Here is a 72089-nt window from a genome sequence, read left to right on the forward strand (position 1 = left end):
AAAGTGAATTTCTGTCTAAGACCCACACAACAGCAATGTTAAGCAACTTGAAATGCTTTGAAGTGCAGTCTGAAGCACAGCACGTAACAGCATTAGGTAGGGGATGAATTGTTGGCTAGGAAAGGTTACTTTAAAACTTGAAACAACTGAGTAACAGAGCAATCATGGCAGAGAAGTCTCACAACATAGTCCAGTGTAGCACCCAGTGCATATTTGTAGCTTTCTCTTATTTTAAATATCAACCACCTCAACTTGAATAAGAAACTCAAATACAAGCACCATTATTTTCGAAATTTTATTGAATGATTTAAACTGCATAAACAACTGAAAAAGTGTTATGTTTACTTTTTTTTCTCCTGTACTGGCACCTCCACTATTTGTAAATCCTCTGCTTTGTTTATCATGATGCACTCTTGAGATTGTAGCAGGGTGAAAAGGGAAAGTGCCATGATACATCTGTTTCACACATGCACACAATGAAAGGTGTGAGGCTGCACACACACAGATTTTTAATAGTACAGACTATAGTCACTAAAAGTATCCATTGCTTCAACATTATAAATGTTATCCCAATCACTTATAGGAACCAGGTTTGGATACAAATTGTGCCAAAACAGATTCAGTCAAGAAACAGTCTTGTACCACATTCATTAATTATTGTTATTTCATATTCCTTAACATTGAGTTGAACATATTTAAATGTACATATTGTCTTTCATGATCCCAAAGCACTTCACAGCGAATAGTAGTTTTGAAACATAGTCACTGTTGTAATGCAGAGAAACACAGATGCACATCACATGGACATTAGAAGGGGCTCAGAGATTCTCAACATGGCTTACAATCCTTGAAAGTAGCAGAGGAATTTCCAAGAATTCTTTTTCCCTGAGTTGGTCTAGGTTTTTCAAAATGTTTATTTTCTGCCTCTCCCATGGCTGCTAGTGGGTGAGAGCATTGGGCTCATGATGCTCAATTACAAGAACGTACAGGACCACCTGAGCCCTTTTTATCTGTCGTTTTCTTCTATCAGTCTGAGGGTGGTCATGGAATTAAGTCTCACTCCAGCATTTTGAACACATAATTTAGGCTGACTCTCCAGTGCAGTAGGGTGGGAGCACTGTATTGTCAGAGGTGCCATCCTTCACATGAAACATTAAACCCAGGTCCCGTCTGTCCTCTCAGGTAGATGTAAAAAATCCCATGGCACAATTTCGAAAAACAGCAGGGGAATTCTAACCGATGTCCAAGTGTGCAAATTTACTACCATATTTTCTACATTACAACAATGACTATACTTCAAAAGTACTTAATTGGCTGTAAAGCGCATTAGGATGCCCTAAGATCATGAAAGGTATATAAATACAAGTTAATTCTTTCTCACGTGTTTGCATACTGAACTATCAAGTGATAGAACACTGCTGCCGTTCTTCAGTCTAGGCTAGACTGCTAGAGGGTGCAGTGTTCTTCTACTGAAAAGATTTCAGTGACCCGTCTACGTGTACTCAGACACCAGACTGTAGACCAAAAGGGACAACTGACATCCATCCATAGCTTCTCTTTTCTTCAAGAATTAGCAAGTATTTGGCCAAAGTATTCTTTTTTTGTAATAGAACTCTGTAGAGAGAATTTCTATTTTTTCGGTGTGCATGTGAGTCGTGTGTGGGGTTAAGGGAACTTTCAGATTTCAATCTGTGCGTTAATGCTTTGCTTCGTTACTGGATAAGTTTTGTTTTATAATAAACTGATAATTTTGTTATTAAAGAAACCTGGTTGGTGTACTTTATTCGGGGATAAAGAGTAGAGTATATGATTGACTACATCGGTAACTGGGTAGATATTTAAATATACGTTGTGACCTGTGGAGAAGTGGAACTGGAAAAGACAGTGCACTCCTCCCACCTTGGTTGTAACAGTATAGGGAGACAAAGTAAAACATTAAAGAGGGATGAAATAGCTTCAAATTTGAATGATTTATTGCTGGCTTGAACACTCACTGCTTTTGGACAAATTTAATGTGCATTCATATACAAAAGTTTTAATAGTTACAAGATTTTTCTAACATCCTAAGAGAGAAGTAATACACATTTTTGCTTTGTTAACCTGCATTTTGCCAATGGGAAACAACTATATTGTGATTGGTCAGCTAGTGTTCACAATTGCTGATATGCTTTAGAACACAGTACATTTATGGCACTAACTTTTTCCACAGTATTTACTCTTAGTTCTTGAAACAGTCTGAACGTTGACATTTAACATTTGCAGACTTAAGAATGTAATATAACATGTCTCAAGTGAATCTTTGTATAACCATTGCTATATTCATCACTTTTAATAATCAAGTTTACCAAATATTATACTATAGAAACAATGAACTTGCTCCATATTTCACAACCAAAACTTCACCTAATTCATCACTAATAAAAATTGTAAAATTGCTTTTGAAAGCACTCAATACCACACTCTACTCACAAAAAATAGAAATATCTATCTTCTACTCAGCCCCTAAAGCTGTAGAACAGCTTTACCATAGTATTTTCACGTCAAATGGATTTTTTTTGCAAGTAGCATCTTAAAGTCAGAATAAACAAAAGTACAAAAACTGTCAACATAAGACTAGAATATTTCAGTTATCTACAAATAGGTCTCATGATGCACTGGAAATGTGTATTTGTAGTTTTATGGAACCTTCATTCATTTCCTCTTCGACTCTTCTTGTGACTCTTCTTTGATCTAAAAATACAGTGTAAAATTATCAGAAATAATGCATACACTCTGAACGGATTAATTTGAAAAAGTCTGAAACCAATATTACCTTTCAGGTGATTTAGAATGACTTCTGTGTCTGTGGCTTCTGTGATGACCTATTTGAAAAATGGAATAAGTATCAGGGATAGAAACGTACATTAAATGACAAAACAGCCTCTCTACTGTTCCCACCACATAAACACTTACTTTTCTCCCCAAAAGGATGGCAATTAATCTACAAAGAATTATCATATTAAGAAACATTCCCAAGGTCACTTCAGAGAGCAGTTAAGAGTCAACCACATCGGTGTGGAACTGGAGTAGCATACAATCAACACCAGGTAACAACAGCAGGTTTCCTTCCAGAAAGGACGCTATCAGCTTTTACTTGAAATTGTTTTTCGAAACGGAATTCAAATTCTCAAACTGCTATGGTGTGATTTGAACTCAAGTTCTCTGGATCATTAGTCTGAGCCTTTGGGTTGCTGGCCCATAACATAATCACTGTGCTACCACACACATCGACAAGCTTTAAACTCAAGCACAAGTAGTTGGGGCATTTACTGCACATTGTCACCCAGACACACATCTAGGACATCTTGTACAGATAATGCACATCACAAGCTTAAGTTGCTCTTCCATATGAAACTATTTCTCAACGATTTAAAATAAAAAAAGTAAACACTTTAGGATTTTTCCACACTCCTACTGATGTAGTGACTTTCTATGTAATCAGTGACTCTTGATTCTCAATTTTATTTCTTGTATTGTGTATAGTTTGAAATTATAGTTTGAATTTCCTTGATGTGACAAATTTCCCTGTTTAACCTTTCAACCATTTTGTACCCTTCAAATTATCTATTCTTTATTGCTTTTCCCTTCCATTCATTATATTAATTTAAACTCTCCCCCATAGCTCTGATTAACCACTCCTAGATCTTTTAGATCTAGACTGTCCCTGTCAATTTTGGATTTCATTAGCAAAGAACTCCATAGACACTATGCTTAGTTTTCCTTTAAATACTAACACAAGAAGCCAGTCAGTTACAACAAAATTTGTCTTAAAGACTGTCCAACATCTGTTACAATAATAAATTGGGAAGGAGAGCACATGAAGTCAATCCCACTTACACTGTAGACATTAGTCACCAAACATACAGGCTGTGTACAAGCTTCCATTGTCAAGGTGAAAACAGCAAGCTGAAAACAAGTTAAAAATTGTACCTGGAGATTTGGATCTTGATCTGTGACGACGATCTCTAGATCGACTACGATGACGTCTGGGACTTTTGCTGCGATGTCTTTCACGACGTGGTGATGGGCTTCAGTAAAACGAAATCAAATGAGAAATAAAAATAATGGATACACCCACTACTTAAAAATGCCAAGGAAATAAAAAACACCATACCTCCTTCTCTTGGGGGATCTGCTTCGCCTGTAAAATATAAGATTAAGAAGTTGATGACTTTTGAACATTTCCTTTAATGTGATCTATAGTAAAATGTACAATGCACTTTTGTTATATTAAGTGTAATTTTAATTCTTTGTGCTGGTCTCTTTCCTCGGATTTATAATTTATTGCTGTATTTGCATGCTTTAACTCTGCTGATAAATTCTAAAAGCCAATGAGATACATTTTAAAAGAAAAGATTTACCACAATTTGCTAGTCACATAATTAAGTATTGTCACTAATTTGTATCACATAGAAAAAAGATAACAAAGAACTTAAAATGCTATAAATTGGAAATAAAAACAGAATATGCTAGGAATACACAAGGTCTTAAAATACATCTGAAATGCTAATCTATCTTTTCTCATATGCTGCTGAATTGGTTGTGAATTTCCAGCATTTCGTACTTTATTTCATTTATTGAAAAATTAAGACTGCAACAGTTTTCTTACCGCCTTGGTGTTTTGCTTCGACTTCTTCTATACCGTGGAGATGGAGATCTTCGAGGCCGGTCAAGATCACGGTAACCTCGCCGTGGAGGCTCTGGTGATGGAACTCTGTCACCCTAGAGGTATTGACATGTAACATATGGAAAATTATTAGTGCAAATTGACATTTACACAATACTATTTACTGTTCATCATGTACTGAATATCTACTTACAGAATTAAAATTACTCAAAATTCACCCAGTCTCTGCAATCAGGTAAATGACATAGTTGAGATAAGTTATGTTAATTATGTAAACAAAAGTAGTTTTAAAAATGTAACTGCTTAGGAAGACCTGAGGTGTACACAACATTAAAATCACTTTCAAATAGAAACGCGAGGAACATTTTCTGCCTGCAGAGCGGGGATGTGATCTGGGGTGGGGGGTGCTGAGAGAAGCGAGAAGGCAAGGGAAGACTATGAAGGTCATTTAAAAAAACTTTATAAACATTGTGAGAAAAGTACTGGCACAAACATGAGAACTGAAAAGGTATATTTTAAAAAAATCATGTAGGCACAAATGTTTATATTTTTCTTTTTTTAAAATTAGCAAATGTAGTTTTGTGTTATGGAGGTATCAAATTAGTTTCGAAGTTCAGATACATTTGAATGCATCAGTCCATCTTTAAAAGAAATATGGATTGACAGAAAAATATACAGTTTAGTGACAATACATAAGCTATTTTTAGGGTTACAATGTGATATATTATTTATTAGATATGCATCTTGTATTCAGTTCAAAACATGCAGGAAGGAAGAATGAAGTTTGATTAAAAGTTAGGTTAATGGGACAGCCTTTTTTGGGCAAAATAGTCTGTTCATGTTCCTAAAAATGTTTTAAATATGCATCAAAGGACAATAAACCCATCCCCTGGAAAAGAGGTTGAAGGTTTTTGTTTAACAAAACAAATATACAATATTTAGAATACGCTCATTAGGCATATATAAACCTTATCATCATCGTCATCTTCATCTTCACTAGTGTCTACATCGTCCATATCTTCCTCCAATGCACTGACTCGGGTATCCAGCATCTCTGCTTCTTCCAACACATAGCGTTTCTAGATGATCAAAATAACTTATTTTTAAACAGATTCACACCAATGATTGCAAATAGTTCAAGCACAATGAAAGCTTTGTAGCTGCAAAATTCATAACACATTGAATGGATATTTGGAATGTCTTAAAGGCTTATTTTTAAGGTGCGGATAGCAATTTTACATATCAAAGGGTTACCCTTTAACATACAAAAAAAATCAAAAATATGTTTATTGTATCAAGAAACAGTTAGCTCAAGCCATTGCTGCACTTGTGCAAACCACTGCTATTATATTTCTACCTGTAGAATTCTAAGTTACGGGATTTTCAGATAACGAAACTGCCATTAACTTACTGTCATGGGGTAGATTCTCACAATCCACCCCTGCAATTTTCTTCTCCCTTCCAAATACTGAATGCAAGACTCTTAATGGAGTATGGTTCCACTGGCACAGAGAGCCATTTAGGGTACCTTGTCTAAGTGGCCATTCTTCATTTGTGACTCCAGAAGAAAGTGATGGCAGGCTATTTGACTGGAGAAAATCACAGCCAAAACCAATTCTGTCATTTGTCTCAGTGCAGCCTCTTTGGGCCAATCACCTTCAATCGGTCATGGGATCAGATCGGGGGCTATCTGCTGATGATTCCAGTGTTTACCTGGGCTAGGACCCCAGCTATTCACAATATATATTAATGATATAAATGAGGGAATTAAATGTAATATATCCAAGTTTGCAGACGACACAAAGCTGGGTGGAGGTGTTAGCTGTGAGGAGGATGCAGAGAAGCTCCAATGTGATTTGGACAGGTTGACTGAATGGGCAAATACATGGCAGATGCAGTATAATGTGGATAAATGTGAGGTTATCCACTTTGGTGGCAAAAACAGAAAGGCAGATTATCTGACTGGCGATAGATTGGGAAAGGAGGAGGTGCAGCGAGACCTGGGTGTCCTTGTGCACCAGTCACTGAAAGTAAGCATGCAGGTGCAGCAGGCAGTTAAGAAGGCAAATGGTATGTTGGCCTTCATAGCGAGAGGATTCGAGTACAGGAGCAAGGATGTCTTGCTGCAATTATACAAGGCCTTGGTGAGACCACATCTGGAGTATTGTGTGCAGTTTTGGTCTCATCTGAGGAAGGATGTTCTTGCTATGGAGGGAGTGCAGCAAAGGTTCACTGGACTGATTTCTGGGATGGCAGGACTGACCTATGAAGACAGATTGGGTCGATTAGGCTTGTATTCGCTAGAGTTTAGAAGAATGAGAGGGGATCTCATAGAAACCTACAAAATTCTAACAGGACTGGACAGATTAGATGCAGGAAGGATGTTCCCGATGGTGGGGGAGTCAAGAACCAGGGGTCACAGTCTAAGGAAAAGGGGTAAGCCATTTAGGTTTGAGATGAGGAGGGATTTCTTCACCCAGAGAGTGGTTAACCTGTGGAATTCTCTACCACAGAAAGCAGTTGAGGCCAAATCATTAAATATATTCAAGAAAGAGTTAGATATAGTTCTTAGGGCTAAAGGGATCAAGGGATATAGGGAGAAAGCGGGAACTGGGTACTGTTCAGCCATGATCGTACTGAATGGTGGTGCAGGTTCGAAGGGCTGAATGACCTACTCCTGCTCCTATTTTCTATGTTTACCACTATTAACAACTCCTCTGATAATGAAGCAGTCAATGCCATCCTACAGCAGGACTTGCACAGCATCCACGCTTGAGCTGACAAATGACAGGTATCATTCACATCACTTAAGTGCCAGGCAATGACCACTTCCAACAAAAGGCCCAACGACATCAGCACCATTGCCAAGTCCACCAATGCTTCTCCACCGTCTATTAAGGCTCATGTGAGGAATGTACTGGAATACTCACAACTTACCTGATGGGAGTATCTGCAACACTCAAGAAACTTGATACCATGCAGAATGAAGCAGTTGTTTGATTGACTCCCCTGCCACTGAAGTCAATATCCACCCCTTCACCACCAATGAGTGTACTGTGCCCGCAGTATTTACAGGATGCACTGTAGAAACTTACCAAGGTTACCTTGATAGCGCCCACCAGCCCCGTGACCTCTACCACTGAGAAGGACAACAGCAGTAATAAAATGGGAACACCAACTCCAAGCTTCCTTCCAAATCACATGCCAAACTAACTTGGGCTTATGCCACTGATCCTTTGTTGTCATGGATAAAATCTTAGAATTCCCTAACACCACTTTGGGAGTATCATCACTACAAGGACTGTAGTGATCAGACAAGGAGGCCATCTCAGTTTAATGGGGGATAGCAAGCATCACCCATGTCCCAAGAACACATTAATCCAGAGATTACCCCGTTAGGATGTGGGCAGCCTTTTTGGTTTACAGTCACTATGTACACATGCAGCTTGGATACAGATAAAGTTAAATTAAAGAGAATGCATACATGACGGTAATTCATCCTTCAACTTCTCATTATTCTTAGCCTATTTAATATGTGGAAATTAGTTTTTCCACTTACATCAAAGCCACGCTCACCTGAATCAGGCAACATCCCTATGCTGAACTGGAAATTAACTGAGTCACTTATACAAATATGAACAGTGTCAGAGGCTTATCCCATTGAAAGATGTACCCTTTGACAAGTTATTCACCTACACTAACAGATAGTCACAAACTAGCAAGCGTTCAAAAAAAAGTCTTGCATATGAGGCCAATACCAAACTGATCTGACAAGGAGACATTAGGATGGATCAATATTTTGAAGATTTGCTTCACTATGTTAGAAGATCATGAGTACTTATGTAGATTATCTCCCTCAGGAGACTAAATGGTGAAAGCAAAAAATATATACGGTTTGTGGCTCTAACATTAAAGTGCTAAGAAGGTAAGTAAGTGGTTCACCAGTGTTATGTCTTCTTCCCACTAGTAATTCTACAAACTGTGCCTCTCTTATGATAGATACACCAACTAATCATTAAAATCAGTATGTCCTGTCACCTTTCTGTTTAAAAATCCGATGTCAATAGTATCCATGAGTTTCAATATTATCAGTGCCTACATCTGGTGATTCCTGGTCATGTTTTGAAAGGATTTGCCCATTAAGGTGATAGTTTGTGATGTTGCAGTTTCAGTTTTAACATCTTCTTTAGTACAACCCTCACCCAAAGAGGTACCTTTCAGGTCCTCAGGCTCACCCCACCTGCCAAACGTTATTTCTAGGACCTAGGTTTCTCCCTCCAAGGAGGCTTGAGTCACAACCCCTGAACCCAATGATGTTGATTCCCAGCCTAACCAACAGTCCCAAAGTAGCTTCCCAGCCCCAAAATCTCCGCTCCCCATCCCTTTACTCCCTTTTTGTCGAATTAACCCTCCCCAACCACCCTCTATCCTTGCTTGACTTGAAGACTTTCCTTGGTCTTGACTTTTCAGGTGTTAAACCACAAAAAATCAAATAGTGATGATGTTGCTAATGCATGATGTTGGCAAAAGTCTAATGTGAAGAGTTAAAAATTATGTTAAAGGAATCACGTATGTACTACATAATAACCATTCCTTCAATATTTAAAAAAAATTAAATGGCATTAACTGCACAAGAAAAAGAAACCGTGTTTTAAGGTAAGACACAATTTGGCATATGTAGTTCTCTGACCCCCGGATATTCTCCTCTCCTCTGTTTGAAAGTGCTTACTCCTTGGTGCATATGGTTCCATGAGCACCAACAGCCCTCTGGTGCTTTGCCGTAGTAGCTACCCTTTATGTGCGAGTCTAGAGAGTGAATGTTGGCAAGCTATTCAATCATGGGGAGGAGGTAGGCAGTGGTGCACTGTAGCCAAGTCCATTCCTATTCTTATCTGGCATCTGTGCCTGCATACTTTCCAATAAAGTGGGGTTGGTGGGGTGGGGGGCAATCCTTTCACTTCCATAATGTTAAGTACAATTAATTGGAGAGAATAGATATTCTTCATAGTACACTTTGAAATAATCTGTACCTGAAGTCTGGGCAAGATAATATCACAAACTCGCTCTTCATGGAGTAACTCATCCATAAATTCATCTACGTGAATTAGTTCAAACTCTTGAGGAGAAAAAACATAATAATGTGAGGCAAAATAATACAGCAAAGCCTGAAGATTCATTGTAATTTATAAATTATTCATGAGTAAAGATATGTGCAGTGATTCGGGAGTGTCAGGATTAATGGGTCTTTTCCAGGTTGGAAAGACTAACTAGTGGAGTGTCACAAGGATCAGTTGTAAGGCCTCAATTATTTATTATCTATATTAATGACTTGGAGGAGGGAGCAGAGTGTAATATATTCAAATTTGCTCACGATACAAAAATAGGTGGGAGGGCATGTTGTGATGAGGACATAAAGAATCTGCAAGGGGATATAGATAGGTTGAGTGAGTGGGCAAAAACTTGGCAGGTGGAGTTTAATGTAGGTAAGCGTGAGGTTGTGCACTTTGGTAGGAAGAATCAAAAGGCAGACTATTATTTAAATGCAAAGAGACTTCAAAAAAGTGCAGCACAGAGGGATCTGGGTGTTCTTGTGCGTGAAATACAAAATTTAACATGCAGGTGCAGCAAGTAATTAAGGCGGCAAATGGAATTTTGGCCTTTATTGCTAGGGGGTTGGAGTTTAAAAATGGGGAAGTCTTGTTACAACTGTACAGGGTGTTGGTGAGGCCGCACCTGGAGTACTGTGTACAGTTTTGGTCCCCGTATTTAAGAAAGGATATACTGGCATTGGAGGCAGTTCAAAAGAGATTCACTAGGTTGATTCCTGGGATGAAGGGATTGACTTATCAAGAACAGATAAACAGGTTAGGCCTTTATTCATTAGAGTTTAGAAGAATGAGGGATGATCTTATTGAAACGTACAAGATTCTGAGGGAGCTTCACAGGGTAGATGTTGAGACGATGTTTTCACTAGTGGGGGAGTCTCGAACTAGGGGACATAGTTACAGAATAAGGAGACACTCATTTAAAACAGAGATGTAAAGGAATTTCTTCTTTCAGAGGGTAGCGAATGTCTGGAATTCTCGAGCCCACAGAGTTGTGGATCACTGAAAGTATTTAAAGAGGAGGTAGATTTTTGAAATATCGGGGAGTTGAGGGCTATGAGGAGCTGGCAAGAAAGTGGAGTTGAGGTTTGGGGCAGACCAGCCATGATCTTATTGAATGATGGGGCAGGCTTGAGGGGCCGAATGGCCTACTTTTGCTCCTATTTATGTTATGTTCTTATTTAAAAACTCACTAACTGGCTTGGAAGAAAATTAGGTCTAAAACCTAGAATTAGATCTTGATCGTAATGTGTTCGAGGCAATTTCACAGCTTTTCCTCTACTAGCAATATTCAACGTCATACTACCAAGTAAAGCACTAAAGATTAATAATTTACAGCAACTGGCTTAATACAAGAGGATCAAACATGATTCAAATCACCAGATCTCTGGCCTGATTTAGCTCTTAGTTCCATGAAGGACATTGAAATAATTTTCAAGGGTTTAACAGCGAAAAATGAAAGTTTGTTACCGAGGGTGAATAGTTGTGAGTGAACTGAGATTAGAAATTGATGTGGTATTAAGCCAGGGGTTGCCAACATGTCAATCGCGAGCTACTGGTAGATCAGGTCAGTCTTTGAATAACTCGCATAAAGCTTTGAAAAATTGCACTTTCACTGTGTCTCCTGACAACGCAGTTTGATCGTCCACTTCATCCTGCCAGCATTAAACAACACATGGGCATCCTGACGACACCACACAGCGACGTCACCATGGGATCAGCGAGTGGAGGTAGGGGCAGGAACGAGCAAGCGGATGGAGGGGGAAAAGAGCGAGCGAGCGGATGGAGGGGGGGGGAAACAAGTGAGCGAGCGGATGGAGGGGAACATGCGAGCGAGCGGCGGGGGGAATGAATGGGGTCAGGGGAGGGGACAAGACAGCGGAGGGAAAAAAGTTACTGTTCACTACAGGCTTGCCCTCTCCAGTTACAAGCCGAATTTCACAGGACTGGTGGACAGCATGCAGTGTCATGTATCACACTGAAATAAAGTTATTAGGTTTCCTTCCTAGTAAATATATTATAATATAATTATAGTAGCTACCTATTTATTTTGCATTTTTCTCTCCATATTTTTTCAATATATGTTTAGGTGGCTTGTGTTACTTTTCATTTATCAGAAGTAGCTCTCATTAAAGAAAATTATGCCGATCCCTGTATTAAGCTATTGTGAGTGAAGCAACATCATATCAGTGCAATCTATTTTCCAACATCATTAGTGATCAAAGTACAGTTGCTTTCACCACACAAGGCACTCAATTCTGCAAAACAATTAGGTCTCACTTTTACTCATTACCAGAACAATTTTTACCTCCATCTCTCTTCTGTCTCTTCACTTTCCGATAATCATTATAGAGTGGTTCCAGATATTTATAACAATCAATGGCAGAGCCTGTCAGTCGCATGTACAATGCACCCAGCAGTCTAACATACCTAGTATAAAAAACAATTAAAAGGTACGTAAACTCCAATGACCAAATGCTTCATTTATAAAACTTATTGCTTCATTTATCAAATCTAATAACCTTAAATACTGAAGAACTTGGTTATGTGTTAAGAAAGCATGCATTGAAAAAAACTTGATAAAATATTACACATTAGGCACCAGAGGTTTTATCACAATTTGATGCCATCATAAAGGGTAACTGATACCCAATGCTCCTTTATTCATTTTTCTTCATAATGAAGACAATCAAATTTTATTTCTACAGTTTCATCATATTTGGAAGAAGGGGACAAGACTACTCCTACCCCAATCCTGAAGTCACTGGCTCATGTTGAAAAACAGTTTCACATGCACAGCTTCCTCATTCAAACTGATGTTCTTCATGCATATGTCTAGGCAGTGATTCAACCAAGAATGGCATCACAGCCAAGCATAACTTTGTTCTCATCCATGTCCTCATATGCACATTTTCCAGCAGGGATAACCAAACAGTAATAACAGAAAATGCTGGAATTACTCAGCAGGTCTGGCAGCATCTATGGACAGAAAAACAGAGTTAATGTTTCAGGTCAATGACCTTTCATCAGAACACAGGTCACAGACCTGAAACGTTATCTCTGTTTCTCTCTCTCTACAGATGCTGCCTGACCTGATGAAAGGTCATCAACCTGAACACTGTTTTTATTTCAGGTGTCCAGCATCTGCAGTATTTTGCTTTTGTATTAAGTCACCAAACAGCAAATGCAGCCAGAAACAGTGGCTAATTGTTTATATTTCAGCATAATCATCACCTTATCCTCTATCTGGACTATAATTTGTCAATGAAAGTTGGAATTGATAAGTTTATAAGTGACATGATTAAATATAAATCATACGTACTTAAAATCTTCATTCTTTATAAATTCAACAATTATATCCTTTTCGGGCTGAATCTGAAGCATCTTAAGAGTCAGGCAAAGGAATGGTGAAGGCTTAATATTCCCACCATAGACGCCACCAATATATTTCAGTTCCATAGCTTTGTCCACAACCAATTCCGCTAAGAAGCAAAAAAGAAATTATTTGTTACAACATCTCTACAAAATAGGACAACTTCTCAGCAATTGAATAACTCTGATTTTATGCCTATCAAATGAAGTTATTCAGAAACATTTTGCACTGAACTTCTGTGATTGCAGCAAGGGAGATGTGACAGCTAACAGTGAAAATGCAGCTGAATGAAAAGAGTGAGTTTGGCCTGAAATTAAATTTAACACAAGTCCAACTGGCCCCTCAAAAAACAACCCTTGAACCCGCTATCCTTGCAAACTACCAGCCCATCTCCAACCTCCCTTTCCTCTCCAAAGTCCTTGAAGGTGCTGTCACCTCTCAAATACCTGCCTATCTTACCCAGAACTCTGCATCTGAATCCCTCCAATCATTCCTGCCACAGGAACGGCTCTTAACAAAGTCACAAGTGACATCATATGTGACTATGACAAAGTTAAACTATGTCGCTTTGTCCTTCTCGACTTGGCTGCAGGGCTGTCCACACCATCCTCTACTGACTTCCAGCTAGGTTGACTGCACTTGCTTGGTTCCATTCTTATCTATCTTACTGCAGCCAGAGAATTATCCACAATGGCTTCTCTTTCCACTGTTACCTCTGGTGTCCCCCAAAGATCTATGCTTGGCCCCTGCCTATTTCTCATTTACATGCTGCCCTCGACAACATCATCTGAAAATACATCAGTTTCCGCACATACATTGACGACTCCACCACCTCTCTCAATCCCTCCACTGTCTCTAAATTGTCAGACAATTTCAGTATCGGATAAGCAGAAATTTACTCCAACTAAACATTGGTAAGGCCTAAGCCATTGGTTTTGGTATCCACCAGAAACTCTGTTCCCTAGCAACCGACTACATCCCCCTCCCTGGCAACTATCTGAGACTGAGCTAGATAGTTCACAACCTTAGGGTCATAGTTGACCCTGAGAGCTTCTGACCACATATTCACACTATCAATGAAATTGCCTATTTCCACCGCTAACATCGCAGCCTTACAGCTCCAGCGACCCGGGTTCAGTTCTGGACACTGCCTGTGCGGAGTTTGCAATTTCTCCCTGTGACTGCATGGGTTTCCGCCGGGTGCTCCGGTTTCCTCCCACATTCCAAAGACTTGCGGGTTGATAGGTAAATTGGCCATTGTAAAAATTGCCCCTAGTGTAGGTAGGTGGTAGGAGAATTGAGGGAAGGTGGGGATGTGAGAGAGGAAAAATGGGATTAATGGAGGATTAGTATAAATGGGTGGTAGACAGTAGGCACGGACACGGTGGGCTGAAGGGCCTGTTTCAGTGCTGTATCTCGCTACGACTCTGACTCTGTAATACTGCCTGAGCCTGCACCTGCCTTAGTTCATTTGCTGATGAAACCATCATCCATGCCTTTGTTACCTATAGACTTGACTATTTCAATGCACTCTTGGCCAGCCTCCCACATTCTAGTCTCTGTAAACTTAAGGTCTCCCAAAACTCTGCTGCCCGTATCCTAATTTGCACCAAGTCCTGTTCACCCATCACCCTGTGCTCGCTGACCAACATTGGCTTCCGATCCAAGCAACGCCTCGATTTTAAAATTCTCATCCTTGTTTTCAAATCCCTTCATGGCCTCACCTCTCCTGATCTCTGTAATTCTCCTCCAGCCCTACAACCCTCAGATACCAGTGTTTCTCCAAATATGGTCTTGAGCATCCCAGGTTTTAATCAGAACACCATTGGAGGCTGTGCCTTCAGCTGCCTAGGCCCTAAGCTCTGTAATTCCCTCCCTAAACATCTCCGCCTCCCTACCTTGCTTTCCTCCTTTAAGACTCTCCTTAAAACTTAACTCTTTCCCTTAGCTTTTGGTCATCTGCCCTAATCTCTCATGTGGCTGAGTGTCAAATTTTACTTGCTAATGCTCCTGTGAAGCATCTTGGGATGATTTACTACATGCATAAATACAGTTGCTGTTACTAGCTTGAAAATACTTTCAGTTATTCGTGTTTACAAGCTATGAAAGGTTCTGAAAACTAGGCTATCAAAGGCTGGTAGAATGGTAGTCAGTTGCATTTGCTCAAACTCAGAAGTTATTAAACTTAAACAGTTTGACTCCACATTGCAGCTGTGTACAGGTTCCCAAAGCTGCAAGAGGAGTGCTGCACGCGGGTTGTCTGCCTGGCAGCACGGGATGCTGATGCTGTGGGGTGGGTACTGAGATGCAAAACAAGGGATGTAGGTCGCTATCGGTTTGCCAGGGGGAGGGAATGGGGTAGGGCACGAGAAAACATGCAAAGAAGAGGGGGACGTAGATGGAGGAACTTCGGGAAAGTCCCGAGGTCTATACTTATGCTGCAGAAAAGGACAGCAGTTCAGAAGAGATAAATTACAAGTCATGTTGTGGCATTGTTGAGCAAATGGTTACCTTGTAGACCAAAGTGACAATTAATTTATTACAGGAATAACAGCCTTTCCTACAAAAATGACCAGCTCTCCTGAATACTCTACTGCCTCCAGTGGAAGGGTCAATGAAATAATGAAGATGATTCTGGAAACAGAGTGAACAGCCTTAAGTTGAGGTTTAATGATGTAAGGAGAACAGGTTGGAAGATTTACAATGAAAGTTTGAGGAGCTAGGCATCATGTTAAAAAGCAGGATAGCAATCTCAGGATTACTGTTGTGCCACATGCCAGGCCATGTAGAGAGAAGCAATGACAACCTGAATTTATATGGTGCCTTTAACATAGAAAATATCCCACTGCAATAGGGAATGCCAATCCAGAACAAGGAAAATTAGGAAATGGGGTAGAGACAGTTGGCTGAAGATATGTGTTTTGAGAAAACTTTTAAAGGTGGAAAGAGAGAGACACAGAGGGGGCACTGGGCTGTAGTGACTAAAGACGACTACCAATAATGGTACAACAGGGATTTCATATGGTCTGAATTAGGGAAGCAAAGGTTTTGAGGGGATAGGTTATAGGGCTCTTCTTCCCTTATCTCTTGCCCCGAACCTCTGTCTCCCACCCACTCCAGTACTGCACCTCTGCATTTTTTGCAGTTTCTTGCCCTCTTGAATCTGAGCCATGAGACCCACCACTTGTTTGCTCACCTCAACTTGTTCATTCAACTCCCTTCATTAATCCTGTACTGGGTGACATTCAAGATTCCTTTTTCTCAGCCACCCTCCCTTTCAAAATTGCTGTCATCTGCCCCCTCAGAAATTCCACTCTAGACCTATTGTCCTAATTATCCCATTCCTCATTTTTTTCTTCCCAAAATGTAATAGCGCACCTTAGACCGTCCAAATACTTGCCCATTCTGTTGACCAATCTTTGCCTTCCTTTTCTATTATTGCCAAACAACCTCCTTTCGTGCCGTCAACATTAACTCTGCTTCTCTCTCCACAGATGCTGCCAGACCTGCTGCGTGTTTCCAGCATTTCTTGTTTTTATTTAACATTATTTCTGGACTGTGTTGATGTCCTAGTGTCAAAGGGATGAAGTCCCACTCTTATAAATCTCACTGCCTCATACCCCCTGTACATTGAGAGCTCAGCAACCTGTTACCAAGTTTTATTCCTGGTTCGAAAATTCCCCTCCTCCATTCAAAACCAGCAGAAACACAATGAACATTAACACGGCGACCGCTGTTCAGAAACCAGAACAGGCCGAAGTTCAGGATTGCTACAAAAAGCGATCATTGTAAACGAGCAGCTGTTCCAGCCGTCAGCCAACCGCAGTGAACCGGTGACTGTCCCGGGCAACTGGCCGGCGCCGGCCCAGGCCTCGGCCTCAACCACAATCATGTCCTGAAACTCCTGAATCCACCGCCCACGTTCCATACCTGTAAGCCCGAAGCATTCCTCCTTCCAGTACTTGGATTCGTAGATGCGAGTACGAATAATTTTCTCGATTAGATACTGCGGATTGGTCCCGTGGATACTATGAGCATCTTTCACTGTCCGGTTCGCCATCACAATTCCGGCAGCCTCCGCGGCACGGCGGCGCCTTACTACCCGCTCACAGCGCCCCCTGCGGCCCGGCGGACAGCCCGCTCACAGCGCCCCCGGCGGACAGCCCGCTCACAGCGCCCCCGGCGGACAGCCCGCTCACAGCGCCCCCGGCGGCCCGGCGGGCAACCCGCTCAAATAAAAGGAAAATATTACGGATGCTGGAAACCGGAAATAAACACAAAAAGTGCTGGAAATACTTAGAGTTTTGATGAAGGGTCACTGACTGAAATGTTAATTCTGTTTCTCTCTCCACAGATGCTGCCGGACCTGCTGAGTATTTCCGGCACTTTGTTTTTATTTCAGGTTTCCAGCATCCGTAATATTTTCGTTTTATATCAGTTTAAATGCACCCAGAATGCTTTGCAGCGTCCCAGCTGACCGGAATGGCGCGAAAATGTAACATTGTAGCAGAAAGTAGCGGAGCTGGAGAGAGAGCGTTTAAGAATATTTGTTAGTGTGGTTTAAGCTTTCTCCGACCCAGGCTAGAAATCCGGTGAAAACTAGTCCTTCCAGGTTTTTTTTTTGTATTTCTTATAGCAGCACATTTTGTGTGAATCTTGTATTTTATTCTTTGAAGTTTTACCGAATCGCACCTGAAATGAGCAAATATTTTACGAGGTTTAAGGAGCGTGAAAGCCGCGTGTGCACCTGGGCAGGAAAAGCTCATCGTAGGAATCGCAAACTGCCGATTTGGGATTATGAGTGAGTCAATGTTGCATTTTCTCTTCTTCCAGTTTATGGTAATTTGTGTGATCATGTATCGCTGGAGATTGGGGTTCTGAGGATCTGGGACTGTGTGACTGCCAGGATTGTAAAATATTAGCCTAATTTTTGCTTATGTGTGCGTCGCTGGCAAGGACAGTATTTATTGTCCATCCCTTGAAAAGATGGTACCTTTTTGAACCGCTGCAGTCCATGTGGGGTAGGTACACAGTGCTGTTAGGAAGGGAGTTTCAGGTATTTGACCCAGCAACAGTGAAGGAACGGGATATAGTTCCAAGTCAGGATGGTGTGTGGCTTGGAGGGAAACTTGCAGGTGGTGGTGTTCTCATGCATCTGCTGCCCTTGTCCTTTTAGGTGGTAGAGACACAGATTTGGAAGGTACTGTCAAAGGAACTGTGGCTCGGTGCTGTAGTGTATCTTGCAGATGGTGTACACTGTATGTTGGTGGTGGAGGGAATGAAAGTTTAAGGTGGTGGATCAGGTGCCAGTTAAGTGGGCTGCTTTGTTCTGGGAGGTGTCAGTCGTCTTGTGATCATGTTGCACTCTACCAGGCAAGTGAGATCCACCTCACTCTTCTGAACTCCAGTGTATATAATCCTAACTGACTCAATCTCTCCTCATACGTCAGTCCCGTCATCCCAGGAATCAGTCTGGTAAACCTTCGCTGCACTCCCTCTATAGCAAGAACATCCTTCCTCAGCTAAGGTGACCAAAACTGCACACAATATTCCAGGTGTGGCCTCACCAAGGCCCTGTATAATTGCAGCAAGACATCCCTGCTCCTGTACTCGAATCCTCTTGCTATGAAGGCCAACATACCATTTGCCTCTTTTACTGCCTGTTGCACCTGCATTCTTGCCTTCAGCGACTGGTGTACAAGAACACCCAGGTCTCATTGCATATTCCCCTCTCTCAGTTTATAGTCATACAGATAATCCGCCTTTCTGTTTTTGCTACCAAAGTGGATAACCTCACATTTATCCACATTATACTGCATCTGCCATGCATTTGCCCACTCACTCAACTTGTCCAAATCACGCTGACGCCTCTCTGCATCCTCCTCGCAACTCGCCCTCACATCCAGTTTTGTGTCATCTGCAAATTTGGAGATATTACATTTAGTTCCCTCATCTAAATCATTAATGTATGTTGTGAATAGCTGGGGTCCTAGCACCAATCCCTGCGGTACTCCACTAGACACTGCCTGCCATTTGGAAAAAGACGCATTTATCCCTACTCTTTGTTTCCTGTCCACCAACCAATTTTCTATCCATCGCAGTACGCTACCCCCAATCCCATGCGCTTTAATTTTACATGCTAATCTCTTATGTGGGACTTTGTCGAAAGCCTTCTGAAAGTCCAAATAAACTACATCCACTGGCTCCCCCTCATCAACTCTACCAGTTACATCCTCGAAGAATTCTAGTAGATTTGTCAAGCATGATTTCCGTTTCGTAAATCCATGCTGACTCTGCCCGATTCTACCACTGTTCTCTAAATGCTCTGCTATAAAATCTTTGATAATGGACTCTAGAATTTTCCCTACTACCGACGTCAGGCTGACTGGTCTATAATTCCCTGCTTTCTCTCTACCTCTCTTTTTAAATAGTGGGGGTACATTAACTGCCCTCCAATCTGTAGGACCTGTTCCAGAGTCTATAGAATTTCGGAAGATGACCACCAATGCATCCACTATTTCTAGGGCCACTTCCTTAAGTACTGTGGGATGCAGACCATCAGGCCCTGGGGATTTATCGGCCTTCAATCCCATCAATTTCCCCAACACCATTTCTCTACTCATATTGATTTCCTTCAGTTCCTCTCTCTCACTAAACCCTGTGTTCCCCAACATTTCTGGTATATTTGTGTCCTGCTTTGTGAAGACAGAACCAAAGTATGCATTTAGTTGGTCAGCCATTTCTTTGTTCCCCATAATAAATTCCCCTGTTTCTGACTGTAAGGGACCTACATTTGTCTTCACCAATCTTTTTCTCTTCACATACATATAGAAACTTTTACAGTCAGTTTTTATGTTCCTCGCAAGCTTACTCTCATACTTTATTTTCCCCTTCTTAATCAATCTCTTGGTCCTCCTTTGCTGAATTCTAAACTGCTCCCAATCCTTAGGTCTGTTGATTTTTCTGGCGAATTTATATGCCTCTTCCTTGGATCTGATGCTATCTCTAATTTCTCCTGTAAGCCATGGTTTGGCTACTTGCCCAGTTTACTTTTGCGCCAGACAGGAATAAACAATTGTTGCAGTTCATCCATGTGCTCCTTGAATGTTTGCCATTGCCTTTCCACCGTCATCACTTTAAGTAATGTTTCTCAATCCTTCAAAGCCAACTCGCGCCTCATACCTTTGTAATTTCCTTTACTAAGATTCAGGACCCTAGTCTCAGAATCAACTACGTCACTCTCCATCTTGATGAAGAATTCTATCATATTATGGTCGCTCATCCCCAAGGAGTCTCTCACAACTAGATTGTCAATTATTCCTCTCATTACACAATACCCAGTCTAGGATGGCCTGTTCTCGAGTTGGTTCCTCAACGTATTGGTCCAGAAAACCATCCGGTATACACTCCAAGAATTCCCCCTCTACAGTATTGTGACTGATTTGATTTGCCCAATCTATATGCAGTTTAAAGTCACCCATAATTACAGATGTTCCTTTATCGCATGCGTCTCTAATTTCCTGTTTAATGCCATTCCCAACATCACCACTAGAGTTTGGGGGTTTATATACAACCCCCACTAATGTTTTTTGCCCTTTAGTGTTTCTCAGCTCTACCCATACAGATTCCACATCGTCAGAGCTAATATCGTTCCTCGCTATTGCGTTAATTTCCTCTTTAACCAGCAATGCAACTCCACCGCCTTTTGCTTTTTTTTTCTGTCCTTCCTAAATACTGAATACCCCTGGATGTTCATTTCCCATCCCTGGTTACCTTGCAGCCATGTCTCCGTAATCCTGACAATATCATACCCGTTTACATCTATTTGCGCAATTAATTCATCCACTTTATAGCGAATGCTCCACGCGTTAAGGCACAAAGCCTTAAGGCTTGTCTTTTTAACATTACTTGGCCCCGTCCCACTATTTTTCACTGTGGCCCTGTTTGATTCTGGCGCTTGATTTCTCTGCCTATCACTTTTCTTATTCCCCTTACTGTCTTTTGTTCTTGTCTTTGATTTCCCTCCCCCCCCCTCCAACTCCTTGCAAAGGTTCCTATCCCCCTGCCATTTTAGTTTAAGCCCTCCCCAACCACTCTAGCAAATACTCCCCCTAGGACATCAGTCCCGGTCCTGCCCAGGTGTAACCCGTCCAGTTTGTACTGGTCCCACCTCCCACAGAACTGGTCCCAATGTCCCAGGAATCTAAAACCCTCCCCCTCACACCATCTCATCAGCCACGTATTCATCTGATATATCCTACTTCTACTCTGACTAGCACGTGGCACTGGTAGTAGTCCTGAGATCACTACCTTTGAGGTCCTACTTTTCAACTTACTTCCTAACTCCCTATATTCTGCTTTTAGGACCTCATCCTTTTTTTTTACCTATGTCGTTTGTACCAATCTGTACCACGACCGTTGGCAGTTCACCCTCCCCCTTCAGAATGTCTTGTAACTGCACTGAGACATCCTTGACCCTAGCACCAGGGAGCCAATACCATCCTGGAGTCCCGTTTGCGGCCATAGAAACGCCTATCTATTCCGCTTACAATTGAATCCCCTATAACTATTGCATTCCCACACTTTTTACTCCTCCCCTGTGCAGCAGAGCCAACCGTGGTGCAACGAATTGGGCTGTTGCTGCTTTCCCCTGAGAGGCCATTCCCCCCCAACAGTATCCAAATCAGTATATCTGCTTTGTAGGGGAATAACCCCTTGAGAATTGTATCTGTTATTTTTTTATTGCCTTTCTTTTGTTCTTCCTACCAAAATGTATCACTTCACAGTGCTGTGCATTAAATTTCATTTGCCCATTCCACCAGCCTGTCTATGACCTCTTGGGAGTCTGTTGCTATCCTCTTCACAGTAAAGGCCTGCTCGGGAATAAAATTAAAACCCAACCCAACCACAGCCAAACTGAACTCGACTGGAGCCCAAATCCTTAAATTTTTGTTCATGCGCAACCCAACCTGAATATTGCAATGAATTTAATAATATCAAACATGTTATTGAAACAAAAAAAAAATTGCGTCAAAACGTAGCTTAAAAAGAAAACAAATATGCCCGACCCAAGCCCAAATGCTGGACACAGAATGTAGACCCAACTCCGATGCATAGTCGGGTTCAGGTCGGGTAGCCAGGCTTTTCCTCAGTTCACAATACTTCCAATTTTATGCCATCTGCAAATTTTGAAATTGTACCCTGCACACCCAAGTCTACTATCCTGTGTGTGGAGTGACCACCTCCTAGAACGTATGCACCAGGAAACTCTCCTGCACCCTGATGCTTCACAGCGACCGTAGCTGGGAAAACCTGAGCTTGGCATGAAGTCGCTGGAAATACTTACTACACACGATCCCCCAAGACTCATGAAGTGTCCTGAAGTTCCTACATGGCGCAGGAATTGCAAGCAACAGGTCTCAGCTGCCCATTCATGGTCTAAATAAAAACTATTCCCTCTTTTAGAATCTAGTTGGTACCCTGTTTAAACTATTAACTTTAATTAATGCCTCTAGACCTGCTCTGCGCTACTATTATTATTTCACCCACTCTTCTCACCGTGATTGAGGTTTTTAATTTTCTGCCTCCTAATTTCAACGAATGCCCTAGTTTAGAGAGAAAAAGAGAAATACTCACCAACCAATCACTTACCTGCTTTCCTGTGACATTGCATTTTGATTTTTTTTTTAATGAGGTGGGACTACTCTGAGCCCTCCGTGGAGCACTTCTATCCTCCCCGCCAGTCTCACCTGTGCTGCCACTCTCTGGACCCCTCTTCTATCCTCCCCGCCGATCTCACCTGTGTTCTCACTCTCCGGACTCCTCTTCTGTCCTCCCTGCCGATCTCACCGAAGAAGGGTCACTGACCTGAAACGTTAACTCTGCTTCTCTTTTCACAGATGCTGCCAGACCTGCTGAGTGGTTCCAGCATTTCTTGTTTTTATTTCAGATTTCCAGCATCCGCAGTATTTTGCTTTTATTACCCTCTTCTATCCTCCCCGCCGATCTCTCTGTGCTCTCACTCTCCGGACCCCTCTTTCCTCCCCGCCGCTCTCTCTGTGCTCTCACTCTCCGGACTCCTATCCTCCCTGCTGATCTCACTGTGCTCTCACTCTCCGGACCCCTCTTCTATCCTCCCCGCCGATCTCTCTGTGCTCTCACTCTCCGGACCCCTCTTTCCTCCCCGCCGCTCTCTCTGTGCTCTCACTCTCCGGACTCCTATCCTCCCTGCTGATCTCACTGTGCTCTCACTCTCCGGACCCCTCTTCTATCCTCCCCGCCGATCTCTCTGTGCTCTCACTCTCCGGACCCCTCTTTCCTCCCCGCCGCTCTCTCTGTGCTCTCACTCTCCGGACTCCTATCCTCCCTGCTGATCTCACTGTGCTCTCACTCTCCGGACCCCTCTTCTATCCTCCCTGCCGATCTCACTGTGCTCCCACTCTCCAGACCCCTCTTCTATCCTCCCTGCCGATCTCTCTGCTCTCACTCTCCGGACCCCTCTTCTATCCTCCCCGCCAATCTCACTGTGCTCCCACTCTCCGGACTCCCCTTCTATCCTCCCTGCCGGTCTCTCTGTGCTCTCACTCTCCGGACTCCTATCCTCCCTGCTGATCTCACTGTGCTCTCACTCTCCGGACCCCTCTTCTATCCTCCCCGCCGATCTCTCTGCTCTCACTCTCCGGACTCCTCTTCTATCCTCCCTGCCGGTCTCTCTCTGCTCGCCCCCTCCAGGCTGCTCCTTTATCCTCCTCGCTATTCAGCACTACTCCAGTAAAAGATCCACAAATGATCGTTTTCTGTGCTAACCTATAATTTTGGGGAAGAGAATTGTAATTAACACCCATTTTAATGTCCAAAGGGGCATCATGCGGATTTTCACTAAAATGTATCCCCATCCAGAAATACTCAGCTATTTCCCTTAGCTATAAGCTGATGTATAAGAATTACAGTATGCTGAAAAATTAGTGCTTTGAATATCTCTTTTACAGACTTTCTGATAGATTGAATAGCAACGTACTTATTACTGAGCTCATTCTCACAAAACTGGTAGCTTAGAAATTGAACCTTTAGACTGCTGCACCATGCCTTGTTTCAGTTAACAGATCTTTTCAGTAGAGCACTGGGGAAAACTCCACTGTTCTTCTTTTGAAGTAGTGACATGGGATCTTTTACATCCACCCGAGAGAGCACACTGGGCCTCTGATTAATGTCCTTGCTGAAAGACGGCACCTCTGGCAGTGCAGCGCTCCCTCAGTACTGCCTTGGCATAAGCGCCTAAATATTGTGCTCAAGTCTTTGGAATGGAACTTGAACTCTCAACCTTTTTACTCAGTGGTAAAAGTGCTACTAAGTGAGCCATGGCTGATGCTCTAAAATGGACAATGTGCCTTTTAGTTACATACTATATTCCAAATCAGCCTCAGTGCTTTTCCACTTTCACTTTTGGTTTTTATTTTAACTTTTTCTCCTCCCTTTCTGGAATGGTAGGAGTTAGTTGCATGCGAAATTGTATAACTTCTGTCATGCCCAGTAAAGACATGACATATGTTCCTACTTCTAAGGTACAAACTTTATTCAAGGTGGACTCGCTTTAAAATTGACTTCACCTTTTTTTAAAAAAAAAAGGTGGACAATGCTGCAAAAGATGGCCGCTGAAGGACAAAAGGATACATTCCAGGCTAAGACCTGTCAATTACACCCATCCTGAAATCATCAAGAGACATTCCTGAATTGAATGTTTTTTGTGAAACAAAGAAGTTACGAAGTAATCACATCATAACAGAATTATACTCACCCAGACATTAACGGATGGCCATGGATTCCACATCCTGGTCCATTGTGTGATCACACCAGGGGAGCAAAACCGTGTGTCAGGTACCAGAAATGGAGTGAGAGAGGGAGATCACAAGAACATCACAGAAAAGACCAGCCAGTGGATGTGGAAAGAAGTCCAGCCAGGCAAAGAAGGAGCCCTCTACACTTCAGCTTGCTGCAGCAGAGAATTGAAAGTGACCCACCACCTCCAATCTGAAATCTTAACCATCAGAAATCTACAGTACCTCAAGTCAAGACTACAAACAGCACAGACCTGCATCTTTAAAAGAGACTGCTCTGCTTAGAAAATTCAACAGGTTTGCCTTCAACCACGAACACCTACCACACCTTAAACCCTTACCCTTTGTCTTCTATCTATTTTTTCTTGAGAGCACATGTGAGAGTGAATGCTTGTGTGAGTGGTGCTGCGAACATTTCGGGGAATGAATATTGTGCAATAAATAGTTAATCTGTTTAAAACCTACAAGAAAACCTGTCACTGTTTATTTGGCAAGTAAAACACTCGGGCTAACTCATCATTTTAAACAAAATGCAATTGTGAACAGTGGAAACCACCCATGCCCCGTACCAGCTGTCCGTGACACTTCCCTTTGAGCAGTATGTTTCTCCACATGCTTCCCTATGGCTACAGTATATTTAAGTGCAGGAATATGATAATGCAGTAGCTCTTTGTGTCAGAATGGTAGAGTTTGCAATTGTAGAACCTTTAATTGTAATCTTGCTATTAAATGGAGGTGAGATTATCATGTGATCCTCATAGTGTGTCAGAATCTTGCAGAGAAACATTTGCTACAAATGCATTTCTTGTACAATTTCTGTATGTTAAATGTTGAGAAGGGACATAGGGTGTTTTGCATGCTCTGAATTTGTGAAATTGCATAATATTTGTGTTTCTGTAGAAGTATTCAGGTAGAATGTGAAGGAACTTCTATCAGACATTACATCAACGTCGGAGATTTTGTTTTAATCAAGAGCGATGATGAGGATCAACCGTATGTAGCAAAACTGCTAAAATTGTACGAGGATGGTAAGGACAAGTTTCGTATGTAACCTCATGTATGTTTCTGCTTTGAATGTTAATGCTGATCTGTAAAGTGGCCTTGCGTTTACAGGCAATGTGTGTTTTACACAAAAATATTGGATGTATGGCAAATATTAGGTTCATGGCTTGCATTATTTTGTGCATTTTTGGCAGTCTGAACCTAGGTTTCAGCATTCTCCTAGCTCTTTACTGTAGACCACAGTAGTGAAAGTTATGCACCCCAGCAGGAATATATGTATGTCATATGTAATTATTCGAATAATGTCCGTGTATTGTATTAGCAAAAAATAGTCAATGTACAAAGTAGGAATTTAGCTTCATGACAGTGTGGTGTGATGAAGATCACAATTTGAAATTTCTGCATACCCCGGTCCCTCCATTTTTTTATTTCCCTGTACAATTTAACGCATTTGAAGTTTCTATTTTCCATATTTCTCTTAATTTGTGATGACTTATTTTCCATACTAGGTGCCCAACAACATCCCACTAAATCTGCAGTGGTCCAGTGGTTTGCTCGTATTGAGGAAATACCTAAAATAAAGCAGAAACTGTTGGGAAGAGAGGCCCACCCCAAGGAGGTCTTCTTGTATGAAGTCCCTGACTGTGATGATCATATCAGTGCAGAGACCCTCCTTAAGGCCATAAAGGTAAGACTTGAGCACATAATCTAGACCAGGCTGACATTTAAGTGCAGTGCTGCATTGTCAGAGGTGCTACGCTTTTGGATCAAGTGTTCATCCAAGGTCATCTCTGCCTTTATCCATGGCATTGATCAAAGAAGTGCAGGAGAGTTCTCCTGGTTTGCCAGCATTTATCAGTCACATCAAAACCACTTATCTCATTTGTTGCTTGTGAGACTTTGCTGTTTACAATCTGACTGCCTTTGTATACTTCTGTCTGATATTTGTGCTGAGCATTAACTAAATGCTTTATTTAAGTTTTGTAAGGCAGCAAAAGTGAACGGGAAGCCTTTGGTAATTGAAACTGGAGTTTTTACTTTGAACAACTTTGTTTCATAAGTGTCTTAAACTCTTCCAATATCATATACTGTACTGACAGTTTAACAAAACAAGTGGTATTCAATTAAAGGTAGCCCAAAGGGTACTCTGATCATTCTTGCCATTATTTTCCATGGTACAAAGATGGAAGGAAAGCTTATAGGTTTGGTAAACTATTTCTACTGAGTCTATTTCTAGTTATGTGAACGCTGCTAATATCTGCTTGCTGTGGAATTGGAAGAGTAAAGTATAGAATTTCCATAGCTTCTGTCCTACAATTCCATAGAAGATAGAACTGGGCTATCATCAATATCATTGCAATCTGTATTGATTTGAGGCAGGGGGCAGTGCTGCTTGAACTGCCACTGTTTCAGTTGGGCTGTGATGAAATCAGAAGAAATTATTTGCTCTTGGGATGCAATTTATTGCCCGTTCCTAGATGCCTTGAAAGCGTTAAAATTGTCTTGCAGCGTGGGACTGATCAAATAGGGGTAGGAGGTCCCTTCCTTGAATGACACTAGTGAACTGATTGGATTTTATGACAATCCAGCAACTTTCATGGTCATTTTATCCAATGCAATCCCACACAAGTTACAAAATTTTATCAATTTCACATGAACGGATAATCCGTAAACTGTGTACCACCGCTTAAAATTAATCTTTCCCCCTCCAAATGCTTTGTATAAAGGCTTTATTATAATCTGCACAGTTATTTAAAAATTGAATTTCTTCTGTAGTGGAGTAGCAGTGCTTTGTTTTATTTTGTATGTCTTAATGAAGTATTATACAAATGGGGAATGAACTCATTCCTGTTCACCTACATGGTTGCTAAAGAGAAGTGGCCCATTCTCAAGGTCTGATCTACTCTGAACTCCATTCAAAGCTGAATTTCAGATGTTAGATTAGTAACTGGCAATTGGCTATGAATTTAGATTTTCAAAGTGTCCTGGGAATGGTGCCTTTTTAAAGGATGAATATGGTGCAATAAACTAATGCTTCCCCAAGCATCTATGTAGTGAGGTGACTTATTAAAACTTTGGTTATCCTTAGAGGCTCCAGGGAGGTGGTGAGAGGGTTGCTGGGGTGGGGAGGAATCAAAAGGTAAAATCAACCCATAGTGCTTTTAGACTCTTACTTGTGGTCAGATAAAATGTGGCATTGGCTGAAATTTGAACGGTCAGCCTTGGAATTACCTAATGTAGCATTATAAAAATTATTCGCCAAAGATGAGGATAATGGAGATGGCAAGTCAATCTTTGTTTTAGAAAAAAAAATAAGAATTGTGTTTGCTGGGAGGAGAGGAGTTACCAATGAGAATTAAACTGGTAAGTGTAGCAGAAATTTGCAGCACAAGGACCCTTGAAAAATGAAGAACATGAAGTTCAAGGCACAGCACCTTTTTCTCGGGCACTAACCAGCCTACTAACATCCCAATATGGTGGGCAGGAAGCATGCTCACATTTCTAGTAGGAAGTGTGCCACCTGCCATATTGCATAAGGTAGATGCACTGACTGGAGCACAGGTCTGGAACACTTTTTTAAAGGACAAAATATTTAATTCAAATTCGGGTCCTATGATGCCAGCATTGGCCCAATATTCAGTTATGCTTTAGCAGCAGCACAGTGCAGCTTTCCGGCTCCTTGGAAATAACGTCTAGTGGCCAATATCGGGGGTGCCTTGGACCTCGCCACGCAGGACACCACCCTGCATGTCTTTTTTTTTAAGGCACTGATCTTTAAAATTATGAATACATATTTTAAAACTTCAAGACTTAAAGACTTAAATAAGTCATCTTTTGATTGGAATATCCAGTGTGGACACAAGTCTAATGTCTAACTTCTTCCGTTTGTTTTTGCATTCTAAAGACACTCGTGACTTATTTTGATACTGCTGCAGTTAGTTGATACTAAATTTGGGTAAACAGCAAAGAAAATATTGGTTTTGCATTAATTCTGAACCTCATTGATGGGTCCAAATTTATTTTAGGTGTTCCAGATTGGTCCAGAGGAACCATTTCCCCTAGTTGAACCTGGTGATGATGCTCTGTTTGTTAAACTGAACTGGGATGGAAAGAGTTTTAATATCCTTCCTGGAAATACATTCTCTGGCAAGAAAACCAATGATCACCATCATCAAAAAAAGTTGGATTCCTTGCCCAGGAGTATACAGAAGCTGGCTGATGTGAATTCTTTTCCAAAGCAGAATACTGTTGGGGACTGCTGTGATTCAGAGTTTCACAGTATTGCCAATGGAAATGTGACATTAAGCAGAAATGTCATTAAACGCAAGTCTGAAAATGGCATTGTCAAGATGATTACTGAAGAAGAATCTAACCGTTCGCAAAAAAACTCCAATGGTAAGAAGAGGTGTACACAAATCACAAAGGTGGAAAGCAGCAGCTCCACGGTTAGGAGGAAGCTTCCGCTTTGTGGTAAGTACAGGTGTGGCTCAGAATTTGGAAATGATTTTACATGTGCTTTGTGCCGAGGGAATATTTACTCCCTGGGGGAAATGTACAGAATTAAAATGGAAATCCAAAACAGCAGGTGTCTGATAACTATCTTGGAGTGGGTGGTGAATTCCCGCCCTACAATAAGCACAGGCTGCTGGCAACCATAGTATTGAGGCCCGGTGAGACTTCATTCTTTTTCCAAGGATGGGTCTTCGTGTTGGAGGCCTTCTGGCTGCTGTTTTGAACACAGCCAGAAGGCCCTGATGGCGCCCAATCCTGCTATTACAGACTTCTTAAATGAAAAGTAAGATAGCACCTAAGTTTTGCATTGATTGCTTTGCAAAGCAGCCAATACTGCCTGGCTAAAGCTGGAATATAGGGACGTTGGTCGGCTTTCTGAGCTGCCTGTATGTAATCTCAGCAGGGATGTTATGGAGCCCTTTTTGAGTTGCAGCAAAAAGGTGTTAAATTTCGCCCCCCCCCCCCCCACCCCCATCCCAGAAATTTTTGAGATATTCGTGAAGACCACTCACCTTTCGGGACAGGGGTTATCCAAGTAATTGGGTCACTCAGATTCTTGACACAGAATCCTATTACACTTTTAATCGTAGCTTTTGAATTGACTTCGTGACAGTGCTACAGAAAACATTTTTTTTCTTGGTTCAGCAAGGCCTTTTATAACTTAACATTGATTTAAATTTTTTTTTTTCAAACTGTAGATTTCAACAAATCCTCCGAAAGTAAGCTGACAAATGTTTTGTCAGAACTGTTAGATGATGATGTTGATGACGATGCTTTTGCTAGGAAAGTTCATCAGGTGATGGAACCCGGAGCTCTAAAACGCAGAGTAGATTTTAATGGTATTTCAGGTTATGCTCTTTCACCCTGTAAGAAGTTGCAAACTTGGACCACTGAAAGTAGTACCATCTCCCCTCTTAAACCGACCGGAGACAAGATGAACAGTCAAGTTGCCACTTTGCAATTGACGCCTATTTATATTCATTCCAAAATTAAGCAGCAAGACTCTTCAAGCCAGTCCAGAAAGAATGGAAAAATAATTGATTTCAACAAGTAAGTTGCACAACATTTTAACCTTTCCAAAGCTGCATTGTTTATTCCTCGAGAGGAAGAAAAATGTTTATTGCTGCATAGATGTGGTAGCTAACGAAACTGTCATTTTTCAGTAAAAACTGTAAATGCTAAGCAGGTCAGTCAGCATCTGTGGAGAAACCATCACAACTGGGAGAAAGTCAGAGATGTAACAGCTTTTAAGCGAGTAGAGGCAGGGAAACTAATTCAATTTTGTGGCATAAGATGGGCAGATAACTAGGCCGAATGGAGCGGTGGGACACTGACAAAACCACTATGTTAACAGAGTTTTTTGGTTTCTGAAATGGTTGAATGGAATCACTTAGCGGCTAGGAAATAAAAGATGATCTGATACACTAAGCTGCCCTTGTACATCTTTTAGAAAGGTTATAGATGGAAGAAAGGGAATTTGGGAGTCTCTGTTTTCCTGCCTTACCAGCCACACAATGATGTGCAGATTCAGTGGGAGAAAACAAACTGCCCTCTTTTTTTATGTAGGTCTGATGTATTGTAGTTAGGACATAGTATCTTCCATATCATGTTGCGCTAGTTTTGCATCTCTAGTGATCAGTTTTTACTACTTTGGAGAAAAGTCAGGGATTTATAAGTACTTTATAAAACTAACTTGGAGCAACACTTCAGAAGATCTATGAGTTTACTATAGTCAACACGCCCCAGATGTTCAGAAGAGCCCTGTTTTCCATTTGCTGTCTCAAGTTGCAGTGTGAACTGAAACTGTGGAGCATGCGTTGGGCAGGTTTATGTAAATGTCTACTGTGATCTTTTGAACTTTGGGGAACTAAGTCTGCCATGTTTTTCTCCCCAGTCCCACTTATTTCCACAAGCAGTTCTCACCATTCCTGCATCAGTAGTCTCTCTTGAGTAGCTGGCAGCATTAGCCGTTCTATTTTTTTCCTTGGAAGAGAAGGGTGTGGCTGTGTTGCACTAGCCACCGCAACTCTGAAATTGTGGCATCAGATCCATGGTCTGCTAATGTTTTATGTACTTAGAAAGTTACAGTTTATTAGAATGTATGTTTCATAATCCGCTGACTAATGTTGAATGTGTTTAGCTACAATTAGTATAGTAAGCCTGCTGTAAAATTGGTGATCTTTGATGGTTTGAAATGTCTTTTTTCCATGACTAGAGGAGTTTGAAGTTTCTGAACCTTTAAGCAGATACAATATTGAATTTTTTGAGGAGATAACAAAGAGGATTGATCAAAGTAGCACATTTGATGTAGTCTAATGGATTTTAGCAAGGCCTTTGATAAGGTCCCACATAGCAGATTGGTCAGAAAATTAAAAGCTCATGGGATCCAAGGGAAAGTAACAGGTTGGATCCAAAATTCTCTCACTGACTGAAAGCAAAATGTCGATGGGTGTTTTTGTGACTGGAAGGCTGTTTTCTTTGGGGTTCCGCAGGGCCAGTACTAGCTCCCTTGTTTTTCATGGTGTGTGTATATATTATGTAGGGGGTGTGATTAAGTCGTTTGCAGATGATACAAAAATTGGCCGTGTGGTTTGATAGTGAAGTAGAAAGCCATAGACTGCAGGAAGATACCAATGGACTGGTTCATGGACAGAAAGGTAGCAGATGGAATTCAATCTGGAGAAGTGTGAAGTAATGCATCTTGGAGGACAAACAAAGCAATGGAATGCAGAATAAATAGTAGGATACTGAGGGGTCGGGGACAGAGGGACCTTGGAGTGCATGTCCACAGATTCTTGAAGATTACAGAACAGGTGGTTATGGTTGTTAAGAAGGCCATACAGGATATTTTCCTTTATTAACTGAGACATAGCATATAAGTGTTATGCTAGAACTCTATAAAACACTAGCCAGACCATAGCTAGTGTACTGAATATAGTTCCGGTCACTGCCTAGAGAGAAGATTTACGAGGATGGTTCAGGTCTTGAGAATTTTAGCTATGAGGAAAGATGGGATAGGTTGTTTGTTTTCTTTGGAACGGGAGGCTGAGGGGAGATTTAATTGAGGTGTATAAAATTGAGAGGCCTAGATAGAGTGGATAGGAAGGAGAGGGTCAATATCCAAGGAGCATAGATTTAAAGCAATTGATAGAAGAATTCAAGGGGAGCTGAGAATTTTGTTTTCACCCAGAAGGTGGTGGGGGTCTGAAATTCACTGCTTGAATGAGTGGTAGAGGCAGAAAACCTCATCGCATTTAAAAATGGATATTGGATATATTGGATATGCAATTAAAGTGCTGTAAACCTACAAGGTTATTGGCCAAGAGCTGGAAAGTGGGATTAGGCTAGATAGATCTTTTTCGGTCAGCACACAATGGGCTGTAAATTTCTATAATCTTAGGATTCGAAGAGTTCTCATGCACCAGCAAGTGAAAAATTAGAGATGAATCCCCAAAATCATTCTCAAACTTGCTCAAAGTATAGTTTTTTTTTATATGCATCTTGGGCAAACAAGGTAATGGAATACAGAATAAATGATAAGATACTGAGAGGTCGAGGGACCTTGGAGTGCATGTCCACAAAGTATAGCTTTTTTAATATAACAAAAAGTTACAAAATTATGTTGTAAATACAGTGAATGTACATTAAAAACATGATCCAGAAAGCTTTTTTGTTAAATCCATTTAGTGAGTGCAATGAGCTGAAACATATGAACAAAGCCTCCCATTTCTCTCTTCTGGGGGTAGGAATCAGCTCGAAATACATCACCTTCAGTTGATTTCTCGCCTGGCACGAGCAAGGGATAATTAGACTAGGCCTATTCTTCTTTGAGGGCCACGTTATGTTCTTCCACAGATTAGCTGATGACTTTCAGCTCCCTTCGTGGCACTATTTTCAGATGAATATCTTCAGATATTCAGTATCTTCAGAAACCTACAATACTTTGCCGACTTAAGCAGGAGTCGATATCAAATATCACACATTTCATCCCTCCATGCTATTGAACTACTTGTATGGTAGTAGCCAGAAGGTCATGTCCTGCACTCAACCCTTCTGAATAACTAGTAGCAAGAAGATACGACCAATTCCTCCCACCCCACATAACCATCATGGTTAAAATGTGGAAGGTGATGTCAATCCAACCAAGTGATGTTCATCCTTCTCCCTGGAGCCTGGGAAATACCAAACATTCTGGGATTCCTTCTTGACTGTGAAGAGAAGCGGCTCTAACCAGCATGACCACTAGTACATAACCACATGACCTACAAGTACAGGGGAATCAAAAGGTATGCGTACTTCATATATGCATAATATTACATAGAATTTACAGCACAGAAACGGGCCATTCCACCCAACTAGTCTATGCCAGTGTTGATGCTCCACACAAACCTCCTCCCGCTCCACTTCTTCAAACCTCATCTGCATATCCTTCTGTTCCTTTCTCCATCAGTACCAACCTAGCTTCCCCTAATGCATTTATACTATTCTCCTCAGTTACTTGCTGTGACAGTAAGTTCCCATACACACAATGTTATTAAATATATATGTAAATGCACTTTCTGGACAATCTTTTATTTTTAAAAATGTCAAAGACTTGGAAGAAATCTCTATCCATAACCATGTCTGTTCAAAGGTAAGTGGTATTACGTTAAAGCTTTGAGTAAAATGTGTGTTACGCTGGTACAAAACTTATGCCACTGTTTTTAATGATTCTCCCATGTATTTGTATACAATATTTTTGAAGTGTAAAACAATTTCTAATTTGCCTTATTTCACAATTTTAGGTCAAAGAGAAAGGAACACAAAAGTAAAATAGAAAATATTACTGATACTCCAAGATCTGGTAGAAAGTCTGCACACAGCTGTTTAGTTCGCCTGAAACAGCACTTAGAGTAAGATTTTACAACTATTAATAGTTTTATTTCCCCTTCAATGCAAAAGAATCCCTGGTGTTGTTTTGGACAAAATTGCTGGAAATTATGGTATCTTGTATTTGAGTGAAATTCATTTTCAAGGTTTAATTGCAGTATATTGTGATCACCATTCCTAGACTTAGCCTACTGATATTAAAACTGACTGTAGACTGTTGCTACATTCACATTTCAGGCACTTTTGATCAGCTTCCATAATGAATTAAGACATTATACTAACAATCTGTTTTGAGTGTGGAAGGCCCATAATGTGGAATAACAGACATGAGTGGAAATGGGGAAGCTGATAGTTGTGATGAGAGGAGTTGTTTTGTGAAGAATGGCATCTTAATGCTTTCAATCTAATCACTTTTTCCTGCATGTTTAGGTACAATATGTTTTTGCCTTCAAAGAATACAAGGAATGAAGTCTTGATCTTAAATGTTTTTACATTTGATTATGATATTACATCATAGTGCTTTTAAATTAATTTCTGCAGTTGCCAAATTCTATTTATGGTATAAATTGAATATTTTTCCCTCTGCTGTCTTCTAATTGTTTACCTCTCCTGAAGGCATTGATGAAACCTGGGTATGGTTCTAAGTGTTACTGTAGCCCTCTGGTGGTTTAGCAGTATGCCCATTCTTTAAGCCTAGCTGTTGAGTGTTGTCATCAGTTTGCAAACTCAGCACAGACCATGATTCAAATATAGTCTGTATATCTCTGTACATCATATGCAGTGTATTTGTCCAGTTAGCACCTGAGGGATGCACTTTATCATAACTTGATTTTAACTTAAAACCTGTGCATAGATCTGTTCTGACTTATAGAGTTAATTCCTTTGCGCTTATCTACTTTTAACTACCAACACAGTTAATATTGAAAAAGATTGTTCCAGCTTGGTGAATTCCTACACCATGTTTCTAATCACAAGCCTTCACTTTGATTAAGAGATGATCAGGATGATGAAGAGCCCAGTGAAAATGAATTCCTTCCAGACAATGAACAAAGTAGTGAAAGTAGCAGTGAGAGTGAGGAGCAAGAGGATGATTTAGCATATGGCAGGAAATCTGCAAAGAAGATTGTTCCTAAAACACGAAAGTCCACAGCAAAGATGCCTGTAAAGACTCCAGCCAAAATGGTATGTTATAGTGAAAATCCTTGTTGCTACCAGATATCAGACATACCCTGACAGCAAATCTATTTTGTCTTGGTGGATTATTTGCAAATCAAATTAAGTTTTTCAAGTGTTAGCAACCCAAATACTTTTGCAGTTAACATGCAGCAACCAACTGGCCTCATTTGATGTGCATTCATTCCCAGACAAGCTACAATCATCATAAAATGTGGAGCACCAAGGCTGAGTTATTTCTCTTAAATTAACTGAGTTTTAATCCCTAATGGCCTGTTTGTGTTGTAGCTTCTGCAATCCGAATAATTAATTCATATTCTATTCAATTACTATTTTGAATATGCATCAGAAAGTTTCAAAGAAATAATGCTGAAACAAAACTAATACAGTGATAGTTTTTAATGACACAGCATTGTTCAGAAAAGATTACCTTAAAGCTTTGTCCCTCTTTACACCAAATAATTTGGGGATAGGTGGTAGTGTCGCTAAATGCAGTAATTGGCAGCTAAAATGTGTACCAGTATTCAATAATAAATGGATTTAAGCCAAATGGTGAAGAATGAGGCTAGCCACATCCTTTTCTTGATAGTCGGTTTATTCACAGAATGCAGCATTGCATATCTCTGCCTCCTGCCTTCACTCCCCCCACCATGCCCCAGCAGGCTTTCTTTATATCTGCTCTAAGTCCTTAATTAAACAATGCCCTTCACGAACATACGAATTAGGAGTAGGCCCCTCGAGCCTGCTCCGCCATTCAATAACAGCCTTGGTTCAAACATGGACAAAAGAGCTGAACTCGAGGTGAGGTGAGAGTGACTGCCCTTGACATCAAGGCAGCATTTGACCAAATATGGCATCAAGGAGCCCAAGCAAAACTGAGGTCAATGGGAATCAGGGGGAAAACCCTCTGCTGGCGGGAGTCATACCTAGCGCAAAGGAAGATGGTTGTGGTTGTTGGAGGTCAATCATCTCAGCCCCAGGACATCACTGCAGGAGTTCCTCAGGATAGTGTCCTAGGCCCAACCATCTTCAGCTGCTTCATCAATGACCTTCCTCCAATCATAAGGTCAGAAGTGGGGATGTTCGCTGATGATTGCACAATGTTCAGCACCATTCATGACTCCTCAGATACTGAAGCAGTCCGTGTAGAAATGCTGCAAGACCTGGGCAATATCCAGGCTTGGGCTGATAAGTGGCAAGTAACATTCGCGCCACACAAGTGCTAGGCAATGACCATCTCCAACAAGAGAGGATCTAACCATCTCCCCTTGACATTCAACAGCATTACCATCGCTGAATCCCCCACTATCAACATCCTAGGGGCTACCATTGAGCAGAAACTGAACTGGAGTAGCCATATAAATACCGTGGCTACAAGAGCAGGTCAGAGGCTAGGAATCCTGAGGCGAGTAACTCACCTCTTAACCTGGCCAGCGATGTGCCCACATCTCATGAATGAATAAAAAAAATTTTTTAAAGTTCATGGTTGAACTGATTACTCCACATTTCCACCTACCCCCGATAACCTTCCTTATCAAGAATCTATCTATCTCTGCTTTAAAAATATTCAAAGACTCTGCTTCCACCGCCTTTTGAGGAAGAGAATTCCAAAGACTCATGACTCTGTCTTAAATGGGCGACCCCTTATCCCCCTTTGTATCTTTAACTTACCATTAACATTTAACATCTGTAGACCAGTAAGTGGCTGTGCAGTAGATTTGTCCACAATTATGTGTGCAGATGTCTTTGTTCCAGAGTGTGTTTTTTATATTTTCCTTTTAAATTATCTTCAGCCTCTATCGAGAACACCTAAAACCCCAAGGACACCCTGCCATCCTACTCCCAGTATACCTAGCAGGAGGCAGCTGGCTAAAAAACCTAGCAGTGTTTTGGAAGAGGCCAGAGCAAGGTACTAAGTACAAAGGTATTTGCTGATGTCCACTGTAGAATAAAGTCTGTTATATAAAAAAAACTAGAGGCTGGTAAAGTTTGAATAGTTGGGAATTTTAAAAATATCATTGTGTTAGCTCCTTTTATTATCAGTAAACCACATTCAAATAATGAATACATACAGCTTTATCATTACAACTTATCGCAGAATAATTTACGGCACAGAATGAGGCCATTCGGCCCATCGAGTCCATGGTGGTCAGTCCCACTTCTTGGCTCAATCCCCGTAGCCTTGCAAGTCTATTTCTCTCAGGTGGCCATCCAATATCCTTTTGAAGTCATTGATTGTCTCCACTTCCACCACCCTTCTGGGCAGCGAGTTCCAGGTCATTATCACCCGCTGCGTAAAAAAAAAAAGTGCTTCCTCATATTCCCCCTGCATCTTTTGCCCAAAACCTTTAATTCGTGTCCCCTCGTCCTTTTATCATTTGTTAATGGGAACAGTTGTTTCTTGTCTAACTTATATAAGCCTATCATAGTTTTGTACACTTCTGTTAACTCTCCCCTCAATCTCCTTTTGTTCTAAGGAGAACAAACTCAGCTTTTCCAACCTAACCTTGTAACTAAAATGCTCCATCCCTGGAACAACTCTCATAAATCTCCTCTGCACCCTCTCAAGGACCCTCACATCCTTCATGAAGTGTGGTGACCAGAACTGGACGCAAAACTAGTTGGGACCTATCCAGAGCTTTATAAAGATTCAGCATTACTTTCCTGCTTTTATACTCTACCTCTATTTATGAAGCCCAAGGTTCCATATGCTTTACTAACCACTCTCAATATGTCCTGCCACCTTCAAAGATCTATGCAGATGCACCCCCAGGTCCCTCTGTTCCTGTGCACTCTTTAGAACTGTGCCATTAAGTATATATTGCCTCTCCCTTTTCCTTCTGCCAAAATGCATCACCTCACACTTGTCAGTATTAAATTCCATTTATCACCTCTCTGACCATTCTGCTATCCTATCTATGTCCTGTTGCAGGTAGTTCATATCATCCTCACTATTTGCCACACCTCCAGGTTTGGTGTCATCAGCAAATTTTGAGATTCTACTCCATATTCCGAAATCAGTCATTTATATATAGCAAAACAAGCAGTGGTCCCAGCATTGACACTTGGGGAACACCACTGTTTACCATCCTCCAGACTGAAAACAATTCCCTGTTTTCTGTCCTTAAGCCACTTTTTTATCCAATTGGTTACTGATCCTCCTATTCCATGAGCCTCAGTTTTGTTAACCAGCCTTTTATGTGTTACCTTATCAAATGCTTTCTTAAAATCCATATAAACAACTTCCACCATATTCCCATCATCAACCTCCTCTGTTGCTTCATCAACAAATTCAATTGAACCTCTCTAAGTGTCCATTGATATTTTCCCTGATTATTGTTTCTTAAAACCTTACCTACCACTGATAAACTAACTGGCCTGTATCCAGGCAAGATTGGAAGATTATGGCAAGCCCTTCTGCTATCTCATCCCCACTTCCCTTTAGCAACCTGGGATGCAAGCCACCTGGACCAGGTGACTTATCTATCCTAAGCATAGCCAGCCTTTTTAGTACCACTCCATCTCAATTTTTATTCTATCCATTGCCTCTGCTCTCATTCTGCTTCTACTGATATTTTATCAGCCTCCATTTCCTTAATGAACACTGATACAAAGTACTTGATTATATTAGCCTTTCCCTGTGCCTCTAAGCATATATTATCCTCTCTGTCCCTAACAGGCCCACTCCTCTTACTACTTGCTTACTATTTACATGCCAGTAAAAATCTTTGGGTTCCCTTTTATGTTGACTGCCATTCTATTTTCATATTCCCCCTTTGCCAGTCTTATTTTCCTCTTTGCCTCCCCTCTCAACTTATATTGTACATGGCCTGGTTCTCATTGAAGAGCTCACCTGATGTGTATCATACAACCTCTTGTTTTGTTTCATCATCTCTATCTTCCTTGTCAACCAAGGAGCCCTGTTCTTAGTTCTCCTACCTTTCACCCTTGTTGGAATGTTCCTAACCTGTACCTGAAGCATCTCGTCCTTAAAGGTAGCCCATTGTTCCGATACAGCTCTTCTTGACAGTCTTTGGTTCCATTCTACTCTGGCTAGATCCCTTCTCATCATGTTGAAATTAGCCATGTTCCAATCTAGACATTCTACCTTCCTTTGTTCCTTGCTTTTCTGCATTACTAGTTTAAACCTTATGATACAATGATCACTCTTACCCAACTGCTCTCCCACAGACACTTGATCCACTTGGCTCAATTCATTTCCCAGCACCAGATCCACCAATTCCGCTTTCCTTGTTGGACTGATAACATAGTTCTGCTGAACACATTTTAGAAATTCCTTACCCTTTACTCTAAAAATTACCCCAAACGATATTTGGATAATTAAGGTCCCCCAATATCACCACTCTATAGCCCTTGCACATCTCTCTGATTTCCCTGCAGATTTGCTCTTCTCTCTCTCACTATTTGGAGGCCAATAGAATACCCCTAGTAGCGTGTTCATGCCCTTTTTGCTTCTCAACTCTAATCAAATGGATTCTGTCCTTGCCCCTCAAGGACATCCTCCCTTTCCAGCACTGCAGTGTCTACCCTAATCAGGACTGCCAACCCACCTCCCTTTTTTCCTTCTCTATCTTTTTTGAACACTTTATATCCTTGTACACTAAGCACCCGGTCCTCACCATTTCTTGGCTATGTTTCCATAATTGCCACTATATCATATTCCCATACTGTTGTTTGTGCTTGTACTCACCAACCTTATTCACCACACTTTGTGCATTTACTCACATGCATTGTAATCCTGTCTTTGCATTCCTCCTCAGTCTGCTCCCATCTAATACAGAACTACTCCCTTCTCTAGTATTGTCTAACACTCTCGCTCTGACCCCACCTAATACTTTGCTATTTCCTACTCTAGCGCTATCTATCTTTTCCAAATCTCTGTGCGCCTTGATGTTCCTCTCTTGTATGATCTCCTGGTTCCCACACCCCTGACAAGTTAGCTTAAACCCTCCCTAACAGCACTAGCAAATTTCCCCGCAAGGAAATTCTGTCCCAGCTCTGTTCATGTGTAACACGTCCAGCCTGTACAGGTCCTGCCTTTTCCAGAATTAGTCCCAGTGCCCCAGGAATAAAGCCCTCCCTCCTGCACCATCTTTCCAGCTATGCATTCATCTGCATGATCCTCCTATTTCTATACTCAGTTGCGCGTTGTACTGGGAGTAATCTGGAGAATACTACTTTTGAGGTCCTGCTTGCTAATTTGTTAACCTAGCTCACTAAACTCTTTCTGCAGGACCACATCCCTCTTTCTACCAATGGTCGTTGGTACCAATGTGGACCACGACTGCTGCAGCTTAGTCATGCCTGGTGCCATGCCCTTGGCTCTGGATGCACTCCTGAGATGAACCATCACTTTCTCCGTATTCAGAGCTGAATACCGGTTGGAAAGTGAGGTGCACTCGGGTCTCCTGCACTACCTGCCTGTTCCTTCTGGACTGTCTGGAGGTCACCCATTCCCTCTCTCCCTACATACTCTTGAGCTGCAGGGTGACCACATCTATAAGTATGCTATCCACGAAGCTTTCAGCCTCACTGATGCATCGCAGTGACGCCAGCTGCTGCTCAAGTTCAGAAACTCCGAGCTCAAGCTGCTGCAACTTGCGATACTTCCTGCACAAATGGCTATCCAGGACATGAGAAGTGTCTTGGAGTTGCCACATAGCACAGGATATGCACTCCAGAGGTTGAAGCAGCCCGACCATTCCTCTATCAGATAATAAACCGTGGTACTACAACGAAACCCATCTACTAATAAACCGTACTACTACTAATACCCCTACCAGTGGTAATATTAATCTTACTGCTGCTAATAATAAACTTTAGCAGTAGTAATAACCTCATCAATAGTAATAAACCTTACCGATAATAATGAATCTCAAATACCCCTCCCCCTGTCCTTTTCCATCTCCGTTTAGCCCACAGAACAAATTTTTTTAATTGGGTTTTCAACTGGGAATGATCAGCGCAATGCATCTCGTTATTTTGAAATTTCATTTCTTGATATAACCGATATCAGTTCTTATTTATGAGATACCAGATTCTTAATGTGTTCCCATGTAATCTATTCATTTTGACGGGAATATTTTGCTATCGAGGAGTTACAAAAGCTTCTTAGAAGTAGCAGTTTATGGAACATAGAATTTGCTGAACTTGCCACCTTTGGGCTCTTTCATTGGGCATTAACAAGGAAAAACTAGTCAGTTACCAACTCTTGTGTTTGGCTTGCATTGACTCCTTATGAAAATGATGACAGTGTTAACTGTGACTCTTCAGTTTTTTTGACTTACCTGTTTTATTTTCTGAAGATTACATGTGTCTGCAGTACCAGAGTCTCTACCCTGTAGAGAGCAAGAGTTTCAAGACATCTACAACTTCGTGGAGAGTAAAGTCATTGATGGTACTGGAGGGTATGAAGCATTTATTCTTGTTGAAAGCAACTGCTCAGTATTTTTTTTTTTAACTCTTGTGGTTTTGATGAATTGTGTTGTATTAGTGAAAATGGGTATAGGCAATGCATTTTGAGGATTTTGTTAATCCAGTGATAGAATACAGGATGAAGCCAGTTCTCAGAGGAACATTAGTTGCTTGGAAGGCAAGTTGAAGTAAATCTGTGCTACTGCTACAGACCACTTTGCTATTAGTTTTAAAATGGGATTGGTATATGGTTAGGTAGGAACTGTTTTCAATTATATAGATGGGAAAGAAGGATATAACCTAAATTAGAAAACTTGAAAAAGGATTATTGGAAACACCTGCAAGAATAAAACAAGGTGTTACTTGTGTTGCAAATGGCAGCTACAAATATGAAATCTTACCAACTCCTCCAAAGATCACGCACCAATTCAGATTTTCAATGGTTGCATTGTTCGAATTCAACCAATATTGAAACTGGAGGTGGCCATTGTGTTTTATGGGTGAAGGAAAATGTATTGGCCTAAATTTTGCTATTGTAATGATGGCAAAACTGTCAGCGTTGGCTGTCAGTACAACTGTGAAACTGACAGCAACTTCTGGCATCTGTACCTATGCAATTAACCTGGAAATCCAGAAGTTGCTGTCAGTTATTTCCCCGCTCTCCCATTGGGTGCGTTTTTGAATTCTCTGCAGATGGAAATCTTTAGAAATCACTTGAATTGATGTGAACTTCTACTTTTACACTATTAGTCTCCCTGTAAAAACCCTTGGAAAAGTTACGCCTTGTTGAATGAAGTGTAACTGGTATTTTAATGGTGTACTAAGTTCATAATTACTGCTGAACCACCTCTCCACCCCTGAGAAATTAACTTTGCATTTGTGGCATGTCAAATTTCTTCATTACGATAAAAAAAAAGTTTAATCTTTCAGCTACCTTTAATTCCTTGTGTACATCCCAATTATTACTTCTCTGTTAAATGATTAAAAAGTGTTTTTTACTTCATGGTTTGCTGTCTTTGAGAACTCGTCAGTGTGATTGGCTGCTTAGCCTGCTTGATAACATCGCTGTTGCTGGAAACCTGGAGATTCCATTGAGCTGACCAGGGAATCAAAGTAAAGTTGGGAATGTGGAAATCCATGCCACAGATCATTAGATCTTTGTGGGCAGCTTTCTTCAACGTCAGTGGCAAGCACTGTCAATTCGCCACTGACTGCAAAATCAGGACCGTTGAGTTTTTAATTTCTGAACTAAAATCCAGTTTTGTCTTTCATAGGTGTATGTACATCTCTGGGGTACCAGGGACAGGAAAAACTGCGACAGTGCATGAGGTGATGCGGTGTCTACAACATGCAGCAAACCAGGATAACCTCCCCTCCTTCCAATTTATAGAAATCAATGGAATGAAGCTTACAGACCCTCATCAATCTTATGTGCAGATATTGAAGGTGAAAATCTAATTTGAGGGTCAAAATGTAATTAGTGCTATGGAGTTTAACATACAAGTATTGAATATGTTATCTGCAAAGAAAGAAGGAACTTTTATTTATATAGTACATTTCTTGTCCTCAATGTCTGAAACAATGCCCTGCAGAAAATTAATTTTTATTAAGAGTAGTCACAGTATATGAAAAAACAAATCAGATAACACTGTTTTGGTTATGGGTGTATGTTGACCAGGACACTTGGAGAAGTCCCTACTACCCCCTCCCTCAGTAGTACCCTAGGATTTTCTGTATGAACAGCCAGGAAAATCCTTTAACATCTCATCTGAAAGACAGCACCTCTGACAATTCAGTATTGTTCAGAAGTTTCAGCTGAGCTTATTTGCTTAATTCCTGGAATGCAACTTGAAATCACAACCCCCCTGACTTGGCCAAACTGAGTAGTAGTTCTAGTTGCACACCGTGCAGATTACCCACATATTCAGCTGCTCGAGTGTTACACCTGTGTCTAATGCATACCTTGATTGGGTTTTGGATCTAAACCTCCTCTCAAATGAGACTTTTAAAGATTGTGCCTTTATGAACAGAAGTATATGCTACTCCGTACAAAATTTCTTGAAAGCTCGGTGTCAGCCTGGCTCAGTTGTTAATGGAAAAGCACTGATCCTGTAGGTTGTGTGTTTTGACCACTTAAGACTTCACATAAACTCACGAGCGCAGTACTGAGGGAGTGTGTGGTGTTTGCATATCATCCTTAAGATTAAATATTAATCCAAATGCAATTGTTAAAAATTCCAAGTTGCAATGTAAAAGGGTAGGGAGTTCTCCTGTTGTCCAGGCCAACATTCTTCATTCAACCAGCATCATGAAAACAGATCAATAACTGGTCTTGCCTCTCATTGTGGAATTTTTGTGTGTTTGGACTGGCAACGATATTTGCTGCATGGCTGCAATCACTGCACTTCAAAAATATAATCAGTTGCAACTGAGCTGCTTTGGAACATTTCTGAGGGATAAAGGAAAAATTGTAAATGCTAGTTACTCTTTCCTTGTATGCAGAAAAGTTACATTTTTTTCCTTCTCTGATTCTTAGCTATTGACAGGACAGAAAGCCACCGCAGACCATGCTGCTGCATTGCTTGAGAAGCGGTTCAGTACGCCAGCACCAAAGAGGGAGACCACAGTGCTACTGGTTGACGAGGTGAGGATTAAAGTTGTATCAGAGCCAAGGCCTATAATAATAAACTTTTGGACTGAATTCTCTAAGACTAAGCATAAATGCTGGTGGCATATGCTCTTTGGTAACAGTTTAAATCCCCTACCCAAAACTTCTCCCAACGCTCTTACATATTTTCTGTGTCCATTTTTTTAAGATGGGCTTTTGCAACAGTGAAAATTATTTTTCCACTCTAATTGACGCTTGATTCCTTGTAATTTTTACAGTATACTGATTAATATTTAATTGCAAGTCTTTTGAGCCCCTACTATAAATCATTACGTATGTTTAAATTTGAACACAAATGCTGGATTTAGTTTGGCCTGATTGAGAAACTCGAGAACTACATGGGAACCCAATAGATTAGTTAAAATCTGAAGTCAATTTCCTCCAGCTAAATATTGGGAAGCCAGAAACCATGTTCTTCAGTCCCCATCACAAATTTTGTTCGGTTGTCTGAGGCTGAACCAGACTATTCGCAAGCTTGGTTTTATATTTTATATCCTACTACATAACCACACCACCAATAAGACTGCTTCTTCCCACCTCCATAACATTGCCCAACTCCACCCTTGGCTCAGCTCACCTGCTGCTTGAATCCTCATCCCATGCTTTTGTTACCTTTAGACTTGACTATTCCAACATGCTGCTGGCTGGCCACCCTAGTGTTAATTATATATTAATTGAGTGTTTAATTGTATTCAGGCGGTGGGCAATACTGAGGATCCCCTTGTGTTTTTATATATAGGATAAATCTCTCCACTTCTCTACCTCTCTTTCTTCCTTTAAGATGATCCTTAAAACCTACCTCTTTGACCAAGCTTTTGCATGTGGCTTGGTGTCAAATTTTGTTTGTTCACACTTGTAAAGTACCAATCGTTATCAGTTGAATCAGCAAAAACAATTATACAGAAGGACTTCCTGAGGCAGGATACATGCAGCAACTTGTCAAGCTTACTTTAATGGAACCTCCATCCCCGTGACCTCAAACAGTGAAAAGGATAAGAATGGCAAGTTTATGAAAACACCATCACTTCCAAGTTCCTTTCTAAATAATATCGCTGTTCCTTCATGGCTGGATCAAGTCTATGCCGGCTCTCTGTAGAGCAATCCATTCAGTCTCATTCCCCGCTTCTATCCCTGTAGCCCTGCCAATTTATTTCTCACAAGTGCCAATTAAATTTCCTTTTGCAGTCATTGATCAGCTCTGCTCCCAACCACCCTGGTAGACAGCAACTTCTAGTTCATTATCACTTGCTGCATTATTAAAAAAAAACATTTCCTCACATCCCACCCCCACCATATCTCTTGCCCAAAACCATATATCTGTGTTCCCTAGTCCGTGTACCATCAGCTAAAGAGAACCGATTTTCTTTGTCTACCTTATCTAAGCTTGTCATAATCATGTTCACCTCTTATCAGATTTCCCTGCAATCTCCATTGTTCCAAGGAAAACAACCCCAGCTTCTCCTAACTGTATAGTTAAAATCCCTTATCCCTGGAACCATTCTGGTAATTCTCCTCTGCACCCTCTCAAGGACCCTCACATCCTTCTTAAAGTGTGGTGAGCAGAACTGGATGCAATACTTTAGTTGTGGCTTTATAAAGGTTCAGCATAACTTCCCTGCTTTTGTTCTCAATACCTCTATTTATGAATCCCAAGATCCCATATGCTCTGCTAACTACTCTCTCAATATGTCCTGTTACCTTCAAAGATCTATACACGTGACCCCCTAGGTCCTTCTGTCCCTCCAGATTCTTTAGAGCTATGCCATTAAGTGCATGTTGCCTCTCCCTATCCCGTCTGTCAAAATGCAACACCTTGAGCTTCTCTATTAAATTCCATCTGCCAGTTGTCTGCACATTCTGCTAGTTTGGTATCATTGGCAAATTTTGAAACAGTACTCTCTTCCTATGTCCAGGTCACTTATATAAATCAAAAAAAGCAATGGTCCTAGCACTGACCCTTGGGGAACACTGCTGTCTACCATCCTCCAGTCTGAAAAACAAACATTTACCACAGCTCACTGTTTTCTGTCCTTAAGCCAAATCTTTTTTTTTATCCAATTTGACACCGACCCTCCTATTCCATGAGCCTCAATTTTGTTAACCAGCCTTTTACGTGGTACTTTGTCAAATGCTTTCTTAAAATCTATATAGATAACATCCATTGCATTCCCTTCATCAATCTTCTCTATTACTTCATCAAAATATTGAATTAGATTAATCAAACCTTATATGCCTTTTACAAATCTGTGCTGGCTCTCAATTAACTCAAACCTCTCCAAGTGCCTGTTAATTTTTTCCCTGTTTCTAAAACCTTACCCACCACTGATGTTAAACTGACTGACCTGAAACTACTAGGAATGACCTTGCACCCTTTCTTGTGCAAGGGTTTCGCATTTGCCACTTTTTAATCCTCTGGCACCTTGGCATCTTTATTCCAATGGCCCCCCGCCCCATATCTAGCGAAGATTGGAAGATTATGGCAAGCCCTTCCTCTATCTCCACCCCCTCTTACCTTAGCAACAGGGGATGCAAGCTATCTGGACCAGGCGACTTATCCATTCTAAGCATAGCCAGCCTTTCTAGTACATCCTTCCTATCAATTTTCACTTCATCCATTACTTCTACTATGTCAGCTTCTACTAATATTTTGTCAGCGTCCTCTTCCTTAGTAAACACCGATACAAAGTACTCATTAAGTATTCTAGCCTTGCCCTGCGCCTCTATATCATCCTCTTTGTCCCTAATAGGCCCCAGCCTGCCTCTTACTACCTGTTTACTATTTACATGCTAATAGAAGATTTTTAAGTTCCCTTTTATATTGACTGCTATTCTATTCTCGTATTGTCTCTTTGCCAGTCAAATTTTCTTGTTTGCTTTACCTCTCAACTTATTGTATTTAGCCTGGTTCTCATTTGAAGAATTCACCTGACCTGCATCATACACCTATTTTTGTTTCATCATATTTGCTATTGGCCATCCACAGAGCCTTGGCTTTGGTTCCCATACCTTTTGACTTTGTTGAAATGTACCTAGCCTGTACCTGAAGCATCTCCTCCTCAAAGATCACCCATAGTTCTGTTATAGTTTTCCCTGTCAGTTTTGGGTTCAATTTTTACCCTGGCTAGATCCCCTCTCATCCCATTTGAAGTTAGCCAATTTAGATGTTCTGCTTTAGATTGTTTCTTGCTGTTCTCCATCACTAATCCAAACCTAACAATATAATAATCACTCTTAGCCAAGTGTTCCCCCATGCTTGGTCCACTTGGCCCATCTCATTCCCCAGCACCAGATCCAGCAATGCCTCCTTCCTAGTTGGACCGTGAACATACTGGCTAAAGGAAGTTCTCCTGAATATACATAAGAAATTCCTCCCCCTCCGTACCCTTCACTGTAACATTATCCCAATTGATATTTGGGTAATTAATATGTCCCAATATCACCACTTTTTGTACATCTCTGATTTCCCTGCAGATTTGCTCCTCTATCTCTCTCGCACTATTTGGAGGCCTATAGAATACTCCCAGCAGTGTGATTATACCCTTTTATGCTTCTTAACTCTAACTCTGGATTCTGTCCTTGCTCCCTTAGGGACATCTCTTTCCAACACTATGTTGTCCTCCCTAATTAGTGTTGCTACCCTACCTCCCTTCTTTCCTTTCCTATCTTCCCTGAACTTCCTTAATTAAAACCATTTGAGAGAGCACTATCACCGCAATCAAGAAGATACCTCACTATTACTGCCTCCAGGTGAGCTGGGTTGGGCAATAAATGCTGCCTTTCAGCAGCGCATACATTTTGTAAACAAATATTGAAAAAGAAATCTGCTTATATTACTTTGTGACCTTGTGAAATAACAATTAAAACCAAAAATACTAATCCAAGCCCTTTGAATTCACTTTTATCTAATGCCACAAGCTAACTTCAATGTTCAATGTGTGTTCCTCGTAGCTTGATCTTTTGTGGACCAGGAAACAGAACGTTATGTATAACCTGTTTGATTGGCCCACGCGAAAGCAGACCAAATTGGTGGTTCTGGCAGTAGCCAACACAATGGATCTGCCAGAGAGGATCATGATGAACCGGGTGGCAAGCAGGCTGGTGAGTAAAACCTGTTCTATAAACAATTAACAATCTAGTAGCCAGTGCAACCATTTAAGTCATTCAGTTGAAATTCCACTGAGAAATTCAATCAAATGATGTACCAATTGCCCCTTAGTTTATTTTATTTCATGAGATGTGGCGTTGCTGGTAAGGCCAGCATTTGTTGCCTATCCATAACTGCCCTTGAGAAGGTGGTGGTGAGCTTCCTGCTTGAACCACTGCAGTTCACCTGGTGTGGGTACACCTAGAGTGCTGTTAGGGAGGGAATTCCAGGATTTTTATCCAGTGACCGTGAAGGAACGGCTTGCTTCCTTTTTAAAATACAAATGAATCTCCAGCTACTCTTGTTTTGCTTAATTGTTGGCACTGTACCATTTTATTATATAGTTTTGTTGTAAAAGTCAGAAGGTTAGTAGGTATAACATAACATGCTAATTTCTTTCAATATAGGGACTGACCAGAATGTCCTTCCAGCCGTACACCTATAAACAGTTGCAGCAAATCATTTCCTCAAGACTCAACCGATTAAAGGCTTTTGAGGATGATGCTATTCAGCTAGTAGGCAGAAAGGTGAGTGACGTCTAGTTGAATAAAGCTGACAGTTGTTGAATTGAAGCAATCTCAACCTGAGTGTTTTTAAAATTTTGATCAAGGGGGACAATAAGAGACCAGCAGAGTGTGTGTTGCAGGAAGTAAAGGGCACTTTTTTTCATCTGAGCAGTGCAATGGGATATTAACCACTTGTATATAACTACCAGACTACTGTTTTGTACCATGCAGGTAGCAGCTCTGTCTGGTGATGCAAGACGTGCTCTCGACATTTGCAGGAGAGCTGCTGAAATATGCGAATATTCAACGGATCAGAAAGCTGCAACCGCCCTTGTAGGAATGCCTCACGTGGTACAGGCTCTTGATGAAATGTTTTCCTCGCCATATATTACTGCTATAAGGTAAATAATTAAATTGTCTATTGACTTTATTTGATGATCAGATTGTTCATTGTAGATGCATTCAGGTTCTATATATTTTAAAATGCAACGTTCATTTGGCGCTGCCCGCATTGAGTCCAGAGGAGCATTTTGCTTGCTGGTCTGTTGAATTTGTGTTGGTGCTCATCTAGTGCTCTCTTTTCTCTTTTGCTTTTCTCGATCATCTACTACTACTCTTATTTTGCGTTGTCGTGGAGGGGTGGGATAAAGCATTGCATGGTTGGCCTGTCACCTTCACTGCACCTTTCCAATTCCACAAAGTGTTATGAGATCCTCTATCCCCTCTACACCTGCATATCTTTACCTTCACCTTTTCCTCAAGTGTTCTTCCCCACCTCTCTGATTAAAAATATAGTGCTTCTGTTTCACTGTTTGGTTTGAAGGTTGTCTCTTAAAATCCAGTTAGAATACATCAGTGTGTGTGTGAGATTTCCTACTACTTTGTTTAATATATTTGTTTACTATTTTTAAACTAAAGATGAGATCTATTATGATCAATTGATTTGAAGACTGGAGAGTGATCTGGGGTGTAGGCACATAGGACCTGTTGCATTAAAAAATACTTAAATGCTTAAAAATAATTACCAGACAAGGTCTGCTATTTCTTATCCCAGGCCTGCGGCTGAAAGCTTACCCTAGGTCTCCTGCTTAGAATTGACACCATGAAGGTATGGGAATTTGCAACTAACACTTAAGAATGAGCTAATGTATGCTATTGGGAATGATGTCCTAATAACATTACCATTATGCTTAGTACTCAAAGGCCTGGACTAATGATCCAGAGATGAGTTCAAATCCCACCATGACAGCTGGAGATTAATTTCAATTAATTAAATAAGTCTGAAATTTTTTAAAAAGCATGGTAACTGAAATTACTGGATTGTTGTAAAAACTCATTTGATTCACTAGTGTCTTTAGGGAAGGAAATCTGTCGTCCTTACCTGGTCTGAGCTACAAATAACTCCAGATCCACAGCAATGAGATTGACTCTCAACAGCCCTCCCCCCGCCCCCTCCTCCCCACCCCGCGCCCCCTCCTCTTAGGATACCTTGGTTTGAACTGCTGGGGGTGGGAGGGAGTGTAGTTATATAACCTGAGGCGATAGGGCCAAGAGTTGATGGGCTGGTAGGAAGAAAAAAGAGGTTATTGTAAATGGAAGGAGGAGATGTGATCTGATAGCCTGAGTTGGCAGAGGGATATGGGTGGGCAGCCTGTGACTGGAAGTACACCAGCATCAGAATGGATGGACAGATGGGAGATGGCAAGTAAACAGCAACCAAAAATTAGGTCAGAGGGTAAAGGAGGCACAAGAGGAATAGACAAGTATTGAGAAAATGGCTGGAATGGCACTAGTGAATGAGAGGCGAGAAAGGCACAAGAGAGTTAGACAGGAGGCAACTTCAAAACCTAGCCACGCAGTCAAACAGGAGAATGGGAGGGGATTCTATAGAGAGCAGGTTTAATGGGTGAAGCACAGCACCACAGAACAGGTTACCTTCCAGAGGACTAAAAGCAAAGTATGAGGTAAATATACATGCCTTGCAATTTAAACATAAATACCCAAGTGTGTTGGAAATATCCTGAACAGTCAACCATGACAGGAAGGAAATGTGACTCAACAGGAAGTCTTAGAACTTGCAGTCTATTAGGGGTGTATGTATATATTTCAGTGGATGTAATTGATTCAACTGATAAGTAATATTGTCTGTTTGTGCCCTGCCTCAGCTGAAACCCTCATCCATGCTTTTGTTACTTTCAGACTGAACACTTCCAGTTCTTTTTTGGCTGGTTTTCCATTTAGACATTTTGTTTGCTTGAGCTCATCCTAAGCACTGCCGCCCGTATCCTAGCTTACACCAAGTCCTGTTCACCCATCGCCCCTGCATTCACTGACCGTCATTGACTCCCGGCCCAGCAATGCCGAATTAAAAATTCTCAGCCTTGTATTCAAAGCACTCCATGGGCTGACCCCTCCCTATCCCTGTAACCTCCTCAAGCCCAATAAACCTCTGAAAACTCTTATGTTCCTGCAATTCTGTCTCTTATGCATCATTAAAGGAAGTAAGAGAGGAAATAACGGGTGGTCTGACCATCATTTTCCAGTCCTCACTGGATACAGGTATGGTGCCGGAGGATTGGAGAACTTCTAACATTGTACCTCTGTTTAAAAAGGGGGCGAGGGATAGACCGAATAATTACAGGCCAACCAGTCTAACCTCCATAGTGGGCAAATTATTGGAATCTATTCTGAGAGACGGGATAAACTGTCACTTAGAAAGGCACAGGTTAATCAAGGATAGTCAGCATGGATTTGTTAAGGGAAGATCTTGTTTGACCACAACTTAATTGAATTTTTTGAAGAAGTAACAAGGAAGATAGATGAGGATAGTGCAGTTGATGTGGGCTACATGAAATTTAGCAAGACTTTTGACAAGGTCCCACGTGGCAGACTGGTTTAAAAAAAAAAAATCCCATGGGATCCAGGGAAATGCGGCAGGGTGGATACAAAATTGGCTCTGGCAGGAAACAAAGGGTAATTGTTGACGGATGTTTTAGCGACTGGAGGGCTGTTTCCAGTGGCATTACGCAGGGCTCAGTACAGGTACGTCCTGTGTTTTAAACTTTCTATGTTTCCATGATTCCAATTTCCTTCCCTCCACCATTCGTGGCTGCCTTCAGCTGTCTAGGCCCTAAGCTCTGTACATCCCTGTCTGTCTACCTCTGTCCTGCTTAAAGGTGCTCCTTAAAACCTACTTTGACCAAGTTTTTGGTCACCTGTCCTAACCTGCTTATGTGGCTCGATGTCGAATTTTATCTGGTAATGCTGCACTTGAAGGAAATAAACTTGGAGGGCTATAGGGATTGAGTGGGGGAGTGGGACTGACTGCATAGCTCCGTGGAGAGCAGGCATCGACTTGTTGGGCCGAATGGCCTCATTCTGTGCCGTAAATGACTCTAAGTGCCTTGGGATGCTTTGCTCTGTCAAAGACACTATATAAATGCAAAATGTTGTAGCTCAAGTTACGCAATTGTGTTTTTAGACCCACTCTGAAAATCTAATGGAGGGAATGGGGAGGATTTGCACAAAATCTAGCACCCTTCGCCAAAGATTGATTTGATGTTTCAAACCTGTTTCCAAGAGGAGGCTGATGAGCTAGTTTACAGAATTGAAAACAATATTGTTTTTTGATGTTCCGCACCTGCTCCAATTTAGCAGAGTAATCTTCTGTGACTTGCTGTTTGACACTCTTACCCAGTTATCAGATCAGTTACAATTTGAAAACTTCAAATCAAGAGAATACGATTGGAATTTCTGTTACTAAATATTGTTTTCCTCTCTGGATTACAGGAATGCATCTGCCCAGGAACAAGTGTTTATGAGAGCAGTGCTTGCTGAATTCCAAAGGCTTGGTCTAGAAGAAGCGACGTTTCAGCAGGTGGTTACTAGCACTTTCTGTAAAATGTCCTGTCAGTACTTATTTTAAAGAAAAAAACATTCTGATGAATGTTGGGAAGGAGGAGTTAGCTATGTATTTGTATGTGCGCATACAGACGCCAGAAACCTCTTCACATATATTCTATTTGTAGACCACTTTAATCCATAGCAATCACCAGAAGTCCTTTTATGATAGTTTTTTTAAAAAACTTGTTAATCTTTTTATTAGCACAAGTGAGTGAATTATCTATCCAGTAACAGAATATACAGTCAGTATAATTTACCAATACTTATAACAAATAACAAATGAGTTCTCAAACTTTCAGCAATAACATTTCAACTATTCATCCAGTCTGTGTAACATGGAGTGCACACTTTCCTAAGTATGTAACATAGGAAATGTACTATGTGATGAAATGTGCATTGCTGTTTTAATCCTATAATTCTATACAGCATTAACATTTTTAACTGCTTTGGATTTTCTGTGAAAAACGATGGGATAAAATATTTGAATCACTTTTTTGCACTGTTCCTTATTTTAGTTCAAAATGTGTTATTTTAAGCACTTATTTAATTCTGTAAATAGAATGGGTGAAAACTTTCCATTGAATTATAATCTTGTAATTAGTATGGGGAGATTGCTGGCCCTTTTCATGACTATCGGAGGAAATTGGTGGCAAGGGAAAATTTGAGCACGTTAACTCCCAACAAATGCAGTTGGGAATGCCTAGTCAGAATCTTTATGCAATAAAGGCAGAAGCTTAGAAACTGTTTATACAAAAATCAAGTGAAGAGTTTGATAGTCTGAACTGGAATTTTAATGACTGCACAATTCAAAGCTCATAATTATATTTCACACAAAAATGTGCTAGATTGCAGAAACTTAATATTGGTACAACTTGTATAATGTTTAATATTACCAACCTATAACACAGAATATTTTAAGTACAGGATTTTGAACTTATCATTCTACCTGTACCTTTTTTTGCAGATCTACCAGCAGCATATTGGAATATGCAGGATAGAAGGTCTGCAGCCTCCAACAATGTCCGAAACTATGTTGGTTTGTACAAGACTTGGGGCTTGTCGTCTACTACTTGTTGAATCTAGTAAAAATGACCTTCACATGCGAGTACGATTGAATGTTAGCCAAGATGATGTCATGTATGCTTTAAAAGAGTAATTTGTTAAATGAGTGTAATGTAATATGAAATGTACAGTGTGCTGAAATGTATGGTGCTGTTTTAGTCCTATAATTATCCAGTGTTAATGTTTTTAACAAACTTTCGATATACTACAATAACTTCTTGGGACAATGTTACTTTAATCACTTTGTATAATAAAGAATTTTCAATTCTGCATTAAATGGTTTGGCATTTCAAATGGAGCATAATGCAAGGCCATAAGTACTATAATTGCATTTTTGACTGCATACTAAATTTTCATTTCACATCTTTTTTATTTATTATTTTCCCCTATTACACACTGTTCTTTAACCAAGCAGGTACATAGCCTACTCCTGAGCTAACTGCATGAAACTAGTCTGGGGTGATTTGGTTTAGTTAATTTCCTTCTTGTGAAGCACTGAGTGAGCTCTGTTGTTTTTCCTTAGTTATACCAAGATTGAGGAATTAAAAATGCAAACATTCATTCAACTACTCTGATATGACACTGTTGACTGTAAAGTTTAGTTATTTAATTTTATCTGGGAAGTGAAACAGAAGGGAAAGCTTGCCCATAAATAGATTCTAAGCTTAATTTTTCAAATTGTAGCCAGTGGCTCCTAACCCAAGTACTTTCTGGGTGGGAAGCAACGAGGCTTTATCACTTGCATTGGTGAAATGCAATGTGTGAAGTTGGGGAAAAACGCTTAAAAGTACAATAACTATTTTATTGTGTCTCAATTTTCCTAAGCACAGGTACTGTTCATCAGTCTCTGCATATATTGAAACAAGACCAAAATTTAACTTGTATTTAGACAACTTTCTTGGTCAACACGATATTCTAGTCAGAAAACTTGGGCCGGAATTTTTTGTTGGGCGGCAGGCCCTGTTCACCCGCCGAAAAGTCAGTAGTGAGCCCACCTCCGCTGGGCCTGGGGAGCCAGACCAGGAATTTTCACTTTGCAGGCGTTTAATTGGTCTTGGGCGGGACGGCCACAACCTTGAGAAAGGAAGTCCCGCCTAATGGAGCTGCTGCCCAATCAGCGGGCCAGCAGCGCCATCGGGATGGTGGCCACTGCTAGGACTACACCCAGCCATCACAAGCAAGATGAAGGACTGCCCCGGACCTAAGCTAAGTTTTTAGGGCCTTGCCAGAGACAATTGGTCGGGCTCCGACGGAGTAAGGGAGGTCAGTTAGGGAGGTGGGGGGAGTGTTGCGTGTTGGGGATGGTTGGGACTTCGGGGACAGCCCTCCATGGAGCACAGGGTTCCTGATCAGGAGGGACCCCCACCAGCCTGTAAGAAGGCTGCCTAGTTTCACCAGGTGGGCTTTTTTGGGGCTTCTGCCATCTGGCTACCAAAGGTAAAATACCTGTGGTGATGGGCAGAGACCCATCAGTGCCAGTTAATTGGCCACTTAAGGGCTTTGATTGGCCTATGGCAGGCAGGCCATTTCTTGCGACCACCCCATCTAAAATTGCAGCAGGGGCAGGATGGGGTTGGGAATGCCTCTCTTTCCACCCCACCCCACCCCACTCAATTTTATGCCCCTGCCACCACCAGCAGCCTGCTCGGTTGGGGGGGTGTAAAATTCCAGCCAGTATTGCACTGCACTAAAAATTCCACAAACTGCGAAAAAAAGGGAATGAAAGACCAGCAACCTCATAAGGAAACAGCATTGAATAGTCAGGACAATGCCAACAGCAAGTGAGTGACTTCCATTACTGTCCAGCACATTGTCTTGTGTATGGCAGGTTCTCTTTAAGCTTACAAATGGTGATTTAAATTTCCTCATCTTGGCATGGGAATTACTGGACAAAAAGAAAATGAGGTTCAGCTAGTTTGCCTTCTAAATTGGATGGTACAATGATAATGGAGTCATTAGTCTCAATTGGTCTGCAACAAACTCAGACATGAGGTAGGAAAAATCTGGCTTTGGGAATCGTGGGCCCAAAGTCACTTAGTTCTACCCAAGCTTGCTATATATGGGTGGCGCAGTGGTTAGCACCGCAGCCTCACAGCTCCAGGGACCCGCGTTCGATTCCGGGTACTGCCTGTGTGGAGTTTGCAAGTTCTCCCTGTGTCTGCGTGGGTTTCCTCCCACAAGCCAAAAGACTTGCAGGTTGATAGGTAAATTGGCCATTATAAATTGTCACTAGTATAGGTAGATGGTAGGGAAATATAGGGACAGGTGGGGATGTTTGGTAGGAATATGGGATTAGTGTAGGATTAGTATAAATGGGTGGTTGATGTTCGGCACAGACTCGGTGGGCCGAAGGGCCTGTTTCAGTGCTGTATCTCTAATCTAATCATACCAAATGACATGTACATAGCATTTTTGGGTTACTTTTGGCTTCTGAATGTTGATCCAAATCACTTGTATAAGTTGAACATGGTCAATACAATCACTAGATTAAATCAAGTATTTAATATTACACCTGATAGGCTTGCTGAAAAATGTGGCAGTTGTAATTGATTTTTGTTCACTCAGCTGGATCCCTGATTCAAAATGAAAACATGAAGCAGGAGAAAAGTGAAAATACCTCAATGGCTTTCTATGTAAATATGCTGCATGGTATTTTATTGAACTACACATGGCTCAATTTTGAAAAGTGTAGATAAGCAGAGCTTGGTGTCCATATACAGAAATCCTTAAAGGTAGCAGGGCAGGTTGCTAAGGTGGTTAAAAACATATAGGTTGGCATAGAATATAAAGATGCTTGCACTTCATTGTGGGGTGATGAACTGTCATCTTTCAGATGTAATGTTAAACTGAGGCCTGTTTTCCTGCTCAGGTGGATGGAAAAGATCCCATGGCACTTTTCAAAGATGAGTAGGGGGTTCTCCCAGTATTCCAGCCAACACGACTGAAACACACTTACTTGTTGATCTTGCTGTTTACTGAGCGCACATTGACTGCCACACTTGTTTGCAAAGCAAGTGGCTACACATCAAAAATAATTGGCTCTAAAAGCGCTTTGGCACCTCGAAGGACATAACACATGTAAATGCAAGTCTTTTGCATTCTATAAGTGAACGCCCCACCACGTAGAAAAATAAACTTTTTATTTGCTTAAAGCCAAGCAGGCAGCTGCAACGTTTGGTTACAGGATTCTTTCGGGCACCAGTTCCACAGCAGAATGGTGAGGCGTAGCCGACCGGAAAGGAGCAACAGTGGGCGTACTGAGTCTGCGCGGAAGCGGCAGCCGGAGCCCAGGAGACGAGTTGGGGGTCGGATGAAGGCAGCGGCCCTTGCCTCTGTGTGGAGACACAAGCCCTCCAGCCAGTTAGTTACTCAGCCTGACTGCTCCATTTACAACCAACAGCTGGGGGAAGTTTTTTTTAAAAAATCTGATAGTCTGTGACCGTTTTTGTCAGTTTCTGGGGCCTCGGGGCCTGTCAGATGCACCATGTTTGCTGCAAAAAACAAAAAGAAGCCGCCGACCAAAGGCCAAGGCGCAGCAACTGCTAAACAGGTGAGTGCATGGATTAAATTATGAAACAACTTGGGTTTTATTTTTCTAAGTGTTTCTAGCAGTTACCGCGGGTCTGGTTGGAAATCAGGAGGAGGGGGTAGTGTGAGGCGAAATGTTTCCGAATTTCGCACTTAATTGGTTTTGCTGTTTATCAAACACATGCTGTTATAACTTGCATGACATTTTGCAGTAATCCTAGGCAAGTTATATAATTACTCTCACACCAAAGTTTTTGAGTGCATGTTTATGTTATAGCGATTTGATATGCTTGCACCTCCTGTTTTATAAAGCAACAAAGTGGAAGGGAGAGATGCTCGTTGAAATTTTGCATTGGCGTTACTGTAAGGAGATATCTTATATCTACCATGTAGCTTGGCTGGGATGTTATTAAACATATTTCTGAGCAATGTAAAGAGTATCCATCAGTGATATCCAGCATATTTTTCTGTTGTTTACTCTTGTTCGATGGTTGTGTGACCCTGGCAAGGCTGCAGTTATTGATCATCTCCAGTTGCCCTGAGAAGATTGTTCTGGGCCGCCTTGAATAACTGCAGCCCTTGTAGTAATGGGTGCACCCATAATGGTGCTGGCTGGGGAATTTCAGGATTTTGATCTGGTGACAATGGTATATGTCAAGTAAATGATTGTGTGATTTGTACCCCAAAGTGAGGGATGTTAGTGGAGGGGAATAGAGCTTTTCCCATTTTTAGTCAGCAGCAAGTACAGCTGGGTGCAAAGTGCAGATCGTTTGACTTTGCCTCACCAACACGCCTTAATCCCAACCCCAAAAGAGCACCGCTACTGCACCAGTGTGACACTTTCATTTCCCACACCAGCTATCTTTTTACTCTTTTTAAAAATGTATCCATTGAGTGAGATTGCCAATTAGTTGTGGTGCTAGTTTACTAGAAGTAGATTGAGACTGATCAAACTCATTTCACATCGGACCCAAATAGGCTGCAGACAGAGGGGACAATTATCCTGTTTGTCTGAGCTTGATTTGATTTCAAGCCCAATGACAAAAGACCAGTTCTAAACTGATACATAACTGAGCTCCTGTATGATGTAATTTTAAAATTAAATCTCTGTAATTTTGCTAATATTTTTAATTTTACCTTTTTTACATGTTTTCATTTTGGATTGCATTCTAGTATGCTGGGTGGCACATGAGTACAGGTAATATTTCCAGACAGTTTGCTATTGTTTGCTAAATAGTGGATGCATTTGATTTAGGTGGGAGATGAGGGTGGCTGACATAACGGTTAGAGCTTTTCAAAAGTTGCAGTTGAGTGTTTCACATTACATAACAATTCAATTCAGATGTAAAATTTGCATTGCTTTGGAATTCATGGTATCTGCGGTTCTTAGAGCATTAGGATATGTTTGAGTAAGACCAATCTATTTGTTACTTGCCTAATGGCTAAATGGGTAAATTCTGTCCAGGCCCGCAAACAACTGGTGCAGTATACATTATAGAGCAGGATGACTCCAGGTTTGATCTCTAGATTGCGATGAATTAAGTTGATCCTAACAAGGATAGTGTTATGAACACTGAACTCTGGGCTGTGGAAGAGAAAATTAGCCAGGTTCCTGTGCATCATCCCTATTTAGAGAACGCTGCTGGAAAGTACATGTTGGATCACATCACAAAAGGTATCAGCTATGGGTTCTTTCACAGTCAAGTGACATATTAATCCAGGCCCATGCATGAGCAGTGGTCCCTTGGCCAAGGTTCCAGAGGGTTTCCCTGTAAATATACCCTAGCACAAGCCATCATTTCCAGTAGAAGAAAATTAGAAAGGGAAATGAAGGTCTCTTTAAGCAAAACAGGGCATGAGAACATTGCAAACAAGTTTTAAATGACAACATTATATTAACATTAGTGAGGCCACGCTTTGAGTACTGTGAACAGTTCTGGGCTCCATATTATAAAAAGGATATATAGGCATTGGAGAAGGTGCAAAAAAGATTTACTGGAATGATACCAGAACTGAGAAGATATATATCAGAAAAGATTGAACAGGCTGCAGCTTTTTTTCCTCTGGAAAAGTGAAGACTCCAAGGAGTGACTTAATAAGGGTTTTCAAGATTATGAAAGGGTTTGATAGGATAGATGTAGAGAAGATGTTCCCACTTGCAGGTGAGACCAGAGCTAGGGGCCGCCGCCACCTTCTTTGGCCTCCTTGTCTCGAGAGACAATGGGTAAGCACCTGGAGGTGGTCAGTGGTTTGTGAACCAGCGCCTGGAGTGGCTATAAAGGCCGATTCTAGAGTGACAGACTCTTCCACAGGTGCTGCAGATAAAATTGGTTGTCGGGGCTGTTACACAGTTGACTCTCCCCTTGCACTTCTGTCTTTTTTCCTGCCAACTGCTAAGTCTCTTCGACTCGCCACACTTTAGCGCCGCCTTTATGGCTGCCCGCCAGCTCTGGCGATCACTGGCAGCTGACTCCCACGACTTGTGATCAATATCACAGGACTTCATGTCATGTTTGCAGACATCTTTAAAGCGGAGACGTGGACGGCCGGTGGGTCTGATACCAATTCATATACAATGTGTCCTTGGGGATCCTGCCATCTTCCATGCGGCTCACATGGCCAAGCCATCTTGAGCGCCGCTGGCTCAGCAGGGTGTATAAGCTGGGGACGTTGGCCGCCTCGAGGACTTCTGTGTTGGAGATACGGTCCTGCCACCTGATGCCAAGGATTCTCCTGAGGCACCGAAAATGGAATGAATTGAGACGTCGCTCTTGGCTGACGTATGTTGTCCAGGCCTCACTGCCTTAGAGCAAGGTACTGAGGACACAGGTTGATGCACTCGAACTTTTGTGTTCCGTGTCAGTGTGCCATTTTCCCACACTCTCTTGGCCAGTCTGGACATAGCAGTGGAAGCCTTTCCCAGGCGCTTGCTGATTTCTGCATCGGGAGACAGGTTACTGGTGATGGTTGAGCCTAGGTAGGTGAACTCTTAAACCACTTCCAGAGCGTGGTCGCCGATATTGATGGATGGAACATTTCTGACATCCTGTCCCATGATGTTCATTTTCTTGAGGCTGATGGTTAGGCCAAATTCATTGCAGGTAGCCGCAAACCTGTCGATGAGACTCTGCAGACACACTTCAGTGTGAGATGTTAATGCAGCATCGTCAGCAAAGAGAAGTTCCCTGATGAGGACTTTCCGTACTTTGGACTTCACTCTTAGACGGGCAAGATTGAACAAAATGCCCCCTGATCTTGTGTGGAGGAAAATTCCTTCTTCTGAAGACTTGAACGCATGTGAGAGCAGCAGAGAGAAGAAGATCCCAAACAGTGTAGGTGCGAGAACACAGCCCTGTTTCACGCCACTCAGGATAGGAAAGGGGTCTGATGAGGTGCCGCTATGCTGAATTGTGCCTTTCATATTGTCATGGAATGAGGTGATGATACTTATTAGCTTTGGTGGGCATCCAATCTTTTCTAGTAGTCTGAAGAGACCACGTCTGCTGACGAGGTCAAAGGCTTTGGTGAGATTAATGAAAGCAATGTAGAGGGGCATCTGTTGTTCGCAGCATTTCTCCTGTAGCTGGCGAAGGGAGAACAGCATGTCAATGGTGGATCTCTCTGCTCGAAAGCCACACTGTGCCTCGGTAGACATGCTAAGCCAGCTTCTGGAGCCTGTTTAAAGCGAATCGAGCGAAGACGTTCCCCACGATGCTGAGCAGGGAGATTCCACGGTAGTTGTTGCAGTCACTGCGGTCACTCTTGTTCTTTTAGAGGGTGATGATATTGGCATCGCGTATGTCCTGTGGTACTGTTCCCTCTTCCCAGCACAGGCAAAGCAGTTCGTAGAGTGCTGAAATTATAGTAGGCTTGTCACTCTTGATTATTTCAGGGGTAATGCCGTCCTTCCCAGGGGCTTTTCCGTTGGCTAGAGAATCAATGGCATCACTGAGTTCTGACTTTTTTGGCTGTATGTCCAGCTCATCCATGACTGGCAGAGACTGGGCTGCATTGAGGGAGGTCTCAGTGACAACATTTTCCCTGGAGTACACGAGCCTTAAATGCAGTATAATCACTAATAAATTCAGTTGGGAATTCAGGAGAAACTTCTTTATCCAGAGAGTGGTTAGAGAAGTAGTTAAAGCAAACAGCATAACTCCATTTAAGAAGACACTAGATGAACACACGAGAGAGAAAGGAATAGAAAGTTATTTTGATTGGATTAGATGAAGAGGGATGCACGGATCGTGTGGAGCATAAGCACTGCCATGGACCTGATGGGCCAAATCACCTGTTTCTGTGTTGTGAATGCTTTGTAACATGGCACACTGATGCTCCGGGGTACTGTAAGATGTGTATCACATTCAAATCCCTTGTGCATTCTAAATCTCAGCCCAAGCCAACACAGAGAGGCCAGGTGGTTTCTCGTAGAGAGGGTACCTTGGTCTGCTTTCATGCAGTTGGTCAGACTTGACAGTGACAGAAGTATGAGAAAATGGAGAGGATGTTATAACAATAAATGTATAAGTGCAACAGTGGACTGAATTTTCTCAGAGGGTCAGGCCCTGCCACCAGGGCCGACCCTGCTCCAGCAGACAGTCTGATCCTGAGGTGGCATTTTGCTGGCAGTGGCTAATTTAAAAGGACGCCACTGGGGCTGCCACCTAATTGAGGATTGCAGCCTGACTCCCAGAGCTGCTGGCCCAATCAGAGGGTCGGCAGCTCAACAGCACCACTACTAGTGGTGACCACTGCTGAGGATGCAAAATGAAGGAGAGGGCGCCTCAATGCCAAGGCGCTCTTGGAGAGCAGGTAAGTTATGTTTGAACAGGTTGGCAGGCTGCGGAGATCTGCTGGAGTCTGGGGGTGGGTCGTGGTGCACTGGCAGTGTTAGGCGGGGGGCAGCCATTGCCACCAGGGGACCCTTCTGTGAGCCATGTGGATTGCCCATCAAGGAGGCCCCATCCCTCAGAATCCACTGGAAGGCCGCGACAGCGGGCCCTCCCGTGTAGGCAAAATACCTGAAGGGGCGGGAAGTGGCCCTTAATTGGTCCCTTAAGTGGCTCAGTTGGCTGCCCAATGGGCAACTACACCACTGAGGTTCCTGCTACTGGCAATATACCATGGTAGTGGAAAGATATCAGGCTCCCCTCCCAACATTTTCCCCTGCCATATTGCCTCCCGCCACCCAGCCCATCTGCAAAGGGCTGGGAAAATTGAGCAGCACTAAAATAGCAAGAAGTGACAATGTCATGGCTACAGATAAATAACCAATTACAACAAATAAGCTATTAAAATAGAGGTGAACAATTACAATTGTCTTTACTGGTGTGCTTATAAACTGCTGACAGAAGGGCAAGACAAATTTAAATGCTTTTTAGAATTTGCATCGAATTAATTCATGACGTAAAAATAAAACTCGTGCCCAATTAAAGCCTTTCAGTTTTCAATATAGATTTGAACTTAAGATTTATGTCTCCTACCCTCTTCCCTTGTGTACATCTGAAATCTAGAAAGACTTACCATTAAATTTAGCTAGTCACAATTAGTGTATTAAATCAGTAAAATAGAAAATCATACTTTTTCTTTATATAATTTCTATAAAGAAATGAATGTGGTTATCCAAATATGAGGAAACATTGAGACCCTATTCCTTTAAGTGTTTAGTATCTTACATTAACTGTGATAGACATGTGGCCAGTTTCTACAGTATATGAATATCAGCCACAGTCAGTGTCCCTGTAATGAACAAGGTACCAGACAATACATTGATCAGTGTCGAACCAGATATGGAGTTAACAGTATAAATAGAATGCATAACAAGGAACCATTATTCTGTTCTGATGAAAGGTCACAGACCTGAAACGTTAACTGTTTCTCTCTCCACAGATGCTGCCAGACCTGCTGAGTGTTTCCAGCATTTTCCATTTTTATTTTAGATTTCCAGCATATGCAGTATTTTGCTTTTATAACCATTATTAACTTCTTCCACTAATTGTGACATCTTCAGTTTTGTTGGAGTTAACAACTCAGTTCTCTGAATTATATTCCATAACTTGTCATCATGCAACCTTTCTGTAACCTGCTTGAGAGGATCTGATAAAATCCTGAAACATAATGATATAGGAGTGATTTTTGAGTATTCTTTTTGAGTTTCAAAATTAGATTGTAGCATGGACCTCACTGACATCACTGTTTAATATATATATATATATATATATAGCAGCTTACTAGGAATTATAGTTCACAGAATCACCGAATTGTTACAGCACAGAAGGAGGCCATTCAGCCGGCTCTCCAGACGCGATGTTTACCTAGTGCCACTCCCCAGCCTTCTCCCCTTAGCCCTGCAGATTCTTCATTTTTCAGATAATGGTCCAATTCCCTCTTAAATGCCTCAATTGAATCTGCCTCCACCTCACTCTCAGGCAGTGCATTCCAAATCCTAACCACTTGCTACATGAAAAAAAGTTCCTCATGTCACTATTGCTTCTTTTGCCTATTGCCTTAATTCTGTGCCACCTTGTTCTCGATCCCTCCACCAATGGGAACAGTTTTTCCCTATCTACCCTGTCCAGACCTCTCATGATTTTGAATACCTCTATCAGATCTCCTCTCAACCTTCTCTATGCCAAAGAAAACAGCCCCAACTTCTGCAGTCTATCCATGTAACTAAAGTTCCTCATCCCTGGAACATTCAAACATACGAATTAGGAGCAGAAGTAGGCCATTCGGCCCCTCTAGCCATTCAGTAAGATCACGGCTGATCTGTTTGTGTCTCAGATTCCATTCTGGTGAACCTTTTCTGTATTCTCTCCAATGCCTTCACATCCTTCCTGAAGTGTGGTGCTCAGAACTAGACGCAATACTCCAGTTGAGGCCGAACCAGTGTTTTAAACAAGTTTAACATAAATTCCTTGCTTTTGTACTCTCTGCCCCTATTAATGAAGCCTGGGATGTTGTATTCTCTCTTACCCACCCTCCCGACCTGACTTGCCACCTTTAATGATTTATGCACATGTGCAACTAGGTCCTTCTGCTCTGGCAAACGCTTTAGAATTGTACCCTTTATTTTATATTGTCTCTCCATATTCTTCCTACCAAAATGAATTACTTCACACTTCCCTGCATTAAATTTCATCTGCCTCTTGTCTACCCGTTCCACCAACCTGTCTGTCCTTTTGAAGTTCTGTACTATTCTCGCAGTTCACAATATTTGAAATTGTACCTTGTATACCAAGGTCTAGGTCACTAATATGTATCAGAAGCAGCAAGGGTCCTAGCACCGACCCTTAGGGAACTCCACTGCAAACCTTCTTCCAGTCTGAAAAACATCCATTAACCACTACTCTGTTTCCTGTCACTCAGTCAATTTTGTATCCATGTTGCTACTGTCCTTTTATGAGTTAGTTAATTTACCATTAACTGGATGAGGCCTGGACAGCGTATGTCAGCCAAGAGCGACGTCTCAATTCATTCCATCTTCGCTTCCTCCGGAGAATACTTGGCATCAGGTGGCAGGACCGTATCGCCAACACAGAAGTCCTCGAGGCGGCCAACATCCCCAGCATATACACATTACTGAGTCAGCAGCGCTTGAGATGGCTTGGCCATGTGAGCCGCACGGAAGATGGCAGGATCCCCAAAGACACATTGTACAGCGAGCTCGCCACTGGTATCAGACCCACCGGCCGTCCATGTCTCCGCTTTAAAGACGTCTGCAGACGCGACATGAAGTCCTGTGACATTGATCACAAGTCGTGGGAGTCAGTTGCCCGCGATCGCCAGAGCTGGCGGGCAGCCATAAAGGCGGAGCTAAAGAGTGGTGAGTCGAAGAGACTTAGCAGTTGGCAGGAAAAAAGACAGAAGCGCAAGGGGAGAGCCAACTGTGTAACAGCCCCGGCAACCAATTTTTTCTGCAGCACCTGTGGAAGAGTCTGTCACTCTAGTATTGGCCTTTATAGCCACTCCAGGCGCTGCTCCACAAACCACTGACCAACTCCAGGCGCTTACCCATTGTCTCTCGAGATAAGGAGGCCAAAGAAGAGGATGAAAATATATAATTTTATAATATTTTAGACAAAATGACAAATTGTAATGAGAAGAGCCACTAATTTACTGTTTATGTATAATTGAAAATAACTTCACTGTATATTTTAGGTTAAGAGGTAGTTGTGTGAGAGTCTTGTGATCCTAATGTTCTTGCTCTCTTGGACACAGCTTGGTCTGTTTGTAGACTTTTCATGTGAAGATATGATGATAAATACAGAAGAGGATGGTGATGATGGAGATCTGGAAGCAGAATTAGCTGAAATAACTGGAAAGAAGCATGTCACTAAACCAAAGCCCAAAGAAAAAAGTTAGTATAATATGTTTATCATCTACTTTTCTGGTTTATCCTTGGTTGTAATTAAAAACTGTATTACTTCCTGAACACTTTCATTTTTAATATAATTTCTATAAGTTAAATACTTGGTCTAAATAGTGGAATTGCTGTTAATTTTTAATGAAAAATAAAGCTAAGTCCCCCATTTAATGTATGAGCACTACACAAATATAAGTTTCTTTTATCATGGTATAGATTTTAAGAGTTGCCCTGATGAGTGGTAATATTTTCATTGGGGATAAAAACAGCAGCTGAACAAACTGAAGGTTTGGCATCTTTCTAAGACCTTAATTATTTCACATTTTAAGCCAAGAATCTTGTCATAGAGCTGAAAGTAAAATAGTGTTTCAGGAAAAATTTCTTCAAAAAAATGTTATGAAAACTCCAGTTGATTAACTTGTTAAAGGGAAGGGCATTCTGCTGAATTGTCACAATCTTAAATGTTATAGCAACTTTTCGTCAGACAGCTTGGAACAGCAGCCATTTTGTGAAAAGGCTTCTCTTCTCATAAGTATACTTCATCACAGCCAGTTTATTTCTTTTTGAAATGGATATATTTGCCAATTCAGTGAATGTTTAACTATTTACATGCAATGACCGGAAAAAGAACCAATCAGACAGATTTTCTCGAGTTGAACAAAGAAAGAGGTTAACTTTGTTGTACTTAAACCGATCTAAGTAAAATAATAAAGTACGCTCCAACTTTCACACGCACACAAACAAGTTACAGAGTGGGGAAGGATAGATTGGGCAAATTAAAGTCCAGAGAAATAATAAGGGTATACATTCTTTGGAGGTTGGTGACTCAGCTGACTTCGGACTGAATTCGGTGGTCATGCAACTTTCCTTTGGTAGTCCTGAGGCTTCCGGTTTGAAGATGTGGACACTGATTCAGTGGTTTTCCAGGAGGCAGCAGTGCGGCTGAATTCCTTCAAGAGGGTCTCTGTTCTTTCCGGAAACGTCTCTGCTCCCAATAGCTCCCCCCAGGCTTAAGTCATTAAGTACAGTGAGCATCGATCGGTGAACAGACGAACACAATCAAGCGCAGTTCGATTAAACCACTGAATACTACAGTCTGCAGCAGGAAATCTGCCTCCGTGCTAACAGTCAGCAGGCAGAGTTCGAAGCTTCCAAGGTTTGACTTGTTCGTCTCCATCAGTTTAATATTCAGGCTTCCAGCCAGTGGATTAAAAAAAAGAAATCATTTGACCTAGTTCATTTTTGTGACACTGCTTATTCGTTATCTGCTGAAATGTTACGTAAAATGAGGGTAAAAATTAAACCAGCACTGTGGGAAAACCAGAAACAATATATGGAGAGGGAGCTGTCTTCACAGTCAGCTCAATCAATTGGAACAATCGCTTCAGGCCAGCAGAAGCACAGATGATAATGAGCAGCTCCAAAAGAGCAGTTCTTGGCAAAAGGCAAGCACCATCCAACCATGTTCTGGATGGAGAGAAGGGGCAGGCCTGGCAAGTCACGTTTTTGAGAGTCAACATTCTGAGCAACCATTCTGATGAAGTCAAAGTATTGTTCATGACTGCTGGACCAAAAGCCTAGAAACTGCACTAAGATGTGCTATTTCTAATAAACTTGATACCAGGATTCCAAACTTGGGCCAAATGGCTGTCTTCTGTGCCAAAATGACTCTATGATACTGACTCTTTGGTGAAAGAGAAAGATTGCAAAGGTCAATGCCAAATGGTGGTAGATCAGGAGTGTCCAACCTTTTTGCATGAGGGGTCGCATTATTATTTTTGTCCAACGTGGGCCAGTGAGCAAACTTCGGAAAGATAAAGATATTAGAAGTTTATTTTACTATTACTCAAAACGACAAAAATGTGCAATTTTGTGAACAAACTTGAAATGAGAAGGCTAACTTATTACCTTAATCTCGTCACTATGTTGAACACTGAATTATTGAGACACCTGGCGTTGATTTTGCTTGTAGAAGTAGGCAATGTCTGCCAATACACTTGATACAGTGATGCAAAGTATTCCAGATAGAGGTCCATCTGTCAGGAATGATCTTGATCCCGCTCTGCCCCGTCCCTCGCGCCCAGCTCCAGGGTCTGGGCCTTGCAGCCTCCTCAGGCGGCTGCTTCTCGGTGGCAGTGGCAGAGTCCAAATCCCAGGTCGGGTCCATATGTAGGCAGTGCCACCGCTGGGCCTGGGGCCTGTGCTGAAAGCCGGGAAGGCTACCTTGGGAATGGAGTTTGTGCGGAATGTACTGGCAGACCTGTAGCTCAGCCCAGGCGCCTCCATCTTACTAAAAGAGCCAGAACATAAGGTATTGAAGAGCGTCTGCCATCTTTGTAAAGGAGGACATGCACAGTTCCATGTCAGTAAAGAAGCTGCAGCCGTTGCCAGTCACTGAAAGTTTGGCGGGCCTAAAGAAGCCAGTGGCGGAATTCCAGTGGAAATTTCTCATCCTTGGACACGATTCTGGCCCGTGGGCCTTATGTTGGACAACCCTGTGGTAGGTACTTGTTAGTGAATTACATTTACCTGGGTTGTATATAAGACGCTTCTACTAAAATTAATGCAGTTGACTAAAACACTGTCACTGTAGCCACACCTGTGGCTAGTCAGCAAATTCTATTGGATAAAGGTAGGCTCATTCAGAAAGTGAGGAGGCATGGGATACAGGGAAAGTTGGCTGTCTGGATACAAAATTGGCTGGCCCATAGAAGACAGAGGGTGGTAGTAGATGGTAAGTATTCAGCATGGAGCTCGGTGACCAGTGGTGTTCCACAAGGATCTGTTCTGGGACCTCTGCTCTTTGTGATTTTTATAAATGACTTGGATGAGGAAGTGGAAGGCTGGGTTAGCAAGTTTGCCGATGACACGAAGGTTGCTGGAGTTGTGGATAGTGTGGAAGGCTGTTGTAGGTTGCAACGGGACATTGACAGGATGCAGAGCTGGGCTGAGAAGTGGCAGATGGAGTTCAACCTGGAAAAGTGTGGTGATTCATTTTGGAAGGTCGAATTTGAATGCGGAATACAGGCTTAAAGACAGGATTCTTGGTAGTGTGGAGGAACAGAGGCATCTTGGGGTCCATGTCCATAGATCGCTCAAAGTTGCCACCCAAGTTGATAGGGTTGTTAAGAAGGCGTATGGTGTGTTGGCTTTCATTAACGGGGATTGAGTTTAAGAGCCGCGAGGTTATGCTGCAGCTCTATAAGGCCCTGGTTCGACCACACTTGGAATATTGTGTTCAGTTCTGGTCGCCTCATTATAGGAAGGATGTGGAAGCTTTAGAGAGAGTGCAGAGGAGATTTACCAGGATGCTGCCTGGACTGGAGGGCATGTCTTATGAAGGAAGATTGAGGGAGCTAGGGCTTTTCTCATTGGAGCGAAGAAGGATGAGAGGTGACTTGATAGAGGGGTACAAGATGATGAGAGGCATAGATAGAGTGGATAGCCAGAGACTTTTTCCCAGGGTGGAAAGGGCTATCACCAGGGGGCATAATTTTAAGGTGATTGGAGGAAGGTTTCGGGGAGATGTCAGAGGAAGGTTCTTTACACAGAGAGTGGTGGGTGCGTGGAATGCACTGCCAGCGGTGGTAGTAGAAGCAGATACATTAGGGGCATTTAAGCGACTCTTGGATAGGTACATGGATGATAGTAGAATGAAGGGTAGGTAGTTAGTTTGATCTTAGAGTAGGTTAAAGGTTCGGCACAACATTGTTGGCCGAAGGGCCTGTCCTGTGCTGTACTGTTCTATGTTCTAAAGGGATAGGAGACTATGCGTAGGTATCTCTTACTTTAATAAGGATTGTGTGTGTGCAATAGCACACACATCCCTTTTAATTTGTGCATCCATTGTTTAGTCTTCTAGAAGCAATCTCTTAGCTTCATGCACTTGACAGAATTGGCACTGGTGCCCAGTCAAGTCTGTCACCCATGAAGCAGCATTTTTGATCTTTCCTACTGTAAAGCTGGGTGTCGGGGAATAGAGTGTTGCGGGGGACAGTTGAGAGTAACTGAAACTTCCTAAAAACAGCAGTCGTACCTTTTGGGGGAGGCAGAAGGAGAAGGGGAGATGGTATAAAGGCAGAGGGAGGGTGATGTTAGACTCCTAATGCTAACCGTGATAGCAAAGTTTAGGTGATCTGTGATAATTTCTGAACCTCTGCATTAATCTGTATTTTTGAATTTGCTTTGTGGTATCCATTTACAATTACTTTTTTTTTGGAGGAGGATGGTTTGGGTATTCACCATTGGTGCACAACATTTTAGTGTGAGATAGCATTTAGGAGAGCACCAGTAAATTAATCTGCATTTGATCACTGTAAAATGCATTATAAAACACTAACTACAGCTTTTCTTTGCCATACAAGTCAAATGTCTGTAGAGATAGCACATTTTGAAGAATATAGTAGTATAAATTAGAAAACAATAAAATTGGCAGATTGTGCTACAGGCTGTTTTATGTCACAATAATAACTTTTTCCAAGAAAAAATGAATAGCACCACTGTATTCCATCGATGTGTAAAATGGCCTGCGGCATATTGCATCTGACTGGCTGTTGGTTTATATTTCCTGCAGCTGAGATTCACAACTAGGCCTTTTGTGGCATAATATCATTATGTCAAATATCTCGCAGTTCTGCAGTTTCCATCATCGAGTATTCTGCCAATGGACCAAATACGCAGCTATTTAAATAGGCCATAATAATCTAAGAAAAAAAGTTTGAGTACTATTTTCATTGATCCTTGCGCATTTTATCCACAGCACCTTTGCCAATGAACCATATAGAACAAATGGCTGAGGAATGTATGAAGGATGTAGATGAAAATGATGATGATGACGGTGATTTGGAAAATGATGAAGAACTTTTAGTAAGTTGAAGTTTTAGGGCATAACTTGGCTAGGGACAAACTGTACTGAGGACCGTGATAAATAAGAGTTCCAATAAGAACTCAAATATTTTCAATTATTGTGCTGTTTGCAGTAATTAAAGAAGTTTATATTTCATTAGAAATATAGACAGAGAAAAAATATTTAATTCCCACTTGTCCATTGTCTCTTTGTTGACGTGGAATTAGTTCTAACAGATTTAATCTCTGGACTGTTTCTTTATATTAGGTATTTTTTAAGAGGGTTTAATAGGTGGCATTCAGGGTTTTTTGGTTACTGTTATTTCTAAATATTTTTCTCTGTACATAAATACTATTTATTATGCATGAAGTTGCAGTGTTGCGTTCTTTTTACAAAGTGACTCCTGACAATGCAGCGGCCCGCTGACGTCATCAGAGCGCTCCAAGACGCGCACATGCGCAGCCTACATCTTGCCGGGACTAAGTGGCGCAGTCACTCGCTCCCTCCCCCCCCTTGGCAACTCGTGGCAGGCTGCTCCCCCCCCCCCCCCCCCACTCCCCTTGGCCGATTGTTTCCCACTCCTCACTACCCAGCTTTCCAGCCACTCGCTCCCCACTTCCCCCCACGCCCCTCTGAGCCGCTAGCACTAGGCCACGCCGCTTCCCTCTTCTCGGCCGCTCGCTCCTACGTCGGCCCAACACCCCTTGTGGCCCACCTTTCTTCCTCGGGCGGCGCGTGGAGACCGATCAAATGTGGGAATGAGTGGCCGAGAGGAGGGACTGGCACAGCCTATAACTAGCAGCTGGGGGGTGGGGAGTGGGGGGGGGGGGTGCGCATGGGAGTGGGGAGCGAACGGCCATAGAGCGGGGTGGCGCAAAGCGAGGAGTGGGGAACAATTGGGCGCATGAGTGAGGGGGGGGGGTGGCCTCACTCGAGTGAGCTGAGGGGGCGAAGCGGCCTGTGGGGAGGAGGAAAGAAGAGGAGAAAGCAAGTTGCCGAGGGGGGAAGAGCAGCCAAGGGGGGGGGTGGGACCTAGTAGCTGCTTTTGGGTGAAATCAGTCCTGGGCAGTCATATAAAATGTGGATAACGAATTGGC

General features: G+C 41.8%; 3 protein-coding genes across 4 annotated transcripts in view; 2 read left to right on the forward strand and 1 right to left on the reverse strand.

Annotated features, from left to right (window-relative positions):
* Positions 1-281: 281 nt before the first annotated feature.
* Positions 282-17270, reverse strand: prpf38a (pre-mRNA processing factor 38A). Its single transcript, XM_068037130.1, has 10 exons — positions 17075-17270; positions 13094-13253; positions 12080-12201; positions 9697-9782; positions 5635-5745; positions 4649-4761; positions 4154-4180; positions 3970-4067; positions 2813-2861; positions 282-2730 (listed from the first exon to the last, which is right to left on the reverse strand). The coding sequence occupies exons 1-10, from the start codon at positions 17202-17204 to the stop codon at positions 2688-2690; spliced, it is 939 nt and encodes a 312-aa protein (XP_067893231.1). The 5' UTR covers positions 17205-17270; the 3' UTR covers positions 282-2687.
* Positions 17271-17358: 88 nt separating this feature from the next.
* Positions 17359-54530, forward strand: orc1 (origin recognition complex, subunit 1). Its single transcript, XM_068037129.1, has 16 exons — positions 17359-17945; positions 25879-26006; positions 26490-26668; positions 29007-29451; positions 30192-30543; positions 34278-34385; positions 35355-35544; positions 37329-37444; positions 41862-41963; positions 43245-43416; positions 44507-44614; positions 48587-48736; positions 49190-49309; positions 49520-49689; positions 53078-53165; positions 54156-54530. The coding sequence occupies exons 1-16, from the start codon at positions 17842-17844 to the stop codon at positions 54345-54347; spliced, it is 2724 nt and encodes a 907-aa protein (XP_067893230.1). The 5' UTR covers positions 17359-17841; the 3' UTR covers positions 54348-54530.
* A 2996-nt stretch (positions 54531-57526) lies between these two features.
* Positions 57527-72089, forward strand: part of cc2d1b (coiled-coil and C2 domain containing 1B) — a 77459-nt gene continuing 62896 nt past the window's right edge. The window contains exons 1-4 of one of the 2 annotated variants that reach the window (XM_068037132.1): positions 57527-57803; positions 58955-58979; positions 66002-66140; positions 70906-71012. In XM_068037132.1, coding sequence (XP_067893233.1) covers positions 66035-66140; positions 70906-71012 — 213 coding nt within the window. In that variant the 5' untranslated portion in view covers positions 57527-57803; positions 58955-58979; positions 66002-66034. The remainder of the gene's footprint in view (positions 57804-58954; positions 58980-66001; positions 66141-70905; positions 71013-72089) is intronic. The other variant, XM_068037131.1, reaches the window with a different exon arrangement.

Source organism: Heterodontus francisci, chromosome 8 (assembly GCF_036365525.1).
Source record: "Heterodontus francisci isolate sHetFra1 chromosome 8, sHetFra1.hap1, whole genome shotgun sequence".
NCBI classification, from domain to species: domain Eukaryota; kingdom Metazoa; phylum Chordata; class Chondrichthyes; order Heterodontiformes; family Heterodontidae; genus Heterodontus; species Heterodontus francisci.

Coding starts and splice junctions, on each gene's coding strand:
- prpf38a (XM_068037130.1), bottom strand. CDS start 17,204: ATGGCGAACCGGACAGTGAAAGATGCTCATAGTATCCACGGGACCAAT. Junction 9,783..12,079: donor GAGACAGAAGAGAGATGGAG/GTAAAAATTGTT, acceptor TTTCTCCTCAAG/AGTTTGAACTAATTCACGTA. Junction 4,181..4,648: donor CGAAGCAAAACACCAAGGCG/GTAAGAAAACTG, acceptor TATATTTTACAG/GCGAAGCAGATCCCCCAAGA.
- orc1 (XM_068037129.1), top strand. CDS start 17,842: ATGAGCAAATATTTTACGAGGTTTAAGGAGCGTGAAAGCCGCGTGTGC. Junction 17,946..25,878: donor CTGCCGATTTGGGATTATGA/GTGAGTCAATGT, acceptor GTGTTTCTGTAG/AAGTATTCAGGTAGAATGTG. Junction 26,669..29,006: donor CCCTCCTTAAGGCCATAAAG/GTAAGACTTGAG, acceptor AATTTATTTTAG/GTGTTCCAGATTGGTCCAGA.